General features: G+C 37.5%; 1 protein-coding gene across 1 annotated transcript; it reads right to left on the bottom strand.

The window, feature by feature from the left end:
• Nucleotides 1-14980: 14980 nt before the first annotated feature.
• LOC136854643 (uncharacterized) lies at nucleotides 14981-69955 on the bottom strand. Its single transcript, XM_067131206.1, has 10 exons — nucleotides 69663-69955; nucleotides 51763-51920; nucleotides 38306-38518; nucleotides 32148-32263; nucleotides 27154-27299; nucleotides 22829-22991; nucleotides 19613-19772; nucleotides 18730-18893; nucleotides 17916-18030; nucleotides 14981-16943 (listed from the first exon to the last, which is right to left on the bottom strand). Exons 1-10 carry the CDS (start codon nucleotides 69812-69814, stop codon nucleotides 16714-16716), a joined length of 1617 nt encoding a protein of 538 aa, XP_066987307.1. The 5' UTR covers nucleotides 69815-69955; the 3' UTR covers nucleotides 14981-16713.
• Between the last annotated feature and the right edge of the window lie 2134 nt (nucleotides 69956-72089).

Below are 72089 nucleotides of genomic sequence, written 5' to 3'. Positions count from 1 at the left end.
TAATACTAGAAAAAGTTGCAATTATAAGGGTCGTGGACGCATGTGTGAAGCTTCTGACTCAAAAATTATTAGTTTCATTTCATTTGTAACTTGTTTTTGATTTCTGGATAGTGCACAGTAGGTTGTACTTTATTTTATAAGAGAATTGCACTAGCAATACTCAATAGTGATGTTATATTAAACTAGAATCTGTTAACATTCTAGAAAAATCATAGCAAGGGTGTATAAAAACCCCAACAGAGCTCCTGAGCGCCCTTTTCCTCCAAAGATGCAAACCTCGTCAGACATACAGCAAGTAGCTTGCAGATCGAATCCTATTAGAAAGCCGGTTGATGGCCGAATTTGTGCACAGCGACCAGGTCGAGCATTACCATTTGTAGGCCTATTGTGTTTATTCGGGGCCATCTGCTATTCTGCAAGGGCATGTAGCATGTCCAGAGATAGAGTGGTATATAAGCACTTGTATGAGAAGTGATATATGTTTGTTGAATTTTATGCAGTTTTTAGTTTTCTGTAAAAGAAAACTATTGTCCCGGGCTTTGTCTGTCCACCCTCACATCTTAAAAACTACTGAGGCTAGAGGGCTCTAAATTGGTATGTTGATCATCCACCCAGTCATCAAACAAACCAAATCGCTGCCCTCTAGCCTCAGTCATTTTTATCTTAAGGTTAAAGTTAGCCATGATGGTGCTTCTGGCAACAATGTAGGATAGGCCACCACCGGGCTGTGTTAAAGTTTCATGGGCCGCTGCTTATACAGCATTATACCGAGATCATCGAAAGACAGATCTATTTTCGGTGGCTTTGATTATACGCTGTAACAGCTGTACAGAAAACTGGATTGCGTTTTTTACTTGCTCCATATTGTCGAGTGACCCATACACGGTCCAGAAGTCTTCCCTTGTCAGTAAAGTTTCTAAAGCATGTCATTCGTAGCGAAGCTGACTTTGTAAAGTCAAACTCTGAGTAGTGCAATCCCTCTTTTTTTCTGTAACTTCAGTTCTTGTATTCTCGAGGACAACGTGGTCCTGAACATTGTTAACCCAGCTGTAGCCCGTGTTGAATTAGTGTGTGTAAGTTGGCTATCATTTTTGAAGTAACATAAATGTGCATAGCTGGGATAGATTTTGTCTTGCTAGAGTTTACTTTTGTAATAAAATCGTAAAAATGAAAACCTTGTGTGAGTTTTGGTTCAGAGTCAGTGTCTTGTATGATTCGTCCCAAACCATTGGCCACGTACCCTAAACTACAGTTCACGTCGAAAAAATGCCAAATTCCTCTCAAGGTTCTCTTGCAGATGCCATGTAAAAAAAAAAAATCAAAATATCAATTGAAATGGTGTCAGTTCCAAGAAAACTGTCAGTACTGACGAATTTGTTTACCCATATCTAATGTTATTGTGAACGAGTTTCAAGTCAGACCAGTTGTTAAGTAACGAAATAATGGAATATAAGCACCTAAACAATATTTTGCTTATATCTCACCTGATGCTGAATCATTATTGTTGTAAAGGTTTACATGGTTCTTATTATGTTGGCATACAAGATATTTTTTTTACTAAAATAAAGATGGCAATAAGTAATTTTGATAAAGAGAATATAGATATATTACCTGGCGGCTCTTGATAGACATCATCATTTGCAAGGCTAGAACTTCCACTTTTAATTTCGGTTTCTCGTTACACTCAAACTAACAACGGGATATCTGTAGCTGTCACATACTAACTATTTAATCAAAAAGTGTAAAATATTGTTGCGAATTTTTCCCCATGACTGGGTTCTAAGTCCTGGATGGTATGGGACTAGGATGATCAAGCCTGAAGGACACTATTAGCAAACATCAAAGTGAAGGTCCAAGTTCAGGTAGGGTTTTACAATTTTATTTACAACTCTGAAAAATTTATGCAAAACACACTAAAAAAAAACGGCTTCTGAAAGTTACAATTTTATACAAACCTTATTTCTGAATAATCAGACTATGCTTTAACAGAATATCAACTATATCAAGACTCGGATGGCAAAAATGAAAAGAGATTAAATTAGCAAACCACATGAACCGGCTCTTGACTACAAATGAACAACTTGGCTGGGGAAGTGACAACATGGAGTGCTCAACCTACCTCTCTGTTATGCTGTCGAGAAAGACGCTTCACAACCCTCTGCATGCCTTGTCATCACCTCGGTTCCGGTTTAAAATTTCTACTTTGGTTATTTTATCAAGGAATGTATTTGAATCATTTAAAAGAGAGCCTCTCCGATATTCACGATGCTGCCAACAGCAGCAATTCGCCGGACACAAATAGCACACAAACATATATATGAAAAAGCAAGAACCACGAACTCTGCCGCCTGCTCACCACTTCCCCTCTCTTATCCTGAACATTGTAAAGGATTGTCCTAAAAAACGGACCCAATTTTTTCACAAAAATATATTCGATTTCAGTATTCCTCTTAATTTTTGCCAGAATTTTTGACAATTTTATAAATGTCAGAAATTGAAAAAAAAAAAAAAAAAAAAAAAAATCGAAAATCACCTTGGTCAAAAGAATACTTGAAAATAACAAGCCAAGAGCAATCGAAAAGCACATTGGTCTGACAAAAACGACTGGTGGCATTAGTTGGAGTCATCATTTATGTTAATTTCCTTCCATTGCACAAATGCGACGTAAAATTAACATTGCATTTCAGGATGATGGCCTTCAATAAGCACTTGGGAAAACCATTTGACGCTCCTATTAATTGCACAGAACTGATATAAAACTAAGTCGTAGTGCATTGATAAGTTACAATGCTTAGACATTCATTAATTGGCCATTCTGTCAGATATCCCAGACTTGTATTTTTGATGAAGCAGGTGCCAGTTGGCCTATCCGACGATTTTTCGAATTTTCTTCTGGTTTAGGACAGGCCTAGGTAATTTTCGGTAAATATTTACTCCGGTATTAACTCCAATTGTAATAACACCTTGGTTAGGGTACCAGCCGCATGAACATGAATTTTAAAGTAGCCTACAGCCCAACGATGCAGATATCTCTGTACCAGTAAATTTACTGTAGATTTTAGTAGCCTTCTTTTCATCGTGAATATTTACTATAAGCCACACTCACATTCTGAAGTTGAAAATATGATTGTTGTTTATTCTACAATGTAATTTGAAAGATTCTGTTCAGAATGATAGCAATTTAGCCTAACCTAGCAGGTTGAGGTACTGGACCCCTTTGTATTCTACAGTTATGGGGTCCAAAGTGGGAAAGGGGTTTTTGAATGAGAAAAACAAAATGAGTGAAACACAAGTATGCATTCAACCAAACTCAAATTTTTCCTACATGACATACAAACCCTCGGTCCTTTACATTAGTTATTACTTTAAGCAAAGCTGGAAACAGCTGTTAAACTTTCAAACAAGGTGGTTAGGCAGTTAACTACTGTCCGGTAAGCGGGAGTCCTGCCTGCCCAGATGTTCAATTTACTTTCGACCGTTGTGTGTACTAACTCTCTGCCCTGATTGCCATTTTGCTGTTTTCCCGGTGGGATCTTTCTTGTTGATTGTTCTTTTGTGTAATTGCGCGTGTGATAACTTTTCTGGATTATGCAAACCCATGATTCATCTAATCCTGTTAGGAAGGCCGTCACCCAGTGTTTATGCCCTAGCGTGGGCGGCAAGGGTTTTACCTGCTTCCGATCTCCTATTGATGTTGACCCTCATGTCCTCTGCAATCTTTACCCTTGGAGCAAGAGGAGTCTCCCTCTACTTATCTGACTTTGCTTGCTTCTCCAGGTTTGGTGGCTGAACGTCGTGAGACAGCCAATCTCTAGGAAGAGTGGATCTCCTTGGGGCTCTCGGGCGCTCCATCCGTGCAGGGTATCTTGGTGCACCTGAGGCATTTCCTGGTGGTCACCCATGTTGCAGCCACCCCGATGACACCCACTGTAACCATGATGGCATTTGTTAAGTACTTCGTTCCCGCCTCATCTACCAGCCCATCATCCAGAAAGCAATCCTTTTCTTGCAACAAAGGTAGAGACTAGAACTGCAGATCAACCTTTTCATCAGAATTCCCAGTCCAGGTAGACAAAGAGAAGAAGGTCGTCTTCAATATTGTTCCTCGACTCCCTCACGGTACAGAAAACGAAAGCTGGGACCATCAAGGGTGCCCACCAGATGAGAAAGGCTGCCTCCCCCATCTTCCTCGAGCCAGGGTGGGGGACTGTATGATATGCAAGTGGAAAGAGTGGCAGGAAGAGATTTGGATGGTACTAACTTTGAAGAAAGGGTATCTTCTTCCCTTCCGTTAGCAACCACTTTTGTTACCCTTTCCTCTCAAGTTTCCCTCCTACAGGAAGAACTCCCCCAACCAGAAGGCCCTACAGCAAGCGATACAGACTATGTTGGACATAGAGTACAGAACATGTTGGACAAAGGGGCTGTGGAAATAGTGAAGACACCGTTGCCAGGGTTTTACAGCCGCTTTTTCCTGGTACAGAACACATCAGGGGGTTGAGACCAGTAATAGACCTATCATCACTGAACAAGTTTCTCCAGCTAACCTCGTTCAAAAAAAAAAAGGATACAATTGTTACATTATACAATATATTTATTTATAACTTTTCATTATAATGAATCAATATGGTACATTATCATTAATAAATTTTAATTAGAGTTGTGAATTTGCATTACTAACTTTTGCAGGCCTGGCCTAAAGGGTTTGTACCTAATGGTTATATTAAAACTGATTTATATATATTACATTTTTTATATTTTCAGGTTTTCTAATGATTAAATTTTTAAAGGATTGGCATAGTTTCTGTCAAGCATTTGCTTTTGATATCAGATATAGGTTGTGAGTTGAAACTTGAATCAATTTGTACATTTGATTGCAAGACTTGTTCTGCATTCAGAGATTGGGTTTTTTATCAAATATCTATAGGTCAAACTAGCGAATTTTGTATGCTGACATAATCCTAAAAACATGCCTTAACTGTTTTATCTAACAGATAAAAAGGAAATCACATACTGTATTTAAGTTTTAGTCTAAAACATCCATTCTGTGGCCCTTTTTTGGGGGGAGAGGGCTGCTTTTGGTAGATAAAAATTAAAATACCTACTAGTCATATATAGTATTCTCTACATGTATGAAATTGATAAGAACAAAGCTGTAGTAATAACCTTTGAACCCAAAAGGGGGCACTCTGTGTTATAATGTCACTGATTTAAAATAGAAAAATATTTCATCCGACTGCCAAAACTTGATCCTTTCAAATGAAGCAACAAATGTCTCTTATGTCTTTAACTGGACAGGTTGTCCTGTTGTGTGAAATTTTAACAAAACTATTTTAAAAATTATGGCGAAATAAATCTGAAAGGTTAAGAAACTTCTGTTATAGATAGCGGTGTTCCACCATATGATTTTGAAAGGTCTGACAAGACCTAATTTATATAATTGCCACCAGGGGTTCTGGTGCGAGAGTCATATTTTCCTGCACAGTCATAGCCAGTCTGTGAGTCTCATTCAACTCCCCCCATTACCCTTGGTCCAGCATACTTTTCCGAGGGTCTTTCATTCCAGATACCACCAGATGAGTCGAGATGAAAGAGCAAGTTGGCTCTGCCCACAAACAGGTCGACCAAGAGCCAAACCAGACTGAAGGCAGCCGTACCCAGTGGCATAATGCCCAAGCACAGACGAACTCCCAGCAAACTTCACCCACCGTAAGGTTGGGGAGTCTTGGAAGACACACGATGAGAGGTTGTTGTCTTTACTCTACAAGACGCGACTGAATGGACGTGCACAAGTCCGCCCTTCCCTCTCTAGCCACCGTAACTGAAGTCATAATCCTGTGTAGCCAGCGGTCTGCTTCAAGAGCAGACTGTCTTTTGCATAGGAGATAGGAGAGCCTCTCAATGATCCAGGTGAGTGTCTGCTTGAAAGCCCCTTGGTTTCCAACAAAAGCTTTCCATTTGAAAGTCCCTTGGTTTCCAACAAAAGCTTTCCGTTTGAAAGTCCTTGGTTTCCCACAAAAGCTTTCTCCTTCACAAATCCTTTCCCTTGCAACCATCCTACCAAATCCTCATCCAAAATCCAATCCTCCCTTTAACTGGCAGACCACAAGAGAATGCCATTCCTTACCTGAACCCCACATGTTGATCATAGTGTTAAAACGAAATTCTGTTAATTAGTGAAAGACCATGGTTCTCCCACCTTTGTAATGTGACTCGAATCAGAGTGTACCTCATCACATAGTATCTCCAGCACCCTTTACGTAATGGCCTTATTAATTCAGGAAATGTGCTATTCGTGGCTGTATTCCACTCATCCCACCATGCTCTAGTTCATCAAATCAAGGCTGTATAAGTTACCCTTAAACGTAAATTGTAAATGACTCAGATTTGTTAAAACCATCCTTTACCTTGCTCTCATTTTGACTTATTTTAAATAAAATAATTTTAGTGTAACAGATGCTTGTTACTGGTGACCTTTCCTAAATTATTCTGTAAGACTTACGTCCCCATACGTAACAACACTTTTAAATGTTGAAGCAGTTTGACCATGGGCTATTGAGTCTCATTACTGAAAAGTTTCAGCTCTATTGAATACTGCTTTTGGTGGTGTTGTCTAGGTTCAATGGGAAGAGGGTGCCAGTAGTCAATTCTGATATTACTTTTTTCAATAAAATTTATTGAAATTTGATGTAGCAAACATTATAATCTACTGACCAAATAATCATATACTCCAGTTTTGGGGGGTAGTTGTGGAATATCCCCCAGAACTAGGACACTACAACAAATTTGATATACATATACACATTGCCATCTGCCATGCCTAGTTAAAGAAATGTGAACAACATTTATTTTTTCCAATTTCAAGCATTCATTTACAAGCAGGCTCACTTAATTCATATATAACACTGCAATAGTGATTACTGACCTTATTTGGTTTAACTTGACAGATCTCAGAGCAGGAATATTGGTAGCCTAGCCAAGCAACTTTCAGCAATTTGGGCATCAAAGCAAACATGGCAAAAGTCTCCTTCCCCAAACAGGCTGGATTAGTGAGGTCTTAATGTAAATGAACATACATACAATATACAATGCAGTATTCATACTGTATGAGAATGAATATACTAACATGGACAACATTTAACTGGCATCTAATTAACAAAAATTTATTCAAACTGCCTTTGGTAATATTGAGAAAAATCCTTCAAATGGGAAAAAAAAATGCAGTTTAACTTGGAGATCACAGATGAAAAAATACTTACTTCAAATGGAAGAACCCATTTGATAATTAAAAAATACGGAAGAACACATACTCTCTGTAGCTAAGAGAATATAAAGTAAAAGAATTTGATGCATTGGGTAAGTCTTCCCTTTACTTAGGGAAGACTTACCCAATGCTGACCCATAACATATCCATATTTGACAAAACGGTACTCAAACTATCTATCCATATTTGACAAAATGGTACTCAAACTATCTTTATGACAGTGCTTTAAGCATTACCCAAAGATATCCTAGGAATATATAAGGAATACATAAAATAAGCTTCAACCTCAATGTAACCTGATTAGTAACAAAGTATATGGAAGAAGTTAAGTATACCTTAGTTTTACCAGACCACTGAGCTGATTAATAGCTCTCCTAGGGCTGGCCCGAAGGATTAGACTTATTTTACGTGGCTAAGAACCAATTGGTTACTTAGCAACGGGACCTACAGCTTATTGTGGAATCCGAACCACATTATAGCAAATGAATTTCTATCACCAGAAATACATTCCTCTAACTCTTCATCAGCTGGCCGGGGAATTGAACTCCGGCCCACTGAGTGACAGTCCGCAGCTCTACCGACTCGCCCAACGAAGAGCTATAGTATATGGAGGAGCTGTCATACACGTTTGGTAAAACAAATCAGTTAAATTTTCTTACAAGACTTGAGCAGAAAAATTAACTATGCACACACATTAATTTACCTGGTGCTGCTTGGAATAAACAAAAAGCAAAATATTCTTGGAAAATCTGCCTACAGTAAGACTAGTTGCTACTCTCACTAAAGCTCAGGTTTCAAGTAATTCATGAAGGGGATATCTCCAAGCTAAGATAATAATACCACCAGCTATCACAAGTACCAAACGATAGGAATGTCCGAAGTAAAATACCTTCTGCTATTATTCTGCTGTTGAAGCACAAAATATTACTCACAGTAACCCGAGATAATAATTTAGCATTATATGAAATCTGATATTTACATTGTGAATAAAAATATTCAATTTTAACCCACTCACTGCAACTGCCAATTTAATGGCAGGAAAACAGATGATTGGTTCTTAAGTGATACTAATGTCTTTGTAATATCCTACATCATAAACTTTGAGAAAGTAACTGAATAATATCAGACATCAAAGGGATAAATACTGTATTTTAGAATTTTTTTTTTGCAGTTTCTATTTGTTTTCCCAGACTGATTGCTGCTTGCTTTTCCATTACATTGTATAATCTTTCTTATGCTTATATCTTGCACAAATCTACACTAAACTCCAACCTCCCATCTCATAGTAGCTATCCAAGTAGGTTTGAATCTTTCAATATCTCTGGTACCCACAGGGTGGTGCAAAGGACATGTCCAAGGCTTCTCCGTCCTAATTTCAACATTATCATTATATGAAACCTCCACAATTTCCTTTGAGATACACTTTTTCACTCTAGCCTGCCCTCAGACTGCCTAATACATAAAAAACTTTCTTCTCAGATTTACAAAATTATTTAATCTCTTAGATACTTTTATTGTCAATTCATGTCTGAGCAGCAATACAAATGTTTAACATTACGTACTTTCGTATGCAGTTTTAGTCTTGCGCTAAATTCTAGCTTGAGAACCTGTTTTGGTTATCATTGTTCCTAAATAGTTGAAAGATTCAGCTTCATTGCCTTTAATTCATCTGATATTTCATTCCTGTAAGCATATTCTGTCCTCATTATTTCTGTTTTTCTTAGATTAATCTTTAATTCCATCTCTAGATATATAGTGCAATTCATTAAGCAAACTTTGCTTGTAGTGTTTTGCTGATCAAGAGTAAATTTTTGAAGAAATTAGACAATCATTAATAAATTTTACTTATGAAAATTAAGACAATTCTTGTCACAGTACAGTGAACCTCCCGTATTCGCGGGGGATGCTTCCCACACCCCAACCCGCGAATAGGTCAAATCTGCGAATGCTTAAAACCCCTCTAAAAACACTTAGAACTGCCCATTTTGACAGCTTAAACCAAGAAAAACCCTGTAAAAATGCTTATACCTGAGTATTTTAATAGTTTTATCACAAAAAGTGCATTTATTCATGAAAATTATATGAAAATACAGTAATTAGTTAATATTTCTCAGTGAAAAATACCGCGAATGGGCGAATTTTCGGCGAATGAGGGCTAGATATGTTCCACAGAGAAACCAGCGAATGCGCGAGTCCGCGAACCATGAGAATGCGAATACGGGGGGTTTACTGTATGTACCAATTACAGTATGAGGATCTATCTGAAATGCTTAGAATAAATAGTTTTGAGACAAGTTTCCTGAATTCAGTTGGATAACTGTTCACTTGCCAAGATCTTGGCATGTTAGATTATACAAAAATACTGAAATGTGATTTATTTTTACTCATCCCACAGAATTGCAATCAATTTTTCAGTGTTAATAAGCTATACAGTGTATGAGCTACAGTAAAGGACTATTTTACCACTAATGTATGCAGTGTTAGGTAAAAAAAACTGAGAAAACATACAAGCATTTCTTATGTCTTTCAGTGAAAACCTATTAAATGTTCAATCACTGCTACCGTATATTTTCGTGTATAAGACGACCTTTAGATCAGACGAGGTAAAAAATTATGAATATTTTTCATGAATTTGTCTCATATCTGTATTATAGGACGACTGCTAAATTACAAAACCATCTGTGTATAGGCTGGTTATGTAAAGATGATGTTATCACAAATACTGTTGTATCCTTAGAAATTCAAAATACCGTATGTACTTGGACATCATGTGGCTTTTGAAGACCTAATTTTGAAGCTAATTTTAAGGGTGTTGCATCATACACGAAACATAAAATTCGTGTATGTAATATTCACGTTAGTATTGCGTTATAAAATACAAACATGACGAATACACATCTTTTCCAAGGATCTTTTAACAAGTTATGCTTTACTTCACTGCATCCAGTAATATTATATGTATTTGCATATTACTAATTGTGTTATAAAATATAAACATAGCGATCGTGCGCCATTTGCATTGTTTAGGTTTTTGTGAATGTGGACAACGATACCTTCCGGGAATTTTTGTTTCGGCATCATATCAATTCAATTTCCATTTAAGTTTTGTCCCATTTACCATACACGTTAATAAGGATAACCATGGGGGAAGGTTTCGTCCCATTTGCCATACTCGTTACAACAGTAAAATGTGTTCTTTCATGCCCTGTAGTTTTGATTAAAACACTTTTCTCTCCAATATTATTTACGGTCGAGTTTGATGGCACATCAAAGTTTAGGGGTTTCATCTATGTCCCCAATGCACGATAATTTATAGTCATTAACGCTTGAACAATTTTCTCAGCTTCAGCTACAACTTGCAGCTTAAATTTAGCAGTATATTTCCTTATGATCTTTTCTCCATAGCGAATAAAGGTATAATGTAAAATTGATATCAGTCCTATTGTACTTAATATCATTTATAACATAAGTACAGTAATTATTTACTATTGTATGATGGTTAAAATGCAAGCAAAACAGCTGTTGTTATCCGATTCGGTTGTTTATAGCCACGGCCTAGACCGCGTTCATAGCAAAACAGTTGTTTCTCGTTTCGTTGTTTATGGCTGAACTGTTTACTCAACGAGTATAACGTAACTAACAATACTTTTATAATTCGCTTTTACTTTTTTAACTTGTTTAACTAGAAGATGGGATAAAAAGATGAGTAAAAGAGGTCAGTCCACAGTAATCTGGCCTCTCAAAAAAGGAACTAGCTTGATACACGAGATACATGATAAAATAATTTTTTATGGGTGAAAATTTTGGGGATTGCACGATGTGCGAGATCGCGTATTAATGAATATATACTCTAAATGAAATAAAGTCAATTCTACATCATGTTTTTCCTACACACATCGCCTAAAAGGGAAACACTGTTTTGTTTACATTTCATTGCCAATCAGAAGCAACCCCAACAACAAAATGATAAAGTATGATAATTATCGTACATAATTATCATTCGTATGACTGAATTGTTCAAAACAGTTACAAACAGCCTGAATTTTTATTGAAAAATTAATATTATGTTACCGAAAGATAAAGGCTGCTGTGAGTGCAACCATAACTCAATATTTAGGCTACATTTTGTCAGCTGGCCTCACATAGATAAAAGCGATTTCACTGATATGGAATTATTCCTTGAATAGGCTATTTATTATGAAGATATGCCAATAATATATAAGGTAAAAAGGGTTTTATTACCTTTATTATCAGTTTATTTCATATTGTGAATCTTTTCAATATGAAATGTCGGTGGTTATCGCACCAAGGCCAAGGCTAACCTACTGATATACATCATTTAGAATTCAAGGTTTGATTTCTAGAAAGGTAGTATAAGGCGACCCCCACTTTTTTGGGGTGAATTTTAGGATTTAAAGGTCGTCTTATAAGCGGAAATATACAATAATTACATTCTGAAGTGGCAATAAAAAAAAACCATAAAAGAATTTCTGCAGTTTAAATGCTCTCAATGTAGTTTTCACTTCTGCTAAAGCATTTATCACAAAATCTAGTGAAATGGTCTCTGGGGTAATGTAACATATGTAATATATTAAAGTGGAAAGTCCCACCCGTGGCTGAGTCTACAGAAGTTTATAGCACAAAGGAATGCTGTCCCCTTTATCTAGAATATAAGGATATTGTTGTAAATAGAAATTTAAGTAAATTCAACAAAACCACCTTGGGTTTGTTCGCTCCTTAAAAGTGAAGTTGACTAATCTTTTGATAAGGAGGTAGTGCCCCGAGTAACTAAAAGTTAATGTTTGAAACTAATCATTAAGAAATCTTGAACTGGGAGAGTAAGGGGAGTTTGTGTGTGGTGAAAAATCAGTAATTCGTTGAAAACTATAGAAAACACATAAATTTAACTTGCAAAAGTAGTAGCATGAAATTCCCCACTATCTCATGGATGACAAATTTTTTCTTACAAATGTCAATACAGGTTGACCATCACTAATCCGGCATCATTGGGACCTGGAGGGTGCCGGATTAGCCATTTACTAGGCTAGAATACACGAAACCCAGTAGCTAAGCACCTCATCTTAGAATTAAAATATCCCATAAATCAGTACAAGTTGGATAATAAAGAAAAGACAACTGTCAAATACAGGTAGTGCTCGAGTTACGATAATTCGACTGACGATATTTCGAGTTTACGATTACGATGGGGTTAGCAATTAATACCGGTACGAAAATATTTAGGAAATATTTTTAGAATTCATGCAGGCGCAGGCAGCAGCTACAATCAGGCGGCGAGAGAGACCAACTTACAATAGAAAAACTTCATTTCCTCTATCTCTTTATTCCATCTGCTAGTTAAAAAAGTAAAAGAGAATGATAAAAGTATTGTTAGTAACGTTATACTCTTGCGTAAATGCGTACAGCCATAAACAACCAAATGGGAAACTTGTTTTGCTAATAATCGTATTGGATAACAACTGTTTTGCTTGTATTTCAACCATTGTACGGTAATACACAATTACCATAGTTATGTTACAATTGACGTTACGTACTGTACAATAGGACTAATATATTTTTTACACTATACCCTTATTCGCTTTGGAGAAAAGATCGGCAGGGAAATATACTGTTTCAGTAACTTAAAGCGGTAAGTTGTAGCTGAAGCTGAGAAAACAATGTTCAAGCTGCTAATGACCATAAATTATCGTGCATCGGCAACATGGATGAAACTCGACTGTAAATAAAACTTGAGAGAATGTATTTTAATCAAAACTACTTGGCATGAAAGAATACAAATTACTACTGTTTTCAAGCCGATAAAAGGTAAATACGTAAAGCTCGTATTATGATGAAATCAAGAGAAAATAGTGAACGGAATCTTGATTTTTTTTTACACAAAACATACATGCCCCCAAAACGGCCAGCTGTGATTCCCGTGAACGTCATACATTAACGAAAAAAAAAATAGCTAAATTAATTTCACAACGAAATGTATTTAAGTTACATTTCGACTTAAAAACACTTCGTATAACAAAAAATATCCGTGTCCCAAATAAATAAAGTATCCATATTCATTTATGCTAACTAGATGCAAGAAAAGCGCTTTGAACCTAGTTAAATGCGGCGAAATAAACACCGGGATATCGATTCCCAAAACAAAACATTGATCACAATTTATAATACAAAAGCAATATGAGAATATACGCAGTTGGAAACAATGTAGTAAAGCATAACTTTTTAAAAGATCCATGAAAAAGATGCACATTCGTTATGTTGATGTTTGTATAATACTGTTAATATGTGAATAGAGTTCAGTATAATGTAGGCTAGGCTACCAGTTTGTTGATGCAGCACACTGCGCCACCAAATCAAAGTGGCTGGTGAGCGAGTTAGCGCAGCGACCCGGGAAATTTGAAAATTAGTGCGGAAACATTGGAAATTACTCTAGCCGAAATTTGTGCCGGATTACCGATTGTTCCGGACTACTGATGGTCAACCTGTATATCAAATGAATTTTCATCAGTTGATATATTATTCCATAATAATTAAAGATTAGAATTCTTTTAAAAAAATAAAAATCTATTGAAAACTTTACAATGTTACTACTTTTATACAGCTTGAACTTTGTTACTAATTTTTATTTAATATTTATTTAACTCGTATGCTAATTATGTACTATTTAAACAGTTTTGAGCGAATCTTTAATCTACTGAAAAATGTTTCTGAGCATCCGAATTCAATAAACTGGTTTTGAAGCAACTGATTTTGAATTATTCACCAGGTGCCTTATGATGCTAGGTTTGCTTTACCACTGTGGTGAAGGTAATGAAACCTGCTGATACAATTGAGGGGAGGATTAGAAGAGTAAAGTAACAGCCTTGAGCACCTGCCACATGCTTGTACTGTAATTATTTCATGTATCTGAATAATTTAAAAAAGTGATTTCTGGGCTCGACCTGTGTCACCCAGTGAAATGGTTCCAATAGCACTCATTTCTAGGTATAACTATTGCTAAATATACCAGAGTAAAAAGCTATCCATAATGCCAGGGTTACTACCCCCGGATCGCTCACCATAACGGTGTCGGTATGCACTAGGGGTGAGTGGACTCCACTATCACAGGTCTTCGTCTAATTATTTCATGTATCTGAATAATTTAAAAAAGTGATATTTATGAAAGAGTAAAATTCATTTATACTGAGTAACCATCAAATCTAAATAAAAAAAAACTATTTTCAATTGTATTTTGAACCAAATACCATTTCCTATTTATCTTTGAATACGAGAATTAATAATCAGCCAAAAATATACAGTAGTTTACAGGAATAACAGAAATATATATCCAGCATGGTCTCATAACCATTCCTAAACACTTGAGCAATAAGCAGGCACAATCAGTGGGTTAAATAATTAAGGATAAAATGTGTGATTAAACCAGAAAGTGTCTACAGTACTTTAAAATGTGATAACTCAAACTTGGCACATAGCCCACCCCATATAGCTTCACTGGAACTGATTAATAGATTTTAGAAATATTGTATAGACAGACAAACAACACACAAATGTGATTGTTATTTTCAACAAAATTCATTAGCAAAAATAATAATTTACTACAAAACAAAGTAAAATTTAAAGTAAGCAGCAGCTATGCACCCTGAATTATGAAAGCTTCTGTGAAATCCATCAGGACCCTCTATAACAGAATAAAACTGCTGGTAAGAGTTAAGAGCTGACTATTAATTGCTACAGTTGCTTTACAGAAGCCTGTGGAAATTTCCTAATATAAATCATGCACAGAAAAATAAATATACAAGTAAATTCAATGACATTGTTTTCAACCTTATTAATTGGCAAAAAAATAATTTTATAATTAATTTCTAAACTGTAAAAAAATCAACATACAGCTATGTACATAATAAGAAAACCAGCGTATGAAACAAGACAATACAGTAATTTCAAATGTATTTACAAAAATCACCTTAGAACCAGTAAAATACACATCCTCTGTAAGACTGTTTCTTCAGTACTCTACTCTACTGCAGTGGCTACTTATGGAACTGAACCTGTCAATGAAAGTTTAGTGCTAGTATAGTATGCCATGTGAATCTGCAGAATCTGAACCTAACAGCAAAGACTAACAATATATTTATGGAAGTGTAAAAATGATTTAATATCAGTAAGAATATGAGATTTCAAGAAACAAATACAACTAGAGTCCAATTAAGATCACAGACAAACTGTCCCTTAAACCTACGGCATTTCTGAAAAATACAGACTTCTTTCTCATTATTTAATAACCACAGTATATTGGTATACCGTGTAAGGGTTTTTTTTTTTACCATACTGTAGCTTTTGTGGATCTGTATTTTAAAAATAACTCTGTGAGTCAATTTTTTTTTCCTTCATGAAATTCAATGCAACACAACCTAATCTACAAATGATAAAAGTTCCTGTGCCCTTAATAACAAAACCTGACTACTTGTAAACATTCAACTGCTTTTACATGTCATGCACATATTGTCTGAGACATAGTTTATTATAATTATTATATTTATGTGTATTTATAAATATGCAAAATACATGCCAATTTTATAATACTGTAAGATGATCGAGAAATGCACATATCATAAGATTATACAGTACAATAAAGTATTAGTTTTATATTAATACCCACTTCTAAACAAAAATCTAAATTTGTTTCCTAATAAAAAATGCAATTAACAAATAGTTTATGAATGTTAATTCTTTCTTTTGCTAATTCCAACGCATCTTTTAGATTTGGTTTTGCTATATTCACATAATATACAACTCTCCAGGTCATTGTATTCATAAAAATTATTCTATTATAAGTATGTAGTGTAAAAATGAATCTATTATGAGAATGAATTACAAAACCCAAAGTTAATGGTGCCCCTCTAAATTCAGTTTACATATACAAACCATAATTAATTTTTCTCAAGCACATTTTAAAAAATTATTCTATTATAAGAATGAAGTATAAAAATGAATTTATGAGAATGAATTAAGGAAACTCAAGGTAATGGTGCCCTGCTAACTTCAGTTTCCATATCAAATTAAAATTTTTCACAAGCACATTAATCTGCATAAAAAATATGGTTTCATAAAATAAAATGAGTTTTTCACTTAACCCCATCAATCATATTATGCCCATCATCAAAGTCTGTAATGATGGGCTTAATTTGATTATACTGTCATACTTTTTGACTACCAAGTTATATAACATAAAATTATTAATTCTGTAATTACCCTATTTTTTTTTCCTTTTTTTACAGCAAATTCTTGTCTCGCAAAATTCGATGTTAAGAGGAAAACATCCCAAACGACTTGACTGAATCTGACTAGTTGACACTAAGCTTGCATAAAAGTCAATACAAAATTTTTAACTATCCTACCGAGTATTCACAGCCTTTAAACAAGATACACATATATCATAAAGGACTCTTATTGATGTTGGGAATAGACACAATGTACCCTTTCCCAATTCTGTCACCGATAGCAACCGTTATCTGAGAGTCACTGAAAAATGCAGCAATCCTAGATATTGGACGGGCTGCCACAGCCATACAGAGATATGGTAGTGAGGATTCTAGGAGTGGTATGTTGATCTTAGGACACTTAGTTTTGTCTTCAGCAAAGACTCTATACACCAACAACTGGCCTGAGGAATAAAACTGGCAATGTAAAATATATTCACTCGGAACATCAACAAGGTACTGTATATATACACCATCAATTGACCTGAGGAATAAAAGTCGCAACCTAAAATATATTTACTTGGAGAGTAAAAGTCGCAATCTAAAATATATTTACTTGGAGCAGTAATATAAGGTACTGTATAAGCTTCCAAGATGAGTTATGAAATGCTACAGAGATTCTGACTTGCTATATTTTCTCTCAAACAACCTGCAATGGAGATATTTCAACTTTCTGCAGATTTCAAGCCATTTAAAGTCATATGCCATCAAATAATTATGATGATTTTGGCAGTTTTATTCATTTAGAAATTATACAATGAACCTTCTGAATACTGCAGTATAGCACTACAATGACTAAGGTTGTGAAACATTTGACTACCTAATGTTAAAGAATACATGAAACATTTTCATAGTTTCACAAGCTACTTTGTGTTAGGGACAGACCCTTATATTTTGATTGAAAAATTTATATTAAAAAACTGTAAATTGCAAAATTATATACAATACTGCAATGATTAGTACAGTATGGTATTTAAGCTATTAAAATACTAGATCATTATTATTATTATTCTATTTCAGTATTTTTGGGCAGAGTTTATAATTTGAATATTAACAATAATGCACTGATGTGTGTACATGCCGAGTGCCTTAAATATCTAGTTTTGAAATTTACATGGAGTGCATAGTTTTGAAATTTACATGAGTGCAGCATATCATGAAATCATGATTTCTCGTGATAAAAAATGGATTGAAAATTACACAAGTAGAATACTACTTGAGTATATTACTGACAATATTATTGAAACTTGAGTCAGGTACCTCAAACTTAATACATGACTGTAGGTCATGGTGCAGCCCAAGGTTGAATAATACTGGTTACATTTACTATCCATCATACAGCAACACAATCTGATGTTTCTGATGTTCCAGCTTACCTTGATCAGTACCACAGAAGACTAAGCCTCGCTTATAGTACACAACAGTTGTCTCCAGCATCACGGCTGAACCAATCCGTATCTTGGCCAGAGTCAAGATGCATACACTGGAAAGCTTTAAGATGACTTCCATTAATGTGCAACACTTATAAGACTGTACCTTACCATTTAGCAGCATAAAATAAACCATGATTTTGCATTGCCACTGAAAAGCAAATAACAACTAGGCAGGATTTTACCTTACTAAGTAAGAAAAATTCAGACATGATGCAAATTAATAAAGACTTTATTAGAGGGCTCTGACCCATTTTAATACCATTTGTGGCTGTTCAATAGTAGAAATGTCACTCGTGGTTTAGAACGCTTGGTGTGGTGACAGGAGTAACGTATGGGCATGTGGTTTACTGAGCCCTTTTTGAGAGACTGGTGTACTTGGCAGCTAAATGTGGGTTCGACAGTGAAGCTAGGAAACAGGTGATACATTGCCCATGTGGCTGAGACTGCATGGTGGCAGAATGAGTGACGTAGGGGGTGTGGTTGTTATCGTCTGTGAGGGGTTGCCAAACATGAGTTTGGCAGCAAAACTTACAATTTAACTGCACAAAATGAACATACATGGTCTATTTTATCTAACAGCATCTATTAATTCACATTAATGTGTGAATCTATATACCAATATACAGTTATGACATGCCTTCTTAAACACTAACTTTAAAAGTAAAATTAGAAATCTGCAGTCACAAGACAGCAAACCTGTGTAAGAAAGAATTTTTATGAGATCTTCAAAAATGGAATTGATAAGTTACATTCATACCTGAATTTGACTCTGTACCTCTGATGTGTGTGCTTCTCTCATCTCTACATCATCACAAGTATTGCTGGTGTTACCTATTGCCTTTTCTCCACGGTGGATCCACTCTTCTATCACACTTCTTCCCACTAACCAATAATCTCTGTCTCGAGCCATATGCCAGTATGCTGTGAAAGAGAAATTTCTATAGTTAACTCACTTTGCAGAAAACACTTCTATAATTACATGCCAAGCAAATGCACCTTGAAAGTAAAAGTTCCAATTTTTGCCAAAATCATGTGATCACATAAGAAACAAACAGTAATTGTTTAAGTTAAAAGTATTAAACAGAAGGAAAATATTTTCAATCTGCCATCACATAAAAACAGCTGCACTGAGAGAATTTTTAGTTTTTTATAGGTCTATCCTAACCCTGGAGGAAGGTTATCTTTTGCTACACAATATTCAGAATTACTGTTTATAGCCTGTAAATGAAGTGTATAATGTCACAATTTTTTAAAGTAAATTGTATTTTTCCTAACTATGCAAACCTGAGGTCCTTTACATTAGGAATTACTTTCAGCGTAGCTGGAAACAGCTGTTGAACTTTCGAACAAGATGGTTAGGCAGTTAACTACTGTCTGGTTGGTGGGAGTCCCGCCAACCCAGATGTAAACATTCCAAGTTAAACGTGTTTTACAGGGTTTATACTGCAGCGATATATTGTTCTTTACTTATTTTTTACTACCTAAGAATGAGTCTGCATAGGCTAAGCAAGGTTAGACTAGGACTGGGGTAGCCTAACGCTGGCAAGGCACATTACTACATTTCATTTGCATTTTGTAGAATAAAAAACAGGTTACTGCACAGCAAAGAAATGACAGAGAATTTCAAGTAGACAAGTTACCTAATAATGTTCGAGATGTAATGGTGGATGCAAACACAAGTCCATGGGATAGAACTGTGGGATTTGGGTACCTCAGATCCTTATACATTGGTGATTCGCCAACCAAGCCGCCAGTCTTGGTATAAGTTGTTACATGCCCACCCGATAATACAACTGTTACCTACAAAGACACAGTGCGTTAATACAGTACTGCTCTGGACACTAACATTCACCACTTCGGTAATTCAAGGTTATACAAATTGTCATGATTACCTTCAATATTACAATTAACAATGATAAATAATATAAAAAGTAAAGCTCTCAGACACAAAATTTTATTTAACATAACATTTTACTACAGGTTTTTCTGAACTTCTTGGAAGAAATTCTCCTCTAATATCCAGTTATTGATTAGTGGAATAACAACCATTTCTAAAATTTGCCTGATGAACAAGTGGCAAGCAATGATACTGTAATTGTGTATACTTTTATAAACTGTAACACATCAAGCAAGTAATTCCCATGCTGGCAGCCATCATTAAATATGCAAAGAGATAACAGAGATGGAACTGTTAAAAAGTCACTCTAATTAATATCTAATGATGGGTAACCAACAGGTAAATTTTTCCAATGAGAAACCCAGGGAACTACAGTACTATACTGTATTATTAATCCCTAAATGCTGTTCAGTACATATGCAATCTTTCAATTCTACCTCATGGCTCAAGACCCAGTTGGCTGCATGGAGTTGGTTACAATTTCAAAGCCTGTATACACTGGGACCTTAACCCAGTGGATTTTGCTACTTAAGTCTCTGCATCATGTGCAGCAAACAAACAAACAAAATCTTTTAAGCTTTTGGTTCTGCAAGTAAAGTATATGTGATTATCTTTTTTCATGTTAAAAGCTCTAACTAGTGTGTAGTTACATAATATAATGTATCTGCTAGGCATTGTTAAATTTATGCTTATAAAGTAATTTTTTACAAAAGTGAGAGTGATACTTTATCTGGCAACTAGGTGCTAAGAAATTCTGAGATGCTTGGTTAAATAATGTGTAATTCCAAGCCTTTATGTATTATACCTGTATTTCAAAACAATAACACTACAGCAAACTATTGTTAGTAAAATCTATACAAACAGTTCATATGTGAATTTTATTAGAGTGGTTTTGTTTCACTGTTTGAGAACATGCTCTGAAATTTTAACAGTATCTGTTTGCAAAAGTCAAATAATACAGTTGTATCTAAAATAATGATTATTTTGTTAAGACTTTTGATTGTAATTTTCCAACTGTATAGCATGTATTATTATAGCACATAAAATATAAACAATGTGATCATGTGTCATTTGCATTATGGTAATGTTTACATTCTCAAAATCATCAGCTGACTGAGTTTTACCATCATTACTATTTGTTAAATTAAGCATAATTTGGAGATACATTATTCGCAAACTGATAAAGCTTAGTTTAAAAATGCAGCTTATCTTAATCTATACAAATTTTAAGTTAAGCAAAACTGATTCATCAGTTTCAACAATGCTTTTGCCTGTCAAAATCACTGTGCAGCCTGCACTTCAGCCACAGTTACAACTTTGAGACCTTTTTCTTCACTGTGTGAAGGGCGAATGAAAATTAACTAATTTTTACTTATGGAAGTCATCATAGAGAATTAGCAAATTTTTAACAAGTAGTAATTGTAACACAACTCTAAATAAATGTGTGATCGTTACAGTACCTAACATCGGCAAACAGCTGTTTCTAAATTCAGTTGTTTATGTCAGTACTTGCTGCTGGCCATGTCTGTGTTTTGCTGAGCAGTGTCATGAAAATAGTATGTGGCTGTAAATTATAAGAAACAGAAATAAATGATTAGACATGCCAAAAAGTTTGGTAAGCCTCGTTAGTAACTATCTGAATTAGCCAGTCAGTGCATGTGTACTTATTTACGTACACACAAGTATCACATTAAAAAAAACTATCACTCAGTAAGTGCAAAGTTTACCTTAATGCCATCCATACGAGTATGTACACACATGCAAAGATACACAAACTGAAAAATGTATGTATGTCGTACTACTTTACTGTATTAGGTACAATACTTTACGGCATTAAACGAATGTCAATAATAATTCTGTATGAGAGGGAGAGAGGGAGAAGGGGGGGAGGGGAGCCACAGTAATTATGACAAAATTTTAAAAGTAATTTGTACTTTTCCTAACTATACAAACCTGAGGTCTTTACATAGGAAGTATGCTTCAACACAGCTGGAAATGGCCGTTTAACTTTTAAACAAGGTGGTTAGGTAGATAACTACCGTCCGACTAGCAGTAGTCCTGCCCACCTGGACGGTAAGCATTCACTTTGCCTTTCGGCCCAGGTATCAGAATGAGGGGTGGCATGAAGTGGGCATTTAACTGTAAAGACCTGAGGTTTGTATAGTTAGGAAAAATACACTTTAAAATCTGTCATTTGTTCCTACACAAATATACAAACCATCAGTCTTTACAGTCCGAGAGGGCGGGACTCCCGCCAGTCAGACAGTAGTTAACTACCTAACCACCTTGTTTAAAAGTTAAATTGCCATTTCCAGCTGCGCTGAAGCATATGCCTTATGTAAAAACTGACAGTTTGCATATTTTTGTAGGAACAAGTATAATTTCATAGCATATAAAATCAAAGATTTCATGTTTTCTTAATATATTTGTGATTTTTGTGTATTTTACATGATTTTTGTGTATTTTTCATATCTTGTAAGCATACCTAATAAGTAGTTCACTAGAGGCTTCATGAGTTGCTTTAAGGCACTACTATATTATGTTGGCTATTTATCAATCTTTGTTACTTAGTAGACTCATTACTTACTGGGAAGGGCAGACCCCAAAACTTTGTAAAGCTAAAGTGTCACTGTATTACATTTCATGTTCATATACTAGTACCTCTAATGCTTTCCTATTGATAATGTTTTCTGCCAACTAAATGTTCCTACAGAAAATGTAGCTTGAATTGTAGTGACAATTTTTTTTGCAAAATGCAAGCAAATTTATTTTTCCAATACCTCATGGTCTTCTAGCTTATGGACTATATTTATACTTAAAAAATGTGTGAATATTTCAAAACACCTTATTAAGCATTCTGCAGTTTTTTAAACAAAACTGATTTTTGGTGCAAAATCATCATAGATACTTCTTGATAGCCTTTGCTCAAGATATAGATTGTAAATACACAGAAACTTACAAATCCATTCCATAGGTCCCAAAACAGGGGCGAGGAACTTGTGTGAATCCTACACTTGAGCTGAAGTTCCACCCTCATTTGTTGAACGCATGGAGTGGCCTCATACAACGCTAGCTGATTGTCACCTACCAACTCTGAGATAACTAATGTAGTGCCATCACAACTGTAAAATCAATTTAAAATGAGTTAAGAACAAGAATGTTAAAATATGCTACTTATACAAAATATAAAAAAAACCTTAAAAAATGAATTTTATACTAATTTGTAGCTATTTAACACTTAAATGGCGAGCCTCTATTTACGAAAGTGTCTGCCGCATGCCGGCGGCATTCGGGAGTTAGCGCCGAAGCGGAAAAAAAGTTTTTTTAAAAAAATCACAGCTCACTTAGTTTTTAAGATTAAGAGTTCATTTTTGGCTCCTTTTTTTGACATTGCCTGAAGTTTAGTATGCAACCATCAGAAATGAAAAAAATATCATTATCATATATAAATATTGAAACATATGACAGCGTGAAAAAAAATTTCATATACAAATCGCGTGGTGAGCAAAATGGTTAAAGCTAATGAGTTATTTTTTTTTTTTTTGTACTGTACACTAAATTGCAATGATTTTGGTATATAACAAATTGTAAAATGATCAAAGCAACACAGAGAAAATATTATCACAAAATGATGCATGAATTCGTAATGCGTGGACGTAAAAAAAGGTTTTTTTCAAAAATTCACCATAAATCGAAATATTGTGCTAGAGACTTCCCGTTTGTTGCAAAATGAAGGTAATTAATTGATTATTACTAAACTGTAAGTGTTTTAGCTTACAATTGCAGTTTTCGACCATTTTGGTTGAGTTAAAGTTGACTGAAGGTCGAATTTTTTCTATTTATCGTGATTTAAATGAAAATATTTCAAAACTGATAAAAGCTACAACCATGAGTTATTTTTTGTTGTATTCTACATGAAATTGCTCACATTTTCATATATAAAACGTTATGTAACGACTAATATAAAACGGTGCAAACATTACGACAAAGTGATGAAAGAATTTCTGAGATGTTTGGCCGAGTTACCACGCGGACGTAAGGAAAAAGGTTTTTTTTCAAAAATTCACCATAAATCGAAATACTGTGCTAGAGACTTCCAATTTGTTGCAAAATGAAGGTAAATGATTGAATATTACTAGAATGTAAGAGTTTTAGCTTACAATTGCGTTTTTCGACCATTTCGGTCGAGTTAAAGTTGACTGAAGGTTGAAATTTTGGCACATCGTGATTTATATGAAAATATTTCAAAACTGATAAAAGCTACAACCAAGTTATTTTTTGTTGTATTCTACATGAAATTGCACACATTTTCATATATAAAACTTTATGTAACGACTAATATAAAATGGTGCAAACATTACGACAAAGTGACGAAAGAATTTCCGAGATGTTCGGCCGAGTTACCTCACGCAGACGTAAGGAAAAAGTTTTTTTTTTAAATTCACCATAAATTGAAATATTGTGCCAGAGACTTCTAATTTGTTGCAAAATGATGGTAAATGATTGAATATTACTAGAATGTAAGAGTTTTAGCTTACAAATTGCATTTTTCTACCATTTCGGTCGGGTCAAAGTTGACTGAAGGTTGAAATTTTGGCACTTATCGTGATTTATATGAAAATATTTCCAAACTGATATAAGCTACAACCATGGGTTGTTTTTTGTTGTATTTTAAATGAAATTGCACACATTTTCATATATAAAACTTTATGTAATGGCTAATATAAAACGGTGCAAAAATTATGACCAAATGATGAAAGAATTTTTGAAATTTTCGGCCGAGTTACCGCGCGGACGTAAGGAAAAAGTTTTTTTTAAAAATTCACCATAAATCGAAATATTGTGCTAGAGACTTCCAATTTGCGGCAAAATGAAGGTAAATGATTGAATATTACTAGAATGTAAGAGTTTTAGCTTACAATTGCATTTTTCGACCGAAGGTTGAAATTTTTTGTAGTCGACGTATGGTACGTCCACTCGGCACCCGACAGACAATTTTAGTCGACGTACGATACGTCCAGTCGGCGTTTAAGGGTTAAAGGTGATAAATGCCAAGAGACTAAAATTAAAAAATTTATATATATATATATATATATATATATATATATATATATATATATATATATATATATATATATATATATATATATACATATATATGCTGATTGAACACCTATAAATACATTCATAGACAACAATCATAACCTGTCAATAATCTATAAAAAAGGTGCTTAATCTGGTGAAATAAAAAAACTAAACTTATATCTTTGATAATCAGCTTCTTTAATAGACTTAAAAAAAACTTCATTTAAAAAAATGTGAAGGTGGACAACTGCGCAAGAAGAATTCAAGGGAAACAAATAAAAGGTACAAGTCAACCAATGCTGATCTGGCATCATTGCTACCTGCAGGGTGTCAGATTAGTGATTCTCCTGGATTACAGACTGACTAGTCAGGATACACTTAACCAAACAGTTAAGCACCTCATCCTACCTTTAAAATACCCTGTAAATCAGTAAAAGTTGGTTAATAAGGAAGAAAGAAATATTAAATGAAAATAAAGGGAAATTTTAAAGCAAAGTCAAAATAAATGGTACAGGTAACTCTGTTGGCTTAAACAAGAAAGTTCATCACTGCCGCTTCCAAGGTGAAGAGCTGGAATTTGGAACTAAGCACATTTACATGTTAGTTGAAGGGCTGTCAGGACTCCCATTTTCTTCATCTTGGAATTTTGTATATTTTATGCTATTCTCATTTATAATTTTACAGTATTTTCTCATTTTCAATTTTTACAACCCGAAAGATAACTGCAATCGTATGCTTAGGATGCATGCAATTACATGAACCTGGCATTGGAGAACTTGCTACAGCTTGCTTTGGTTTATGTTGCACACTCATGATTTTTTTAATTTATATGTTATGCCATTCTTCTCTACTTTTACTGCATTTTAAAATTCTTTATTCTTACAATCCAAAAGATAAATGCAATTGTGTGTGTAGGTATGTACGAATGCACAAACTCATTCGCTGGCACTGGAGAACTTGCTACAGTTTGTTTTGGTTTGTGTTGTTATGCTTAAGATTCTTTAAAATTTATATTTTATGCTTTTGATATTTTTACAGTAGTTTCTCACTTTTAATTTTACAACCCAAAAGATAAATGCAAACTTGTGCCTAGGGTACATACAAACGCAACGCACAAACTCGTTTGCTGGTATTGGAAAACTTGCATCAGCTTGTTTTGGTTGGTGTTGTTAGACTTATAATTTTTTTTACTCATATTTTATGTTAGTCTCATTTGCATTTTTATGGTATTTTCTCATTTTTTAAATTTTTATAATCCAAAAGATAAATGAATCGTGTGCCTAGTGTACGTACGAACACACAAACTCATTCACTGGCATCAGAGAACTTGCTACAGCTTCCCTTGTTTGGTGTTGTTATACTTATGATTTTTTAAATTTATATTCTGTTACTCTCATTTGTATTTTTACTGTATTGTCTAATTTTCAAAATATTTTTACAACCCAAAAGATAAACACAATCATGTGCCTAGCGTACATACGAACGCACAAACTCATTTATTGGCATCAGAGAACTTGCTACAGCTTGTTTTGGGTTCATGTTACGATTTTGATTTTTAAAATTTATATTTTATGCCATTCTCATTTTTATGTTTTTACTATATTTTCTTATTTTTAATTCTTAAAACCCAAAAGGTAAACACAATCATGTGCACAGGGTACGTATGAACACAAACTCATTCTCTGGTGTTGCTACAGCTTGTTTTGGCTTGTGTTGTTAGGTTTATTATTTATTTATACTTTCATTATTCTCATTTATACTTTTACCATATTTTCTCACCTTCTAGTTTTACAACCCCAAAGATAAACGCAATCCTGTAGGGTATGTACTTACACCTAAACTAATTTCGCTGGCATCGAAGAACTTCTTACACATTTTGTTTTGTGCTTTTATGCTTATGATTTTCCTATTTATATTTTATACGCTATTCTCATTTATATTATTACTGCATTTGCTCATTTTTTTACCACCCAAAAGATAAACGCAATTGTGTGCTCAGGGAACGTATGCACACACACAAGTAGCACCAACAAAGAGTAGCGGCAGGTTGGTGTGGTGACCCAGAAAATCTAAAATTGCACTAGCCAAAACTGGTGATGGCACCAGATTAACAACTGCCAGATTAGTGATGGTCGACCTGTAATAAACACCAAAGAAGGCAAGGGCCACTAGGGTTCTGCCAATCATCAGTACACTTACCACATTCTGGAGTCCACATCAATGGAAGGGCAGATAGATAATGGCAGTAGTATTTGCTCAGAAGCCACTGGTAAGTAACACTTGAGTTCTCTATCCACACATACAGCTAGCAAAGAGGGGGTATTGGGACTTTTTATAATGCACACCTGCAAAGAAAGAAAAACATTAAATTCTATATTTCATAAATATAAACTACTCCCTTCTGTAACCTTAGGGTTACTGTACATTTAAAGTGACTGGCCAGATAAATGTTTACTAAAAAGATCCTGTTACCACAAATGTTGAGGTTTCCCTTAGACGGCTACCACTAAAATAAATTATATATTATTAAGGAGTCCAGCTCTTGTTAAAGACTTAAAAATATCACGCTGGTTAAAATTTGCTTCCTCTCCAAGTATTTTGGAGAGGAGGTAATTGCTAGTGACATCCCAACATTCAAAAAGGAAATAGCTTCTCAGGTCACCAAAACAGGGACACTCCACCAGCAAGTGTCACATAATCAATGGGAAAGAACAGCCATTACAAGATGGTCTGGGTTGCCCGTCCATCAAAAATCCATGGGTCAAACAGGTATGTCCAATCCCCAGTCAACATAGAGCAATTTCCCATCTCCATAGAAAAGATGACATTTAATTTCCAAAATTTTCTGGTTACTGGCAACCAGACTTTGACATATTTGCTAGGCCTTCTTTATTTGAATTTGGATTGCTGGGAGAAATTCCCTGAAAGGCAAAGGCGTTGGTCTTTTTATAACATTTTATGCACTACTCTTTGCCAAACTGTCTGCCCTCTCATTGGCTATTATACCTATGTGGACTGGAAGCCAGCAAAAGTTAATTTCTATACTACAACCATTAACTAGAAAAACCCCTTCTAAAATTTTCACAACTGGGTTCTTTGTATTTAACCTTTACAAAGATTGCATTATGGCTCAGGGAGCCACCAAAAATTAAAGTTTTTCTTGCCACAATTGACAATTAAAATTGCATATTATTCCACAGTAAATAGAGATGACACGCTGCACTAAATATCTGGGAAAATAGCTCCATTCCAACACCAGTATCAGATTTGGAGCAATCATTGAATACTAGAACAGCCTCCTTGTGTATCAAAGCTAGACTGTAATCAGAGAAAGGGCAATGGGGGGATGTATAGGTAACATACAAATGATAACAGTGGATACTGTGTTGTAGCATAAACCTGAAGCAGAAGTTTCCTTTCTGTTAATGCCAGCTATGTATGAAGTATCCATTGATACTTCAGAGAACAAAAGCTTGTCTACCCACTATTGCTACCATGTTGTCCACTGGCAGATGGAAAGGAGGAACACCTTCCCTTCTTCCTTTGGTCTACAAGGCTGAGAGGGATCTAAGACCCTTCTTTCCTTAAATCTTCAGCTGAAAATCCTTATGGGGCAGAGTCAACAGATTATAAACCCAAGAGGGCTCTAAAGGGAAATCAGCATGAAGAGACACAATTTACAGGGAAAGGTGAGGAGAATATGAGAACAGAAAATAAAACTGATACACCTGAATTCTGCACAAACAGCAGGAATGAATTTGCTCCTGCAAAAGTGTTTGTTTAATTTTTTATGTAATTTATAAGTTTTCAAGCTTTTATGTGTAAATTAAATAATAAAAGTAATAATTTCTCTCTCTCTCTCTTTCACTGAGATGAGAGAATTTTTATGGTACATGTATATGTTTATTTGTTTTGTATGATAAATGAATTTTTTACCTATTAATAAGTACTAATTTTAAAATATTAATAAGATTAATAATAATAATAATAATATAACTAATTACAAAATTTGTACGTGATACGAATTTTAAACAAACAAATGTCCTTCCCTCATCTTTTGTTCAAAGCTCGAAGGTAAAGCTGTCAGACATGTCGATTTAACATGACAAGAAGGGAGAGTGTTGCTGACTAGCAGGTTAAAGGTTAAGGTTTCTTACAATTCTCTCTCTCTCTCTCTCTCTGTCTCTGTAATAATTCATAAAAAATTTCACTCCCTTAAGTAAGGACAACTGTTATATATCTCTCTATCTCTCTCTCTGTGTCCGTAATAATTCATAAAAAATTTCACTCTCTTAAGTAAGGACAACTGTTATATCTCTCTCTCTCTCTCCTGTTCGTAGTTGGCACAACCTATGTATTAATTTCTCTGTATGTCTTTAACTTTACAGTAATTTTAAATTGATCTAATTTTACCTGTACCGTCTACAAACTGTAAATGTGCTGTTTTAAAACCTAGAGACATAGAGCATTTAAGAACAAAGAGAATGAGACAAAATAAAGATGTTTTTAAAAATGAGGTTGAGAAGACTTCTAAAAATAGATCGGTGGAATGGGAGAGAGAGAAATAGTACACTAATCTTCACGCACCTATATTTTTACGTCAACCATTTATTTCTTTTTCAAGGGTAAAGTGTTATACTAGATTTTAAATGAAATTACAGTAACTTTAATTTCATTTAAAAGTTAGTTTAATACTGAATTTTCTTCTTTTGATATCTAACATAAGAATAACTTCTCTCTCTCTCTTTGTCTCTGTAATAATTCATAAATAATTTAACTTGATATTTCAAGTAAGGACAACATCTCTCTCTCTCGTGTTATTCTCTGTCTCTGTAATAACTGATAAATAATTTCAGTCTCTTAAGTAAAGACAACCCTTATCTCTCTCTCTCTTGTTCATAATTAGCACTCACTCATTTTCACAACTTATTATCTCTCTGTGCATCTTTACCTGTACAGTAGGTAGTCTATATTGATCTAATTTTACCTTTACCATCTACGAAGTGTAAACGCCCTCGTGTGGCAAATATGTTCAAAAACATAGAAACATAACTAAGTTGTATTAGTCCAAATAAAAAACACTGTTTGTTCATGAAAAAGCATTTCAGGACAAAGAGAAAGAGACGTAGAATAAAGAAGTTATAGTTATTAAAAAGAGGTTGAGAAGACTTCTAAAACTATTCCAAAATGTTTTGTATATCATTCATTTTTTTTGTTGCAGCTTAAATTCAGTGCTATACTTTCTTTGGACCTTTTTCTCCATTATACGAAAGATTAATAAAAATTACTATTTTCGCTTACGGAAATCACCACTGAAAACGGGCAAACTTTTAATAAGTCAATGTGACGAAACTCTTAATAAATATACTACAGTTACAGTAACTAACATCTGCAAACTTCTACTTCTCAATCCAGCTGTTTATGTCAGTGCTTGCTGCTTTGTATGCCAGTGCCTATCGGTAGCAACGGTTAACAGTGTTTCGGTTTTACAACGCTTGGCTAACAACACCATTAACCAGATTCTCGGTGCCGGTAAGCGGTTAGTCAAGGTTGGTAGGAGGTTTATCGGCATCAGTAAGAGATTTTCGGCACTGGTAAGTGGTTTATTAGTGCCAATCAATGCTTACGCTGTCATAAACGCCATTTATTACCATAATTACTATGATGTTCCGGTTATCAGTGATTTTTGGTTATAGGTGCTCGGCCGGGAACGGAACACCACTGTTAACTGGGGACTACCTGTAAGTAGTTTTATCAAAAATAGTAATTAATTATTAAACATGGCATAAGTCTGGTAAACCTAGTGCGAAGATTTGCTTTTAGTCTAGGGAGCTTTCAGTTTCAGGCCTATTAATTATTCAAAACTAACTTAGATGTAAAGTGCATTATTCATGGAACCGACTGAAAATTTGACAGGAATAGTAAACCGAGCCTAGAATATCCTACCAAAAAAGAAACTTAACCCAAAGCCATGATGTACTGTGTGCACAAAAATAGCGCGAAATGCAAAAAACGAACAAAAAATGGTTGGCATGAACTGAGATGGATTCTGCACTGATTGAGAGCTACTCTCTGATTAACACTGAACTCTGTGTTTGGCATGAATGAGGTAATGTGTTGTGGCACCTCGATACAAATGTATTAGCTTGAGTGTTAAGCAAATGATGAGTACCAAGACAGTTTTTCTTGTAAAATGGTGTCACAGACCAAATTTGACAGGTACTGAGGTGTCACTGTAAAAGAAAGGAAGCAAGTAACCAAGGGGCCAGAGGGATGCAAAAACACCTTCAATTCTGCCTCTAGTGAAGTCTAAAGGCACATTGCAGGCAGTAATTCTAATATCAGTATGACATTTGTGATGGAGCAAGAAGGCTCCCCAAGCAGGATACTTTCTAAAGATTTATCTCTTTTTTTGCACTGATGGAAATATTTCCAGCTATGATCATACTATTCTGGACATAAAGTACAAGTAAAATAAGAGATTTGCATTTATGGAGTAGTAGTATTAAAGTAGTTTAACCATACCACTGGGCTGATTTTCAGCTCCCACAGGGCTGACCCGAAGGATTAGGATAAAATACCACATGGGCACACATTCTCATACTGTAACAAATACACATAATAAATATATTTACTCACGCTTCCACACTAAAAAGATATATCAAAATTCATAATAAGTTAAGTAATATTTGAACAAATTTAAACTTAAATTCAACAAATGCTATAAGGGTTTTTGTGTTTTTATTATTTACTTATTTTTATATTTTATTAAATAAAACACAGTTCCTCACGAACAACAAAATTGGAACGACTGAAAGTGTAAAAGATTCTGACAAAACTTCTTTCATTGATCTATTTAGAAAAATTGACAGTCGCTGTTGTTTATACTTTGGACACTCGCACAATACATGTCTGACCGTTATTATCACCTGGCACTCTGAGCACTCGGGAGCCGGGCCAAGTGGGCTGCTCATAAAGTGCCCAGGTGTCACATGAGTATGGCCTATTCTGAGACGTGTTAGAATTACTTGTGCATGTCTCTCTCTCTGATATTATGAACTCCATTTTTTATCATTAGGTTTTATTTCTTTTAATTTATTATTTTCAGGTTCTTCATTCCATATATATTGCCATTTATTTGATACCCATCTTTATGTGTGTTACATAATCAGAACAAAATTTTACATACTGACCTTGTGAACTCTTCCCGAGAAGTTATGCAAAGCGAGTTCAACACCATCCACACCAAACAACCTTAGGACAGAAGTTGTGCCCTCAAGGCCACGTGAGACACACACCACAAAGTGACCTGACGAAAAGACTTTTTATTATAAAATGGGAAAATATTCTGCCACAAAACATATCTAATTCACTGTAAATATCCTGTGATATACTTTAATAAACCTTTATTTAATGGCATACAATAGAGAGTAACCTTAATTTGGGGATGATAGTTATAAACACTAAATATTCTATAAAACAGTTCATGTAAAAGTAACAAAATTTAAAGTACTTTCTTTCCCAGTACAGTAAACCCCCCATATTTGAGGGAGATGCTTTTCAGACACCCCTGTGAATAGTTAAAATCAGCGAATACTTGCTACCCCCTCTCTAAACTACTGTATTAATCTTTGAAATTATATTATCAGTGTAATTTCAAAGTCATCTTCAACATTATAATATAAAAATATATGCATACGCATTTTTAAGCCTTCCAGCCAAAACAACACTCTGACTTACATTCAACAAGGCTAGAGAGAGAGAGAGAGAGAGAGAGAGAGAGAGAGAGAGAGAGAGAGAGAGAGAGAGAGAGAGAGAGAGAGAGAGAGAGAGAGAGACTTATCTTTAATCTCTCTGAAGACAACAAAAATGTATGTTTGTTTTTTTGTCTTCCAAAGATGTAATACCTTTACTACATATTTTTACATCACCATGAACACACACACACAAACACTCTTTTCGGCCTTACGATATCAAAAGATTGAAATCTTTCAGCTTCTAAGGGCAACACTCCCCTTCCCCTCCAGCCAATATGTCAAACTGTCATGTAAATTGGCATTTACCCTCCCTCCCCTTTCTCAAGTCACATAAAAAGACTGGGAATCACTATTTGTTTGTTTAAAATGTTAAAAAATTGACTACATAAATGCATGGAAAATATTACATTATTATTATTATTTAATCTTATTAATCTTAATATTTGAAAATTAGTACTTATTAGGTAAATCATTTGTTTATCATACAAAAGAAACATACGTACATATTACCTGTCAGAAAAATTCTCTCATCTAAATAAGAGAGAGAGAGAGATTTATTATTTTTATTCAATGTTATTATTTAACCCTTAAAGGCTGAGCCTCTATTTAAAAAAGCGTCTGTTGTATGCTGGTGGCGTTCGGGAGTTAGCGCCGAAGCGGAAAAAAAGTTTTTTTTTTTTAAATCACAGCACACTTAGTTTTTAAGATTAAGAGTTTGTTTTTGGCTCCTTTTTGTTGTAATTGCCTGAAGTTTAGTATGCAACCATCAGAAATGAAAAAAATATCATTATCATATATAATTATTGAAATATATGACAGCGCGAAAAAAAATTTCATATATAATTGTATACAAATCGCGCTGTGAGCAAAACGGTTAAAGCTAACGAGTTATTTTTTTTCTTTGTATTGTACACTAAATTGCGATGATTTTGGTATATAACAAATTGTAAAATGATCAAAGCAACACAGAGAAAATGTTATCACAAAATGATGCATGAATTCGTAACGCGCGGACATAAAAAGTTTTTTTTTCAAAAATTCACCATAAATCGAAATATTGTGCTAGAGACTTCCAATTTGTTGCAAAATGAAGGTAACTGATTGAATATTACTATACTGTAAGTGTTTTAGCTTACAATTGCAGTTTTCGACCATTTTGGTCGAGTTAAAGTTGACCAAAGGTAGAATTTTTTCTATTTATCATGATTTATATGAAAATATTTCAAAACTGATAAACGCTACAACCATGAGTTATCTTTTGTTGTATTCTACATGAAAATGCACACATTTTCATATAGTTAGTTATAAATGATTTGTTTAACCAGACCTCTGAGCTCTTTTAGGGTTCTTATATAAAAAAACTTTATGTAACGACTAATATAAAACGGTGCAAACATTACGACAAAGTGACGAAAGAATTTCTGAGATGTTCGGCCAAGTTACCGCGCGGACGTGAGGAAAAAGTTTTTTTTCAAAAATTCACCATAAATCAAAATATTGTGCTAGAGACTTCCAATTTGTTGCAAAATGAAGGTAAATGATTAAATATTACTAGAATGTGAGAGTTTTAGCTTACAATTGCGTTTTTCGACCATTTCGGTCGAGTTAAAGTTGACTGAAGGTTGATATTTTGGCACTTACCGTGATTTATATGAAAATATTTCAAAACTGATAAAAGCTACAACCATGAGTTATTTTTTGTTGTATTCTACATGGAGTTATTTTTTGTTGTATTCTACATGAAATTGCACACATTTTCTTATATAAAACTTTATGTAACGATTAATATAAAACGGTGCAAACATTACGACAAAGTGACGAAAGAATTTCTGAGATGTTCGGCCAAGTTACTGCGCGCGGACGTAAGGAAAAAGTTTTTTTTTTCAAAAATTCACCATAAATCAAAATACTGTGCTAGAGACTTCCAATTTGTTGCAAAATGAAGATAAATGATTGAATATTACTAGAATGTAAGAGTTTTAGCTTACTATTGCATTTTTCAACCATTTCGGTCGAGTTAAAGTTGACTGAAGGTTGAAATTTTGGCACATCGTGATTTATATGAAAATATTTCAAAACTGATAAAAGCTACAACCATTAGTTATTTTCTGTTGTATTCTACATGAAATTGCAACATTTTCATATACAAACTTTATGTAACAACTAACATAAAACGGTGCAAACATTACGACAAAGTGACGAAAGAATTTCTGAGATGCCCGGCCAAGTTACCGCGCGCGGACGTCAGGGAAAAGTTTTTTCAAAAATTCACCATAAATCAAAATACTGTGCTATAGACTTCCAATTTGTTGCAAAATGAAGGTACATGATTGAATATTACTAGGTCGAGTTAAAGTTGACCGAAGGTTGAAATTTTGGCACTTATCGTGATTTATATGAAAATATTTCCAAACTGATAAAAAAAGCTACAACCATGGGTTGTTTTTTGTTGTATTTTACATGAAATTGCGCACATTTTCATATATAAAACTTTATGTAACGGCTAATATAAAACGGTGCAAAAATTACGACAAAATGACGAAAGAATTTCTGAAATTTTCGGCCGAGTTACTGCACGGACGTATGGAAAAAGTTTTTTTTCAAAAATTCACCATAAATCGAAATATTGTGCTAGAGACTTCCAATTTGTAGCAAAATGAAGATAAATGATTGAATATTACTAGAATGTAAGAGTTTTAGCTTACAATTGCGTTTTTCGACCATTTCGGTCGAGTCAAAGTTGACCGAAGGTTGAAATTTTGGCACTTATCGTGATTTATATGAAAATATGTTAAACTTGATAAAAGCTACAACCATGATTTATTTTTTGTTGTGTTCTACATGAAATTGCACACATTTTCATATATAAAACTTTATGTAAAGGCTAATAGAAAACTGCAAAATATTACAGCAAAGTAACTGAAGAATTTCTGAGATTTTCAGCAGAGTTAGCTGATGCTTTCTTTTGTGATAAGAAAGAAATTCGTGCATGCGCAGCTGGGTCACGCTTGTAAACAAAACAACAGCGTGCTCCGTGAACTCCCAGCATTTCTCAAGGCGCGATTTAAAATTTTTCACAAACAAGGTTTATAAGTATTTTTCCGAGAATATTTAAAAAAAACTTTTTGCAGTCAACGTATTTTACGTCCACTTGGCACCCGACAGACAATTTTTGTCGACGTAAAATACGTCCAGTCGGCGTTAATGGGTTAATGTAGGTTCCTTGATATTGTTACGTAAATCTTTAAGTTTATCAATGTCGTAGTTTTTATTAGGTTGGTTGTATAAATTGATATTTGCTAGTCAGTAAAGTTTACAGGTACTCTGCCATAACATAATTTGTTATGTACATATATAACAGTACCTAAATTTCCTTCTTCCTCTCTAGATGTAGATACTAGGGTATATTTACCTACTGTTGATATTGTTTTGCTGACATGTTGTAAACATATCATTGGTTCATATTCCCTTAGTAATCGCTGTATTTCTCCCAAATGTAACCTGGTCTGTAGACCATTTATGTTCCATTGTATAATATAATTATTGAAAATATTATGTTAGTGTAATGTTCTTTTTGTGGATCATCAATTTGTATTTTTCCTAAAAATTTTATTTACAACATTTATTTGTTTTTCTCTATAAGACATTAGGTGTCCAATGCCCATACAGCCCTTTTCGTGACTGTCTAAACTAGTAGTTTCTTTATTTCTGTATCTTATACAATTTCGTATAGTGTTTGTTAAACTGTCTTTTGTTATGCTTTTGTTTTTGCTGCACGTTTTCATGTGTTGTTTTTTCGTTTACTTTTGCAGCACCAATTATTGGTGATGGAGAAAACTCTTCTCCCATCACATAATCATTCTTGTCAATGATTTGTTCCTCTATTATTTCTTTGATGTTCTGGGTATCTGTTTCCATTGGATTTATTATTATTTTGGGAGAAAAGGTATATTCTTATCATTTTTTGGTTTGTTCTTTCTTCAGGTCACCTGCCTTTAGTTTAACAGATGTATCTCTAATAATAGTCAGTTTTTTGTTGATCTTGGGTGGAGTTCTCTCTAGAGGCCTCTTTTTTTCTTTAGCTTCTAATTTATCATAACTTTCTTCTAATACTTCTGTGGTGCTTGTATTATCTCATCTAGTGTTTCCATTTCTCTTAATATTTCAAATGAATTTGAACAAATATTTGTATATGTTTCTTGGTCCCTTGCTATATTAGTTTCTTCTTCCAAAGTAGCTATTTTTCTTTGAGATGATCTATAAGGGTTTTGTTACTCTAATCTATTTCCATTTTTGTTTCATTGTTTGGTCTTATTATAATAGAAAACGTTCGTTTTCTAGCAGGATCATTCATTCCTCTAACTTTTAATTCTAATATGGCCTCTTTCACAGGCATTCCTGTCCTCTCCTGAAATAATTTTAATTCTGTATTATATATATAGTACATACACCCCTTAGATCTTACATGGTGATTTTGTCCACAGTTCACGCATTTTGGTTCTCCACACTTCCATTGTGTGGTATGTTTGTCAGATCCACAATACGTACATATAGGTGTATTATGGCAATTTCTCCTTGTATGTCCATACATACTATAGTTTTGGCACTGTAGTGGTTTTGGAAAATACAGTCTCAGTTCTCTGCTTTGGCGCAAGATTTTAATTTTTTGTGGCTTCAAATTTTATCTTTGTTATTCTTAGTGTTTTTCCATTACTCTGTCTACTGGCTATGTTGTATATTTTGCAATCTTGTACATTGTTGTACCTTTTTTTAAGGGAATCCAGCAATATATTCCTTTTTATTGGTTCTTCATCATTATCAGGGAGTACTATGGTATCCTGTACACTTTCATACTGACATGTTTTTATATGTACTTTTATATTATCAATGTTTTTTATAGTTACATAATTTTCTGATTGATTTTTTTGTTGTGGTTTCTATCAACCACATCTGATCTTTCATTTGTCTGAATGACATTTCAGTTGTTGGATGTCGATTCAACAGGAAGTTTTCTAATTTCAGTGCTGATATTTTCTTCTCCGTTTTTAAAATCAGGAATCTTGACCAACCTCCACTTCCGCAAATCTGGTTGCTCTCAGCAGGAAAATGGAATCAGGGATCAATTGTGAATGTGAAAGATCTGTTAAAATACAACTTAAGAAAAATTTACTAATACAATTTATGAAAGATTTACAAACGAGACCATCTGTCGATGGTCGAAGTCATAACTGTTAATGTTAGGAAACAGAAACCTACCACCATGAACAACTCTATCTAAATGAGATAATTTTCTGGCAGAAGCAGACATCCCTACCGGAGAACAGTTTTCTAGTAAAGGTAAGACAAATGACCTACAACAGGTTGAGCTGATTTTATCAGTTATAAAAATGAGGCCTTACATATAATACCTCACTTCCGTACGGCATTTGCTGACACTTTCATAGATGTTTTTCAAAAGTAAGACGGAGTCAAAAGTCACACCAAGAGTGGTACATAGCTTTATTGAGGGAGTGAACCATTTAGCCTTTATTCTGAAAGGGAATAGATACGCACGTTGTTGCTACATATTTTAACAAAACAAATACTTTACATACCTGCAGCTGACAGGTGTGTCAATTTCTCAATCTGGCACACAACAACACAGTGACTGGAATCCTTTGTCACTTCTGTTTGCATCATCATCTTGGAAAGAGCAATCCAGTCAACACTCTCTCTCATCCATACACATCTTGAATATGGAGATGGACTGAGTGGGCTCTGTTGCCTGAAGTATTCTCTGCTTTCATTTCCTGCACTATCCATAGGGTCTGAAGAAAAATAAATAATAACAAGTGTCTAATTGATTATATAAAAATATATAAAAGCATCAAGATTAAGAAAGCCCTTAAAACTGCTATGTTTTCTACAAAATAACTATTAAAAATCAAAATCTTAACTTTTTCCAAAGAACTACTGCATATACAACTAAATTTTTTCATTAGTAACAAAAACCTGAAGGATACTGCATATTAATATAAAATTAAAAATGTTTCATTTAAGCAAACACACAAAAATTGTTAAAATACATCCAGGTCTACAAAAATAATACTTTAGCTCACCAAGATAACGGATCAAAACGTCCGAGCCTACCCTCCTATAAAAGAAACTCTGATATATCGTTGTATATATATGTGAATGCATGTTTTTGCCATAAGTGCAGGTATATTGATGCCATGTACCCCTTAAACTACTGTAAAATGCTTATAACTGCTTATTTTGAACAGTTCACTGCCTAATTTAATAGTTGAAACAAAAATATACCTTAAATTATCATACTAAAATAATTTAATATTCCAAACAAAAAATGCACCCCAAACCATCTTCCCAAAACACCCTAAGTCATCATAGATTATCCTCCCAAAACTGTTGCTTATAACAATAATTTACTAATTTTAAAACATTAATATTAATGTAAACACAGCAAAATATCTATAAAATATTTAATACACATACAATAAATCTTTAATACAAATTCAATAATGTCTTACAGAAGTGTGACAACTAACCAAGTTAGTAATTTTTTTCTCAGTACTTAAGTCGTTCTGTTTTCTTTTTTGCTAGAAAGTATATTTATATAAATAAACAGTACCCGTAAAGTAAGATAAAAGTCTTATTATTAACCTGTTTGTTAAGTGTCACCAATGACATATCTCGGTTGGCCGCATCCCATATCACACCACCTTCAACAGAGTAACCCATCCTACCTATTTCAAGGACGGTGCGCTACTGAATTCAGAAGCAAAATAATCTCCCCTCTTATACAAATTGTAGGAACATCAGTTGGTAACACTATGAGCTAAACTAGCGGTAAATGGCAACTTTTTTTATAGGGGAAAGACAGTCTGACAAGAGGACAACGACCTCCACCTCCCACTATGTTTCTGATGTTCATTGGTAAACCACTGATTTCTTTTAGTTTGATCCCATTTTCCCGCCCCTACTCGTCGCAGAGAATGATGATGACTACGATAAAAGGAAATAATGGTGTTTTTTCCATAATCAGCACAAAAAAAAATTTTTTTCTCTCTCTCTCTGCTGCAGATTCCATGAACTTTTTGTTCAGGATAAAGGAAACCCAATGGAGTCACCTTTAATTTTCCTTCACCCAAAGGTCCAAAGGTGTGAAATTTCGTGTTCAGGATAAGGGAAACCCTGTCAAGTATTTTTTTTTTTTTAGAAATTTTTTTATGACTAAGTCACGGAGCACGTTGTAGCAGTAACGAACAGACTTTCCATCCAGTTTGCTTACAATATCAAGTGCACTAAAATGGTATGACAAATGAAAATAAAATTAAACAATTCATTAATCTACTGGCTCTATGTTTCAGGGAATGGCATTCAAAAGAATAATTTTTTCCCTTTTATGTTTCAAGCTTATAATCTTTAGGATATAAAAATGCAAAATAAATTCTTTCATCTTTTCTCATTCTGCATTATCTATTATCTAATATCTTCATACAAAAATCAATATTCAATGTTAAAAAGAACACATAAAAAAGCATAAAAATTAGCATAGACCAAATGACCTGCTCTGTAAGCTAGACAATGTGACGATACAGGAGCGGCAACGTCTCTCATAAAGGACACTTAACAAGTTAATATAAACTGCAGAACAGTATATAGTACAGTATTGTAAAGTGAAATTACAGTGTACTGTAAGCATAAACATGTATTTGTGTGTGGGTGATGTGCTTTCTCCCTCACTGAAACTCCCAGCATTCCTTTTGGCGCCTGATTTGAAAAAAACAGTTTGGCGCTTTATCCAGAGGCAAAAACCCTCAAACTGATATTTCCATTTCACACCAATATATCTGGAAGTACGATATACCAAGGGCCATTATCTTGGTGCGCTACTGTACAGCTATATCTTCCCTATGCTGAATAGCTAACTAAGTGGGAAATTCCACTTCCATTTGATCGGAGATCCCAGTCAAACAGGCATTTAGTAATTATCACTTTACCTAAATCTTCTTAGTTCAGATATTTTCTGCAAAGTTTTAGGAGCCAAAAGTCTCCTACTATAAAAATTTTGAGTGATGCCCTAGCAAGCCATATCTACCTTGGAGGAAAGATTAGGGTGGAGGCGATGTCCTGCGGAAAAGGTGAAGTCAGGTTGACAGCTGGGCAGCCATATTGGTCGTGGCAAGAAGCTCTGGGACACTCACGGGAGTAAACCAAGAGTGACCGACCTTCCTTGTCAGTCAGATCCATATTATCATTCGAGGCAAAAGTGTGGAGTTTTTATAGCTAATTTTTTGTTCAGCATTTGGTTGCACAGCAAGATACAACAAGTTACAAGATCCTACTCGGACATTTCATCGGTAAGTGAATTTCAAATTATGCATTTCTAATTTCCATAATTTACTCACAGAATTAGTGTACAATAACGTCTAGTAAACCTTGGTGTATACAGCTTTTAAAAAATCCAGGTGGATATGTTAATGACCCTAAAAATGTGTACAATCATTTCCCCTACATTTTCTTATTTAGGTACCTTTACAGACAATTCATTGGTTTTGTTGTAGCATGACAGAACTTTTTCAAGCCAGGTAAAAATAGCTAAGAATATTTAACTAATAATAATAATAATAATAATAATAATAATAATAATAATAATAATAATAATAATTGATGTCGAAAATAGAAGTTTCAGAAGTAAGGGTTAGTGTGTGTTTTAAATCATTGGACGGTTATTGTAAGTTGTTTTTTACTTGTAGTTGACTAGTGGCATGTTCATGAATTCCCAGGGGGAATCGTCCAGCTTTTAATCCTAAAACCCATGTGGACTAATCCTATGGTCAGTATAAGCAGCTCAGAATTTTTGACCGAGATTAGCAGATGCCATAAAATTTGCCCAGGTGATTACTGTTTTGGTTTTAAACTCTGTTGACGTGTTGGCTTTGTATTCAACCGAACTCTTCAGAATTTTATATTTTGTAAGCCACCCGCTTTGTCGTCTTCCTGCTGAGTTTTGATTAAAATAAAACGGAGATACTGAAGAAATTCGTTTTTCTTTCTTTCTTGAATTCTTTTAGTTTCAACGAAATGTAAAAAGAGAAAAATATGTATGTACATACACACACACACACATGGGTATATATATATATATATATATATATATATATATATATATATATATATATATATATATATATATTTATATATGTGTGTGTGTGTGCATGCCTGTAACTACTTGATATACATATCAATCAAGTTGCAAAGATTAAATAAAAATAAGCAACTGCTTTTACACATGGTGAGCAATAGAATTATAATTTGCTCACTCCACAACCCACTAGACCTATTTTACCATCTTTATCCTAATTTATATGTATATATATATATATATATATATATATATATATATATATATATATATATATATATATATATATATATATATATATATATATATATATATAAATATATTATATATATATATATATAAATATATATATATATATATATATATATATATATATATATATATATAAATATATATATATATATATATATATATATATATATATATAGAAAATATATATATATATAAATATATATATATATATATATATATATGTGTGTGTGTGTGTGTGTGTTTTAAACTTATTATTAGGTTTTTATGTTTTATCAGGAATATCTTTTAACTGGTTGTATCTCTTTTACAGTTTTCCAAAAGATGAGGCTCTGAAGCAGGAGTGGGTTCGGAGGATGAGAGAGAAAACTTTCACCCCTACGAAATATTCATTGATATGCTCAAAACATTTCCGTGAAGAAGACATAGATTGGACATCTCAGTCAGTGGTTGGATTTCGAAATGGTGCTGTTCCTCGTATCTTTGAAGCATTTCCATAAGCATCTCCAGGAAAATCATCCTCCAAAGAGAATGGCGTCAACGAACCGTACTGTCACTGACAATTGTAATGATTCACCTGTATCAGTTGATGTGCTTCCTTTGCAAACTTTCCCCTAATGTTCCGACAGAAGTGGAATCATTGAGAAAGGAAAACAAAACATTAAAACGTAAGCTTGATAACAGTGAGTGAACTTATTGCTTCAAAAAGAAAATCAAAAGTGCTTCAACAAGGCGTCTGGCAAAAAGAAATGCTGATTTGAAAAGTGTTCTATCAGAGCTTGAGAAAAAAAAGGTTCATGAGTGAAGATAGCATAAATCTACTAGAAAATTGTGCTGGTGGTGTTTGGATCTTCTACTGCGACAGATTTATTAATAAAAGCAATTGCTGAAAAATATTTGAATGTAAGGTACCATTACGTTGGAAAACGACTAACTGCTAAGCTGCAAACTCAAGTTTCAGTGAAGAGTAGACAATCATACACAAAACTTATGCAGTTTAAGCCAATGATTTCATGTGAATTGCATGCTTTTTTTCTTTCTTTCTTTTTCATGAGTAAAATGATCATGCTTTGATTTCTTATGTTTTACCAGCACTATTGTAAATATTTCCTTAATAAACAACAGTAAATACTGACGTATTTAGTGAAGAGTTTGAGTTACCCAAAGTGTCCCACTCCTGCTTCTTGCCACGACTGGGCGTGCCAAATGCACCTGTCAACCTGGCTTCACCCAGAGTACGGCTTAATCCCTCACCCCGTCTCCAGGCCAATATTCTACCTCTATGATATCTACCCACCACTTGTCTATGATGCTAGGGCATGAAAAGCTTTGAAGAATTGCCACATGAAAGGGAGTTCACTGGGCCAATGACCAGAAAGTTCACCTCATCCAGGACCCCATGAGGAAGTAAGCGCTAAAACAGTGGAATAGACAGCATGGTCTCTGAAGTGAGTCCAAGGGTTTGCCTGATCGAGAAGACCAAGTGCCTAGGTCACCTTCAAAGTGCTCAGAAATGGTATTATCATAATAAAATTAAGTTTCATATACTGTATACTTAACAAGTAATTACATAGCTACACTTTTCCACTCGTGCGGCAGCTCAAATTTGAAATTTGTGGTAGCGCTACTATCGTTTTTGTGTAGTTGGCTACCCCGCCCTCTATCAGGGAACAATAGGAAAACAAAACAGAACTACTCATTTCTTTTGTGCTTTTATGTCAATGAGAGGGGAGGAGGGAGGATTCCAATCTGTAATTATTGGTAAGTATATATGAAACTATTTTACTATGAAAATACCATTTTCATATAAGTAACTTACCAAGTAATTACATAGCTGAATCCCACATTGATAGGGTGGGATATTTGGATATTTTCTGTTCCAAAAACAGTCAGGTATGAAGATGAATTTGAAACATGAACTCAGTTAGTGTTGGTAAAATGCTTGTTGTTTCCTTACCTGGTAGGAGAGCTACAGCAGGTGATTAGTGCCTCTGGTTGGTGCTCATCTTGACCTGTAGTGACTTAGTGGAATAGCTGCAAGTGGTCTACTTTTAAGAGAAGAGCTTTGGAGTAAAGGAGTACAGTATTCCAAATACCCACAAAGCATAAGATTAGTTGCCCTTGCCCTGGGTGCACTACCAAAAGACAAAACGACCAGACGATACTGTCACCTACACTGTAAAATAATTAAAAACCATCACCCTACCGATAGAGACTGAAGGGTACTCAGGTACAATGTACCCCCAGGCTCCCAAAAAACTCGACACCCCAATTTCAAGGCGAAGAGATCAAGGAAGGAATGCTTCCTATGTTTCTTCCCCCAATACCATGCCAGCTACCGATAACGGACCCGAGGTAGTGCAATTTTCAAACACTGTCTCTATTTTTTTCAAATAGTGAGTTGTGAAAATGGAATTACACTTCAAGTGAGTCAATTGAAGGACCACGGAAAGTGACATATGCCTGAATGCACGAGGTGGTGACCGCTCTGATCTTGTGTGCCCTCCCCTTAAAGGTAGGCAGTACGTCATCCTGGATCTGTGAGTGTGCCTCTGAAATAAGGTTTCTCATAAAAAATGACTGCATTTTTTGATAAGAGGCTGGGAGGGATTTTTGACAGCACCAGAGATTGCTGGAGGGACCTCTGACTCTCTTGGTTCTGTCCACATAATACCTAAGGACCCTAACAGGGGAAAGGGCCCTTTTCTTCTGGACCAAGGATGTCCATAAGATTTTTAATGGTAAATGAGTGTGGCCATAGGCTGGATGGTGTCTCATTTTTGGCCAAGAAACCTAGCATGAAGGTACATACTGCATCTCCTTGTACAAAACCACTTTGCTTGTCTATGGCCTGTAGTTCACTCACTCATTTGGCAGTGGCCAAGGCTACAAAGAAGAGAGTTTTCTTCATCAAGTTCTTAATGGACGAGGAATGGAGAGGCTCAAAAGCTGGGCCTGTTTACCACTTAAGAACTATGTCCAAGTTCCAAGACACGGAGTCAGCTCTTGCTTGCTTGGAAGTCCCGAAGGACTTAATTAGGTCACTAGTATCTTGGTTAGAAGCCAAATCTAGGCCCCCATGCTTAAACACAGATCCAAGCATTGCTCTATAACTTTTGGTGGTGGATGAAGAGAGCTCCTTGGCGGTCTTCAGGAATAGGAGGAAGTCCACTATCTGGGCTATAGAGGTTTTAGCAGACGAGATGTTATGACTGCTACACCATCAACGGAAGACAGTCCACTTTGCTTGATAGACTTGGCAAGAAGACTGACGTCTACACCTTGCAATAGCTACCGCAGCTTGCCTTGAAAATCCCTTCACTCTGACAAATCTCCTGACAGTCTGAAGCATGTCAGAGCTAGAGCGGATAGTTCTTGATGGAATTTCCAAAGGTGGGGCTGTTTGAGTAGACGTGGATTTTGCGGGGAGCAGTCTGGGAAAATCCACTATAAGTTTCAGAACCATTCCTCAAGTGGCCAAAAAGGACTTATCGGGTTATCGTCACATTGTGCTGGGACCGAAATTTGTTGAGGACCTCCCTTACCATGCTGAATGGCCTCCCTTACCATGCTGAATGGAGAGAACGCATAAAGATTCAATTTTGACCAATTTACAAGCATTGCGTTGGTTGCCCATGCTTGACAGTCTGGAACCAGAGAACAAAACAAAGGAAGACAGTGGTTCTTTGATGTGGCGAACAGGTCCATGTTCGGCCTGCCTCACAGCTTCCACAGACTATTGCAGACCATGGAGTTCAGGGTCCACTCTGTCGGAAGGATTTGCTCCTGACAACTTAGTTTGTCTGAATGAAGCCGGTGACTATCTTCACCTGGTTCTTGTCTGCTCAGATAAAAAGTTCCTTCATGGCTTCACAAAGAGAGAAGGACTGGGTCCCGCCTTGCTTCTTTATGAAGGAAAGGGCCGTGGTATTGTCTGGGTGCACCACCACGGTCTTGTCTGTGAACACCTCTACAAAGGACATTAGGCCCAGATGAAAGGCAGTCAGTTTCTTCACATTTATATAGAGACTTCATTGTTCCGGAAGCTTCCAAGTTCCCCAGAAGGGCTCCCAAGCCTAGGCCTGTGGCGTCTGCAAAGAAGTCTAGGCCAGGGATCACAAGGTGCAGCGACTTTCCCTCCAAAAGTCTGTCTTTGGATGTCCACCATTGAAAGTTCGATTTTATTTCCATCATTATGGGGAACATCACAGAGTCCGGTTTTTTCTTCCTGTCCCAACTTGCCTTTAGGAAGAACTGAAGAGGTCTCATATGCAGTCTACCTAACTTCATGAACTGCTCGATGGATGCAAGAGTTCCTAAAAGGCTCATCCAATGATTCGCTGAACAAGACGGGACCGAAAGGCCCTAAATAGAGAATTTCCTGAGTCGGGGTCAATTGAGATTTCTGTAAGTTTATCAATAATCCTAGTTTCTGGGTGAGGAGAAGGGTTCTCTGAAGATCCTTTGCGCAATGTTCCTGTGACCATGAACGGAGAAGCCAGTTGCCCAGGTACAGGCATGCGCTGATGCCTAGAAGGTGCAGCCACTTCGTGAGAGGGGGCTAGCACTCGCGTAAATACTTGCATAGCTGTGCAGAGGCCAAAACACAGGGCTCGAAATTGGAAGACTCTGTCCTCGATGATGAATCTGAGGTATTTCCTGGAGTCCAGATGGACAGGGACATGGAAACAGGAGTCCTGCATACCCAGGGTGATCATCCAATCGCCCGACTGAATGGATGATAGCACCAACTGACACGTTTCCACTTTGAATTTCAACTTCTGGACGAAGTTTAGGGCGCTGACGTCGAGGACAGGTCTCCTACCCCCTGATGACTTGGGGACTACAAAAAGTGGTTGTAAAACCTTTTGTTGTGTGGTCTTCCACTTCCTCTATGGCTCTCTTTTGCAGGAGGGACAACACTTCCTCCAACAGAGCTGCAAATCTCTCAGAGCTTTCGGGTAGGCTGTGAATGCGATTGGGATGGACACGAGTGAAGGTTACTCCTTGAGTGGGATTGGGTAACCCTCCTTCAGGATTTTGACTGTCCATTGCTGCATGCCTCTGACACTCCACCTCTCCCAGAAGAGGAGGAGTCTGGCTCCCACAGGTGCATGAAGGACAGATGCATCACTTTTTAGGCAGTTGTCTGGACAAAGTCCTCTTGATGGATCTTGTTGTAAAATGCACTCGTGAACAAGGTCTGGAAGGAAACCCCTGTCTACTTCCATGAAAGGGCTGCTGTTGTAGAGAGACAAAAAGTTAAGTATACCTTAGTTTTACCAGACCACTGAGCTGATTAACAGCTCTCCTAGGGCTGGCCCAAAGGATGTTGTAGAGAGACAAAAAGTTATGTATACCTTAGTTTTACCAGACCACTGAGCTGATTAACAGCTCTCCTAAGGCTGGCCCAAAGGATTAGACTTATTTTACGTGGCTAAGAACCAATTGTGGAATCCGAACCACATTATACCGAGAAATGAATTTCTATCACCAGAAATAAATTCCTCTAATTCTTCATTAGCCAGCCGAAGACTTGAACTCGGGCTTAGCGAGTGCTAGCCGACAACTCTACCAACTCGTCCAACAGGGAACTTGAGAGATTTCACAGCAGAGGACAATTGCTCTTTGGGGCGCTTCGATGACTGTGCCAATAAGTCCTGCATAGACTTTTTCTGCAAGTCAGTGGCTATTTCCACAACTGCCGATTGGGAAAAAAGTACTGCTTATCTAATGCAGAATACATCAGGGCTGACTTTTGGATCGAATTCACTCCTTTAGTGGTGAAAGAGCACCACAATTTCCTTTTCTTGAGCGCTGCCAGGGTGTAAAAGGGCTGCAAGCTCCGAGGAGCCATTTCTTATGGCTTTATCGGCACACAACAGTACATCCAGCCAGTCCGCAGAATGGTCTCTTCAAATCACCACAGTCCTCGATCTTCCTGGCGAGAGCTCTGACCAACCAATAGAGGAAACTGAAGACTTCAAAAGCCTTATAAACACTTTTTACCAGGTGGGCTAACTCTGACGGAGCAAATATAACTCTGGCTGACGAGAAGGCAGAACGGCGTGCAGAGTCAATCAACCCTGAGAAGTTCCCCCTGGAATGAGGCAGCACCTCCCAGGGATGGGGCTTCTCCAGTAGAATAGGACATGTATCTCCTAGCTGTAAGTCTCGACAGAGGCAGGGCAAAAGCGGCCTTCCTTTGCTCCCTTTCCAGTGCAAGCCAATCTTCAACCTCCTTAAGAGCTTTCTTTGAAGAGGAAGAAAGCACCATCCTGGAAAGCTGAGAGCTGGAGTCCACTTGATTCTTCATTAGGAGAGTAGAAGCCGGAGAAACTGGAGCGGCTGCCTGAAAATGTGATGGAAAAGTTGCTAAAAAATACCCTAAAAGAGAGGTGTACACCGAAGGAGCTGATTCTTGAACTACCTCTTCCTCCTCAACAGAAGATATCAGCGACACGGATAAGACATTGGAAGGCTTAACCTCAGCAGGAGTCTTAAATACAGGCAGTCCCCAGTTATCAGCAGCCTCGGTTACCGGCGATCCAGTTTTACGGAGCTTGTCTAGTGGCGACGATAACCGGATTTTCGACACCGATCTCCAGTTACCGACGCCAATCCCTGGTTACTGGTACTGATCCCCACTTATCGGCACTGTTCCCCGGTTATCGGCGCCGGTAACCGGATATCAGTGCCGATAACCAGGTTATCAGCGATTTTCGGTTATCGTCACACTGTCAGGAACAGAACCCCTGCCAATAACTGGGGACTGCTCGTAATCCTAATACATCCGTCAACTGTTGTTTAATGTGAGCGAAAGATGGGTCTTCTGCTGTGGGGGCAGGTGAACTACAGCTGGATGGGCGCTTGGCGGCTGGTGTCGAACTCTTGTCAACTGGTGTTGAGCTTGCATAGTCAGTCAGCGGCGTTCGGGAGTTGGCGCTGGGTGCTCGGAGACTGTGACTGACGTGACTATGTCGCTCAGGCAAGTACACTGGGTGCTCTTTTGGGTGCCTAGACGATGACGAGAAGCGTTCCTTGTTTGACGGGCTCCTTGGTGCCAAACACTGGTGCAAAGTAATCTGGGATGAGCCAGGCACTGCAACCTGGTTGAGGAATGAGAGAGGGATCTCTCGTCCTTTTCAAGGGAATAGAAGATGACTCGTTACTGCCACATCTCTTCAGGGGACGGGACACACCTAGAATGCCTTATGTTGGGGCTCTCTGAGTCCGAAAACAACTGGTGGACACTAATAGAGACACCCTTCCAACGGCAATAGGTTCTACTGAGGCAGCGACTGCCTGTGGGCAAGGTCCCTCGACCTCCTTTGGACCTCCGGTATATATTCTACCAGGTTCAGGGGAGTGCGACAGGGACCTTTGTCTGAGAGTTGACAGGATGGACAGCCACCCCCTCCACTAGCTCAACACTATTCACTTTGTCCATCAGGACTTTTAGGGACGCCCCTAATTCGGTCACAGTGTTCACTACAAGGTTAAATCTACATTCAAACTTACACTTGAGGCTGGCAATGGCATTGGGTTTGGAAGCATGGGAGCTAGGCACAGGAGTAGATGGTGGAAAATTAACAATATTAGGAGGACTAAGGATGGGGGACAAGGCTAAAGCAGGGGAAGAAGGAATGGCTGGGTCATCTACACTCAGGTTAGGAGCCGGTTCTAGACTATGAGTCCTAATCTCGGCTCTATAAGCCACCTTCCTTTTCCTATCTCTATCTAGCTTTTCTAAATGAGACTTTAATACCTTCCACTGCCATTCATCCCAATCCTTACATATGTCAAACGTCAAGTGTTTTGAACACACTTGTCCTCCACAGTTACAGCAAATAGTAAGGGGGTCATAAGTTGCTTTAGTCAAGCAGGTTTTACAATGCTCCCTACAATATCTAATGCTGGAGGAGCTAGAGTCCGACATTGTTATCGTCTCAAATCGAAATAAACTGTCTAAACTAAGCTGTAGGCCACCAGAGAAGTCAATAAATCACTGAATCCTGGAATGATATTCCTGAAAAAGTGATGAGTAATTCAAACCAAGCTGCTGCAAAACTCCAATGTTACACCGAAAGCTGGCAGAAAAGAAGCGAGCTCCTCTGTTTTGTTGTTCCTATTGTTCCCTGATATAAGGTGGGGTATCACCTACATGAAAACGACAGTAGCCCTACCTCGAATTTCAAATTTAAGCTGCCGCATGAGTGGAAAAGTGTAGGTATGTAATTACTTGGTAAGTTACTTATATGAAAACCATACTACTCATGAATGAGCTCTAAGATCTCTTGAAATTTCCTCTCCAGCTCAATTGGTATGGTTCCTATGGTGTAAGACCATCAAGCTATACAGGCTCCAAACCAGACTGAATCAATCCCTACACAAGGCTGAAGGAGCTGATATACCAAACCAACCTAGGAAAGGCTCAAGAACTGGTAGGTCTGCAAACCATCTCCTGCAGCTGGGCTAAGTAACCCTCAATGCACAGGCAAAAATGACATCAACTGGGAAAAGTGGTGCCCAAGTATATTTGCACTGGTCCTCTCAAGGGAAGAAGGCTTCTGAACCTTCTTCCTGTCTTTACATCAGCCCATGGACCGAGATGAGCTGGAGGACAGTTAGGAAGTGGAAGAGGAGGAAGATGATGAGCTCGACAAGGAAGAGGAAGGGCATTATCTTTCCTAACCTTGTTCCTACTTTGTTTGCTGCTGGGTTTATCCTTCACAGCCTAGTATTGGTTGAGGAAAGCTTCTAAGAGGACCAACAAGTTGCAGCTGCAGCAGCAAAAGCAACAGACATCAACATCTTGGGTTCCCTCTTCAGAATATATACATGAAGCAGCACTGGGTGGGTAACATCTGAAGTAGAGTAAAACTTACTAGCACTAGGAACACAGAGGCCAAAGCCAGCTGCATCAGAAAAGGAGCAGCCAAGGCTCCCCTTCCATTCCAAAAGGATGGCCAGAGAGTCTTCTGAGGAAAGCATAGTGGCAAATGACACTGACAATGCACATCAAGACATCACATGCAGATATGTGAGAGGAACATCCAACCAATCCCATGGCCCCTCCTCAGACAATCCAGCATGGGGATACCAACAAGATGTGGATTTGGCAGCAACAGTTGCAGCACCAGTAAAGACAGAAGTCAAAGAGCTCTTCTGAATGAAGGGAAATGTTACCTTAAAAAAATACACAAATACCATTCTGATCCTCTTCTGGTTGGAACCATATCTAAGCCACAGGGATAGTGACCATCCTTGATACTCCGTAACAGGCTGCTCCTTTGAACATTCTGGACCTCTTCATACAAAATTCATAATGATCAAATAATTGGGGAAATGAACATGATACATATGCAACCATGCAAACCAAAACAAACAAACAAGCACACAAACAATCAGAACATCATCAAAAGTGAAGAGCCTCAATAAACAAAGCTCCACATTGCAGAGCAGCGACATGTACTCCTCAAAGGCAGCCAAAGTATCAGTCAAGGGTCAGCTGAGCAAAAGTTGGGACTCCTGCCACACTCACTACACACACCCACAACTATTTCATGCACCTATTGTAAGATGAAGGTTTGTGTACTGTGTTGGAGCAAATAAAAAGTTGTGTTGACTTAATTTTTAAATTCACTTTATACTTACCAACATTCTCACTAAGAGGTGTGAGAACAGGAGATGATGATGGTGTTGGTGTAGGTGTACGCGTAGGTGATGGTACATAACTGCTGGTGACATTGTATTCATGAATCAGTTCTAAAAGAAGACGTGTTGGTAGATTGAGACACCTCTCATGGCTGATTCTAGAAGGCAAAAATAAATCATAAAATAATAATAGCTTCTCTTTGAAACTAAAGTAAGTTGAACATATCCAATTATAACAATTTATTTTATTCAGGAAATTAACTCGGTTAATACATAATCCACAATTACAAAACAGGCTATTATGGTCTCATACAAATTTCCATTGTTACTATAATAGAGGAAGACTGTTGTTGTACAAAACAACTGTATTTATAATACATTTTTCTATATTACTCTTCAGCTGTTGAAATTCCAGTTTCCTTGATTTTCCTATATGTATACGTACACAGTAAGATTAAAGGACCTCAACAAATATTTCTCAATTATGTCTGGATCTTAACCCTTAAACGCCGAGTCTCTATTTACAAAAACGTCTCCCGTATGCCGGCGGCGTTCGGTGAGTTAGCGCCAAAGCGGAAAAAAAGTTTTTTTTACAAAAATCACAGCACGCTTAGTTTTTAAGATTAAGAGTTCATTTTTGGCTCCCTTTTTTGTCATTGCCTGAAGTTTAGTATGCAACCATCAGAAATGAAAAAAAATATCAATATCATATATAAATATTGAAATATATGACAGCGCAAAAAAATTTTTCATATATAATTTTATACAAATCGCGCTGTGAGCAGAACGGTTAAAGCTAACGGGTTATTTTGTTTTTCTTTGTATTGTACACTAAATTGCGATGATTTTGGTATAGAACAAATTGTAAAATGATCAAAGCAAAACAGAGAAAATATCATCACAAAATAATGCATGAATTCGTAACATGCGGACGCAAAAAAATGTTTTTTTCAAAAATTCACCATAAATCGAAATATTGTGCTAGAGACTTCCCGTTTGTTGAAAAATGAAGCTAATTGATTGAATATTACTAGACTGTAAGTGTTTTAGCTTACAATTGCAGTTTTCGACCATTTCGGTCGAGTTAAAGTTGACTGAAAGTCGAATTTTTTCTATTTATTGTGATTTATATGAAAATATTTCAAAACTGATAACAGTTACAACCAGGAGTTATTTTCTGTTGTATTGTACATGAAATTGCGCACATTTTCATATATAAAACTTTATGTAACGACTAATAAAACGGTGCAAATATTACGACAACGTGACGAAAGAATTTCTGAGATGTTAGGCCGAGTTACCGCGCAGACGTAAGGAAAATGTTGTTTTCAAAAATTCACCATAAATCGAAATATTGTGCTAGAGACTTCCAATTTATTGCAAAATGAATGTAAACGATTGAATATTACTAGAATGTAAGAGTTTTAGCTTACAATTGGGTTTTTGACCATTTCGGTCAAGTTAAAGTTGACCGAAGGTTGAAATTTTGGCAGTTATCGTGATTTATGTGAAAATATTTCAAAACTGATAAAAGCTACAACCATGAGTTATTTTCTGTTGTATTCTACATGAAATTGCGCACATTTTCATATATAAAAGTTTATGTAACGACTAATGTAAAACGATGCAAACATTACGACAACGTGATGAAAGAATTTCTGAGATGTTCGGCCGAGTTACCACGCGCAGACGTAAGGAAAGTTTTTTTTTTTTCAGAAATTTACCATAAATCAAAATATTGTGCTAGAGACTTCCAGTTTGTTGCAAAATGAAGGTACATGATTGAATATTACTAGAATGTAAGAGTTTTAGCTTATAATTGCGTTTTTTTACCATTTTAGTCGAGTTAAAGTTGACTGAAGGTTGAAATTTTGGCAGTTACCATGATTTATATGAAAATATTTCAAAACTGATAAAAGCTACAACCATGAGTTATTTTCTGTTGTATTCTACATGAGATTGCACACATTTCCATATATAAAACTTTATGTAACGACTAATATAAAACGGTGCAAACATTACGACAACGTGAAAGAATTTCTGGCGCGGACGTAAGGATAAAGTTTTTTCAAAAATTCACCATAAATCGAAATATTGTGCTAGAGACTTCCAATTGGTTGCAAAATGAAGGTAATTGATTGAATATTACTAGAATGTAAGAGTTTTAGCTTACAAATGCGTTTTTTTACCATTTCGGTCGAGTCAAAGTTGACTGAAGGTTGAAATTTTGGCAGTTATCGTGGTTTATATGAAAATATTTCAAACTGATAAAAGCTACAACCATGGGTTGTATTTTGCTGTATTTTACATGAAATTGCACACATTATCATATATAAAACTTTATGTAATGGCTAATATATAACAGTGCAAAAATTACGACAAAATGACGAAAGAATTTCTGAAATTTTCGGCTGAGTTTACAGTGGGCATAAGAAAAAGTTTTTTCAAAAATTCACCATAAATCGAAATATTGTGCTAGAGACTTCCAATTTGTTGCAAAATGAAGGTAAATGATTGAATATTACTAGAATGTAAGAGTTTTAGCTTACAATTGCGTTTTTCGACCATTTCGGTCGAGTCAAAGTTGACCGAAGGTTGAAATTTTTTGTAGTCGACGTACGGTACGTCCACTTGACACCCAACAGACAATTTTAGTCGACATATGATACATCCAGTAGGCGTTTAAGGGTTAAATAGTTCGAGATTCCAATCCAAGCATAACTACCTTGATTGCTAGTTGCGTTTTCATCACCGCCTTCGCTGTAACTACTGTTTACCCGAGAGAGGGTTAGCCAAGACAAGGCAGATACCTCTCACTCTTCCCGGCAAGCACAGGTCACTGGGTCCTAATCCAACATGAATCTTACTTTCAATACTCCATGAACTCGTTTGATGTTTTGCAGTAGAGTACCAAATTACTGGAACATGAAATTCCTGTGAGACTTCACATTCATCATCCTTTCTTTTGTATTTACTGATGGGCTGGACATAGGATCCTGTGCTATCTACTTCCAGGGAAACTACCATTCAAGATGGCATTAATCTGGGCAACTCCTGCTGATACATTATGCACACAAATGGACTTCTCAGTTAAACAAACCAACAAGGCATTCTTTGAGGCTGGTCTCATTCTGTTTAGCACACTGAACAAGACTGGAGTTCCCCTATTTTGTGAGTGTTTTCATCAAACCTAAAAAAATAATCTTGTAACCTTAATCCTTTATCAATCAATAATCTTGCTATTTTGTGAGATCCTTTACTTAACTGTACTATCAACTTACTGAAAACACCCATATCCCAATTTCTGTTACAGCTACTATTTGACCATTATCTTGATCTCATTGATTGATAGTTATCTTCCATTTTTAAGATTCAAAGTATTTGAGGAATAGGGGGATTGGTAGCCAGTGCCTAAGATACCAAAAATCTGGGCAGCATCATTGCTTGTCTTCTGGGGGAACATGCATTTTTCTAGATAGTATTTCACCTTGCTGTGAGTTTTACCTTATGTTGCTACTGGTTTAATAAATTCTTGGACTTAGCACAGTTTGTAGTTTTTTCCATCTCTATTTTTGTCAAATAGTGCTAGCATCCAAGCAAAAAAGGAAATTATGTTATCAAATTATCATTTTAAGAAGTCCACTAAGTCATATTTCTAAACTCTCAACATCCCTTGGGTTGCCCAATGGATTCTGTCTAAAATGACGTAAAAATTGGAGATCAGTAAAGCTGAAGTAAAACAGCAAAGTCATCTCTCTGGACTACTGATTAACCTACCAAGTTTTTATTTTCCCATATTCCACAATGCTTTATCTTAAGATTTCCCCTTTGGAACTGGTTTAACTGGTCTTAATACCTGTACTATTTCTCTTTCGAACAATCTCTTCCAATACCTTTTCTGTAAACTGCCCCCCAAAGTTGGGCTGTCTTTAATTTGGACCACTTGATTTGCTTGGGCCTATGCATTTTCCTTTCATTTCCTTACTTTACTGGCTAGCACGCTGTTGCCCCAGTGTTCGAGTCTCCGACCGGCCAATGAAGAATTAGAGGAATTTATTTCTAGTGATAGAAATTCATTTCTTGTCATAATGTGGTTCGGATTCCACAATAACCTGTAGGTTTCGTTGCTAGGTAACCAGTTGGTTCTTAGCCACGCAAAATAAATCTAATCCTTCGGGCACAGTTTGTTAATCAGCTCAGTGGTCTGGTTAAACTAAGATATACTTAACTTTTTCCTTACTTTACTATCAGTTGCAACCCCATACCTACTGAGTAATGTTTTGTTGCTACATGGTCTGGCAGAGATGACTTTGTTATTTTACTTCAGCTATACCGATCTCCAATTTTTACTTAATTTCTCTCAATTACTTAACTTTTCTTACTCTCTCTTTCTCACCTTACCCTCCCATTCTCAATCCTTTGTTTTTCTCTTTCCTCTCTCTTTTTTTCTTCTACTGATTTTTTGTTTCTTATGCTCTTATTCTCTTTGAAAGTTTCTCCACTTGGGAGGTTGGGCCATGGGTTCTCACAGAACAGTGTTTTATATGGGAGTGCAATTTTGTGTGGGAGAGATTTGCCTTGTGGAGTGCACTGTCCCCAGGTTTGTTGTTCATAGTTTTGCCCTGCTGTTCTTAGCAATGATTACAGTTTTTATCTTTCCCAAGCTCAGATAAATATGGAGAGCTGGAGTCAGGAAGGGCATCTGTCCATAAAACCTCTGCTAAAACCAATTGTGGCAAGGGACACACAATGAGTGTTAGAAACACCTGGAAAAGGCTCATTACAAACAGCAATCCCAACTATGGATTAAGCTGGGAAGGTGATAATATGAAAGGTTTACACAAGAAGTCAAGATGAGAAGACAGCAACTGGGCTTTATGAAATGGATTGGTACAACTGTTGGAATATTCTCTTTATACCATGTAAAGGAGATGTAGAGAGAGAGATGCAGAGGACCCTTCATATGGTCTTTATCAACCCAAAAAACATATATGACGGGTACCTAAAGACAGTGTGAAGAAGTTTGAGGGAGTGGGGGATACAAGACAAATATGTCAGAGTAATTAGTGAAATGCATAGATACATAGCAGCCACCTTGAGAAGTTCTGTAGGGATGACTAGCAGCTTCCAGGTCAAAGTAAGACTGCATAAGGCATAAGTGCTGAGCCCCTTCCTGGTCAATATAGTGCTGCATGTAATGGTCAAGGATGCAAGGAATGAGCCCCCTGGTAATGTTTTATGCTGATGATATCACTTTGATGGTAGAAACTTCAGAAATGCTTCTGTAACCTTTCCCTCCCAGCTTGACCCATGGCCACAAGGATGAGCTTCATTCAGGCATCACAACGGGAACAGAAGTCACAGCAGGAGCTGCAAGAGGAGCAACAGTAGGAGCAGCAACAATGGTCACAGCAGGAGAGGCCAGTAGTGAAGCACTGGTATCCACCAAAATTAAAACATGTGGAATGGAATGGAATATGATATTTTTATGATAAAATAAAGTTTGTTCATACTTACCTGGCAGATATATATATAGCTGTATTCTCCGAAAGGGACCGACAGAAATTCAAAACTTACGGCACACGAGATGGGCCAGGTGGTTAGTACCCATTCCCGCCGCTGGGAGGCGGTATCAGGAACCATTCCCATTTTCTATTCAGATTTTCTAGAAACTAGAACTACTGTCTCCTGAGGGGAGGGCGGGTACTATGATTATATATATCTGCCAGGTAAGTATGAACAAACTTTATTTTATCATAAAAATATCATTTTGTTCATGACACTTACCTGACAGATATATATATAGCTGAATCCCACCATTGGAGGTGGGAAGAGACAGAATAGGATTTAGGAAACAAAACTATGTAGGCGATTGACGCCTTGGTTCCTTACCTGTTAGCATTGCTGACTTCGTGATTACTGTCACCCAAGCCTGCTTCTGCTTTACTAGAAAACTCCAGCGAGGTAGAGACCTATAGAGCTGGTGGAATCTAGATGATCTGTCAACGGGGCGAGACCACAATGTGACTAGACCATATGACCTTACTATAAGGGTAGCGACAAACTAACAACCACCTGACCAAGCCTAGTTCGTCAAAAAGATTAACATAAACTAAGGACTGGGCGACCACCACTGGTGGAGACCCAACGACCATAAAAACAACACAAAAAATATTAAAAACACACCAAAACAAAACTAAAGGAGAGGATGAGAGTCGCTTTCTGTTCCCAAGATCGTATTTGCGGAAACGTAAGGCCCCAGCGCACAGCAATTCTCATAGGACGTCTTCACTTCTGTGAGATAATGAGAAGCAAAGACCGAATTGCTTAAGCCAAAAGTGGCACCCAGAATGTCATTGAGAGACTGGTTTTCTGGAAGGCCACTGAGGTAGCAATGGCTCTCACTTCGTGAGCCTTAACCTTCAAAGTTCTCAAGTCTTCGTCTAGCACACTGGAATGGGCGTCTATGATGGTGCTTCATAGAAAGAACGCCAGGGCATTTTTCGAGAGAGGTAAATCAGGCCTCTTAACGGAGCACCAGAGATTGCTAGAAGGACCTCTACAATTCTGGGTCCTCTGCAAATAGAATTTTAGAGCCCTGACAGGACACAGGGTTCTCTCAGGTTCTTGTCCAGTGATGTCCGTCAAGCCCTTAATTTCGAAGGACCTGGGCCAAGGGGAAGACGGGTTCTCATTCTTAGCAAGAAAAATAGGGCTCAGAGAACAGACAGCATCAGGGCCTCTGAAACCTATAATCTTGCTGAACGCTTGAAGTTCACTAACTCTCTTCGCCCGTCGCCAGAGCAGTTAGGAAAATAGCTTTCTTTGTTACATCTCTGAAGGAAGCAGAATTTAAAGGTTCAAACCTCTTCGACATCAGGAATTTTAGAACTACGTCTAAATTCCAAGAAGGAAACTTAGGGAGGCTACCTTAGACGTCTCAAAAGACCTAAGAAGATCATGAAGGTCTTTATTGTCCGATAAGTTCAGGCCTCTATGCCTGAAGACCGTTGACAGCATACTCCTATAGCCTTTGATGGTAGGGACTGCCAGGTTCAAGTCCTTTCTCAGATATAAAAGGAAGTCCGCTATCTGGGAAAGAGAGGTCGTGGTGGAGAAATTCCTTAAGTTTACACCACCTCCTGAAAACGATCCACTTGGACTGGTACACTGCGCTGGAAGAGGCTCTCCTGGCGTTAGCGATCGCCTTAGCCACTGGTCTAGAAAAACCTCTCGCTCTGAGCAACTTCTCGATAGTCTGTATGCAGTTAGACTCAGAGCGGAAGGTTTTTGAGGTACCTCTCTGAAGTGGGGTTGTTTGAGAAGATCTGTTCTCAAAGGAAGCGTTCTTGGATAGTCTACCACGAGAGACATGACCTCTCTGGGAACCATTCTGCTGAAGGCCAAAAAGGGGCGATTAAAGTCATTCTCGTCCCTTCTGAGGCTACAAACTTTCTGACGACTTCCCCAGAATCTTGAATGGGGAAAGGCGTACAGATCTAGACCCTTCCAGTCCCAGAGAAAGGCGTCTATTGCTAGGGCTCCCGGGTCGAGAACAGGAGAGCAGTAAAGGGGGCAGCCTTGTGGTCCTTGAAGTCACGAAAACGTCCACTAGGGGACGTCCCCAAAGTTTCAAAGATCCTGACACACTTCTGCGTTCAGAGTCCATTCTGTTGGCAGAAGCTGATGTTGTCGACTGAGAAGGTCGCTGCGAACATTCTCGACCCCTGCAACAAAAGCAGTGAGAATCGTCACCTGGTGAGAATGTGCCCAAAGCAGGATCTCCTTGGCGATCAAGAACAGGGACCGAGAATGAGTACCTCCCTGTTTCTTGAGGTGCGCCAGGGCCGTGGTGTTGTCGGAGTTGACTTGAATCACCCGACCTGCAACTTGATCCTGGAAGAACTGAAGAGCCAGGAAAATCGCTTTTCAGTTCTTTGAGATTTATGTGCCAGGACACCTGTTCCCCTTTCCAGGTGCCTGACACTTCCTCCCCCCTAGTGTTGCTCCCCATCCCGACATGGACACGTCGGAAAACAACACTAGGTCGGGGCTCTGAAGATAGAGAGAGACCCCTTCTGCCAACTTTACAGGATCGAGCCACCACCGAAGATGGTCCTTGACAGAGAGAGATCCTGAGAGACTCGTCTAAGTCCTCCTTGTTCTTCCAGTTGTCTGCAAGAAAAAGAACTGTAGGGGTCTGAGATGCAACCTCCCAGGGAAACAAACTTCTCCAGTGATGAAATGGTCCCCAGCAGACTCATCCATTCCCTCACCGAGCATGTTTCTTTCCCCAGGAAGGCCGAAACTTTTACTAAGCAGTGCTGCTGACGTTCCTGGGATGGAAAGGCTCGAAAACCCGCTGAATCCATCCGAATCCCCAGATAAAGAATGGACTGAGAGGGGATCAGATGCGACTTCTCTAAATTCACAAGAAGTCCCAGGGACTTTGTCAGTTCCAAAGTCGAATGCAAGTCCTCCAGACACCTTTGTTCCGATGTGGCTCGGATGAGCCAGTCGTCTAGATAGAGCGATATCCTTACTCCGGCAAGATGAAGCCACCGGGCAACGTTCCTCATCAGGACTGTGAATACCATAGGAGCTGTACTCAGACCGAAACAGAGAGCTCTGAATTGGTACACTCTTCCCTTCAGGACAAACCTCAAAAACTTTCTCGATTGAGGATGAATGGGGACATGAAAATACGGCGTCCTGAAGGTCCAGAGAGACCATCCAATCGCCTGGTCGCAGTGCATTGATAACCGACTGGGGCGTCTCCATTTTGAACTTCTCTTTGACGACAAAGTTGTTCAGTCTGCTGACGTCCAGGACTGGTCTCCACCCCCCTGACTGTTTTGGAACCAGGAAGAGACGATTGTAAAAACCTGGAGACTCCAGATCCAGGACTCGCTCTATTGCTCTCTTCTGAATCATTTCTTCCAGCAGATCTAAAAGGATCTGTTGCTTTTCCGGTCGGTAAGAAGGCGACAGATCTCTGGGAGTAGAGGACAGGGGGTTTTAGAGGAATGGGATCCTGTAACCTTTTTGATCACATTGAGGACCAGGAATCCACCCCTCTTACTTTCCAGGCTTCCGAAAACAGGAGAAGCCTGGCTCCTACTGGTGTCTGGAGGTGAAAAGTCACTTCTTGCCCCTTTGGGAAGAAGGGCTCCGCCTCTGGAGAGACCTCTTCCTCATGAAAAAGGTCTAGAGGAGGAAGATCTCCCACGAAAGGGCTTCTGTCTCTTGGGGAAGTCCTTCATAAGAAGACGTAGAAGGGACACTAGGACGTCTGGAAGACTGAGCAAGGAGATCCTGAGTAGCCTTCTCCTTAAGGCTGGAGGCGAGATCCTTGACAAGCGGCTGGGGAAGAGATGGCTGAAAGAGGGGCAAAAGTAACTCAGCCCTCTGAACAGGAGAAACTGACTTGGCAGCGAAATTGCAGTACAAAGCCCTCTTCTTTAGGAGGGTTGTACCAAAATGAGAAGCCAGTTCATCAGCGCCATCCCTGACGGCCTTGTCCATGCACGACAGTACACTGGACAGCTCCCCAGAGAAATAGAGTCCGGACTACGAGTCCTTAAGTCCAAGGCCCCAAGCACCAGTCCAGAAAGTTAAAAACCTCCATCGACTTGAAGAGGCCTTTCAGATGGTGGTCGGTTTCAGAAAGAGTCCAAGACACCTTAGTCGAAGAAAGAAGAGACCTCCTTGAGCGCATCCACGAGACTCAAAAATCACCTTGAGGGAAGAAGGAACTCTAGAGCCAATTTCCTCTCCCGTCTCATACCACATTCCCGCTTTCCCGCACAATCTAGACGGGGGGAGAGCGAAGGAAGATTTCCCTTGAGACTTCCTATCTTCCATCCACGCATTGACCCTCTTGAGAGCTTTTCTTGTAGCCAGAGAAGTCTTCATTTGTAGGAAGCCGGGCGATTTCCTCACCTTCGAAGAAGCTAACTGCGAAGGAGGGGAAAGAGGAGCAGAAGGCTGAAATTTATCAGGAAAAAGCTCCTTAAGCATACTAGCCAAAATCCTGTAGTCGGAGAAAGACGAAAGAGGGGCTCTTGTTCAGCAGAGTCCGACTCCTGAGACAAATCCGCCTCTTCGACAGGAGCGACAGGAGAGTCTTCGGGGCTAGAGAGAAACAAAGACCTTTGGGTCCAATTCGTCCCAGAGACCTCTTCTCGTGGGGAAGAAGCAGCAGAAAATTCAGGAACAACTCGTACAGGAGCGTCCTGCCGAAGCGCCCTGATGAGCGTCCTGAGGAGCGTCTGACGAGCGTCCTGATGGCGTCTGACGGCGTCCTGCTTCGAAAAGCAGCCGGCGTCCTGAAGAGCGTCCTGTCTTACAAGCTGCGGCGCCCTGACGAGAGTCCCGGCGAGCGAGCGCCGAGCTTCTTGACGAGTCCTGAAGAGCATCATGCAGGGATCGGGAAAACGAGAAGCGTCCTGGTGGGCGTCCTGCGAACGTCAAAACGAGCGAAGCAGGAGGAGAGGCAAGAAGAGCGTCTTGGCGCGAACTCTTACTAGCAGCAAGCGAGCTGCAAGAGGGCGTCCTGATCAACCAGCAGTCACGACGCGGGGCAAGGAGAGCTGATGATCCACAGAACGATGAGGCGACTACGAGAAGCCGCGAGGGGAAGAGACAAACGAAGAGAAGGAGAGGGAGACCTCTTAGATCTTTTAACTGGCAGCGACAAATCCTTGCGGCGCCCACGAGGTTGCTTCTCCTTAGCAGCGAGAAGGGAAGCTAACTGCGCTGCATATCTTGGATAAGACGCTTGAAGAGAGGAAGCCCTCTCAGGAGAAGGGCTGCTCTTATGAGAAGAAGAGGGGAAGGAGACGTCCTCCTCCTTCTACCAAGAGCGACAGGGCTCTCTTCTTGGTGCGGCTGGGGCGTTCAGCAACGTCCTTCTCCGAAGAAATCCTGGTCCTCTTCTGCGGCAAATCTCGCAGCCAGTCGGGAGAAGATTCTAAGGCACGAGAAAGAGGAGAAGAAGCGTCCTCTTCAACGCGGCTCCTCTTGAAAGGACGAGTCCCAACCGAACGTGACCCCTTAAGTGGAGAGGGCGCCTCGGAGGACGAAAAACAATCCTTAAGGATCCGTGCGCGCGAGCACGATCCTTGGCAGCCTGGGAGGCGTCAACAAGGCCTGCCGAAGGGACGCCAGATCGGTGGGGTCCCCGTAACCCTCTTGCGACTTTCGACATGCCCATTCCCTAAGTCCTGGGAGTTCGGCAGAGGTCTAGACCTAGAGGCATTATAGGGCCGATCTGACGCCCCCTCCACAACACTGGGGATCACTACACTTCACTGCACTTTCGATCGCCAACACCTTAGACTCCAAGTACGAATGGAGTTCAAAATCTCGCAAAGGGCATTACCTTCAGACGCAATCCAGGGTTAGAAGGCGACTCTACAGGGAAAGGAGAAGCATTAGTAGGGTTAACAGGAGATAAATTAATACCCTGACTCCCACCTACCGACACACTCCTGGAGGAAGACCTCCTTACACGATCACGCTCTAGCTTGCGAACGTAAGAATCGTACGCCTTCCAATCAGAATCAGGCAACGATTCACACTCCTTGCAGCGATCATCCAACATACAGACATGCCCTCTACATCTCATGCATACTGTGTGAGGGTCTACGAAGCTTTCGGTAGCCTCACCTTACACTCCTGAACAACACACACCCTGAAACTAGCAGAACTAGATCCAGACATCTCGTTCAAGGAAAAGCCAAAACCAAAATCAAAACAGTCCAAAGAAGCGTATGCCTATCCACAAAGCCAAAGTCAAAATACCAAAAGACAATCAGAATACTTAGTGGAAAAAGTTTACGAAATCCAACAGCGGAGGTATTGACAACAGGTGTTGACAATACGGCGACAGAGAGAAAATCTGAATAGAAAATGGGAATGGTTCCTGATACCGCCTCCCAGCGCGGGAATGGGTACTAACCACCTGGCCCATCTGCGTGTGCCGTAAGTTTTGAATTTCTGTCGGTCCCTTTCGGAGAATACAGCTATATATATATCTGTCAGGTAAGTGTCATGAACAAAATAAAATTTAGGCCAAAGGTCAGGTGCTGGAACCTATGTGGTCATTCAGTGCTGAAAGGGAAATTGAAAGTAAAGGTTTTAAAGGTGCAACAGGAAAACCTCACGGCTCCACTATGAAACAATTGTTAGGAGAAGGTGGAATGTAAGGTGGAAGAAAGAAAATATGAACAGCCTCTAGTAATGCCTACAGTGCACTGCATGAGGTGCACTGACAGCACAACACACCTACGAGGCTAAGACAGGGGGAACCCTTGGTCATTGCTTAGTACTCTAGTAAAGTACTATTTTTAGATCAGCAATAGATGTCTGCCTTGCAAGTGGGCCATCTTCTCTGGGTGGAGACATTAAAGGGGTCACTTTCCACTCAGAGCCACTATGCAGCATATCACAGAGTCCCTTGCCTACCTCCGCTGAGACAGGTTTCTCTCCATTCAGCCCTTTCCCAGGTCTCCATGCTCTTGAGTTTTGAGCAGTCTTGGCCACCTCGTGAACTTAGACCTCCACAAATGGGATATGTCACTCATTCTCTGCAGCCTCACAAAGTGGCAGAAGAGCCCGAGATATCCTTCAGAATCGCGCCAGATGAAGTTGTGCCAGAGCAACCTGCAGTCGGCAAGACCCCTGCGAGGCAAGAAGAATTTGTACTTTGTTGAGGCAGGGGAGGAGCTTGGTGTCTTGATCTGATGTTGAGGCAGGGGAGGAGCTTGGTGTCTTGATCTGAATGAACTCCTTGTCCGAAGAAAAGTATTCCTCTGGTTGAGAACGCTCTCGCAAGCAAGGACCATGGTGGCCCCCGAAACTCTTAGCCCCTTCAGGAACTGCAAGGGCTGCGAGCGATGACGATTATTCATTGGGGGAGCCACTGTCCTGTTCCGGAGATCCTCGCAATGACGAATCAGCGCGAAGTTCTCTGAGAAACGAGGGTGATCGCAACTTGAAGATGAAAACCCTCACTGCTTCTGAAGTGTGAAACTTCTGTACCTCTCTCCTTGGAGGGAGACCTTGACAGATCCCAGAAACCCTCCTCAGCTACCTGGTTGTACTACGAGACAATCGGGGAACCAACAATGAAAACATGCCAGACAGCCGAACTCCAAAGAAAGACAAATTCATCAAAGTTCCCTCTGTCCGTCTTGTGCCTCTCGGAACAACCAAGAGGAAAAGAGAACAGATGAGGAGAAAGGGTACCCCTACCTGTCCTGCCAGTCAGACCAGCATTAGAGGCGGACCATGAGCAATAATCATCTAAATGTGATGATTGCCACACAGGGGAAGATTATTAATATTATTATTACTTTATTATTATTATTATTAAAATAGTTTAACCAGACCACTGAGCTGACTATCAGTTCTCATAGGGCTGGCCCGAAGGATTAGGATGAAATACCAGGTCTACTGTAGACCATAGGCCTAGAACTGGGACAAAATAGGTCATTTGCATGATGATGAATACAGGCAGTCCTCGGTTATCGGCGGGGGTTCCGTTCTGGGGGTATGATGGTAACTGAAAATCGGAGATTTTAGGCGCTTTTTCTGCGATTTTTGGGCTTATCAGCGCCGAAGAGTAAAATTTTCGGTTATCGGCACCTCTGTTAGGTATGTATTGGCACCAATACCCAATTATCGGTGCCGATAAGTGGAAATCAGCGATTTTCGGCGCCGAAAATTGCAGATTTTCGTCGCTAGACAAGTGCCATAAAACCAGATCACCATTAACCACGGGCTGCCAGTAAATGAAAATGAAGTTTAAAAGAAAAAACGGTATAATGACGCTTGTGCCGTGGCAAAATGTTTTTCCTGGGAAGAGCAGAAAGTTCACTTGAACAGTGCCAAGAACCCGATTCAGAAGAACCGAAGTGGGGCTGAGTCGAGCCGTGCTGATCATGCGGACGTGATCCCTGGGTGGTAAGCGGTGGACTGGGAGGAAAGCAGCGCAAGCCGAGCCGAGCCAGTCTCATGAACAACCAGGAGTTGGGTGGGGTGAGCAACGTAACTCACAAGTCAAGTCAATTGTGAATCGTAACATGCCTTGGTCATGTGAGTATTGCAGCCTCTGCTGCAATACCTAATACACGATATGCTAGAATCTGACATAGTCACTAGCTAACAGTTAAATAAAAAAAAGTAAATCTCTTAGGAGAACAATATCAATATCAGGAAAAAAATATATATCAGTTAAACAATACAAATCTGAAGGCTACCAAGCCAAAAATACATCACCAAAAGGTAAGAATCTCAAGCTGCTTTCTTAACACTGTGTTGCTGTTAAGCAGGCAGAAACAAAAGTGAAGCTCTTGGTTTAGTTGTTTCTCTCTCTCTCTCTCAACCGGAAAGTGGGCAGGGGGTTAGTCACCTACACAAACAAAAGACTATCACTACCGAGAATTTCAAAATTGAAGCTGCCATCAAGTCAGAAACTCTTAGTTAAGTAATTACTGGGTAAGTTACTTATATAAAACTCTAATTTTCGTCGAACCTCAACTCCAGACTGGCAATGGCGTTGAGATTAGAAGCACAGGAACCTGGTAAAGGAGCATGGGGTAAGGGAGTAGGAGGGCTAAGGATGGGAGACATAACAGGAATATGAGGAGAAGAAACAGTGCTATCTTCTACCACACTTGGTAAAGCAACACCCTCTAAACTAGTCCTACTTTCGGCTCTAAGGGCCGCCTTCCCTTTTCTACCTCTGCCAAGTTTGTCCAGATGGGATTTCAATGCCTTCCACTTTCTATCATCCCAATCCTGACAGGTAAGCTCTTTACTTAGTGTGAGAACCATTAGACAATTTAGTTAATCTAGTTTTGCAATCCTCAGTGCAAAAACGAATGCTTGAAGAGCTGGAGTCAGACATCTTGAACTAAAGTTAGAACTAGAGTTAACCACAGCTAACAATATAATTAATTAATCTTAAAGGCCACCACAAATAAGTGAATACTTCACTAAAATACAGGAACAACTATACAAAAAGATGAAGCAATGACTGCACAAAACCACCGATGTTAGTTGGGAGCCAGCAGAAAACGAATTGAAGCTCTCTGCCGAGTTGTACCTATCAGTCGCGAATGTGGGGGAAGGGGGGGCACTTGTCACCTACACAAACGATGGTAGCGCCACTGCGAAATTTGTATTTTTTTTAGACTGCCGTGGAGGAAGCTAGTAGTTATGTAATTACTTGGTAAGTTATTTATATAAAAAAAGGAAATAGCCATGCAAAAGGTTAGAGGCACAGCAGCCTAAGGAAGATTAGAAACACAGTGCCCTGTGATAGGTTCCGGAGTGCAGAGCCCTATACCAGATTAGGAAGAGGAAACACAGTGCCCTGTGATAGGTTCAGAAGTGCAGAGCCCTATAACAGGTTAAGGAGAGGAAACATTACATTTAAGAAGGTTAGGCTGCAATGTATCCCTACTGGCATATGGTTCTTCTAACGAATTTTCAATAGTGTTTATATTGCCATTTTTACTGGTTGCTTGTGACAGAAGTGGCCCTTTAGCTTAAAAAGAAAATCTGGGAAAAGTAGCATATATACAAAAATTTTTGAAACATAAATAAGAAAAACACCATATTCCAACAACATTGCTATTCTTCATGAAATTGTAAACATTTACCAAAATGAAAAAATAATGGTCAAAATAGCCTAAAAACTAATTTTCAATAAATAAAAAATAGTGCCCTGTAACATGTTAGGGAACAAGTACAGTAAATTAGAGGTTAGATTACAATATATCCCTACTGAAATATAGTTTCTCTGGTGAATTTTCAGTGGTGTTTGTATTGTTTTAACTCTAGAAATTTAAAGCTACTTGAGTTACAAAGGTGTCCCATTAACTTTAAAAAAATTGGATGTCAGGAAATAATATGAAAATTTTTAAAATCAGAAAATATACCAGAAAAAAACATATTCCAACACTGTTATTCTTGAAGAAATTGTAAATATTTCCCAAAATTTAAAATAATGATGGTTAAAATAGCTGGTTATTAGTTTCGCCTAAGAAGTATCTAATTCAATAAAAAAATACACAAAAATATACCCTTAAGGGATGGGCTACATATATATCAAGCACACCCCCAGACTGGGCAAACTTTAAGGTTGGCCAATTTATGAAAAAAAAAAAAAAAAAAAAACAATGGAAAGAGGAAGATAGGCAAATGCACATGGTGTGAAAAAAAAAAAAAAAAAAAAAAAAAAAAATTTTTCCTTACCTTCCATGGGAAGCTGAAAATGACTATTTACAACCCTAGTTACAAGACACTCATAAAAATATCCTAATTTTACCAAGTTATACATGTTTTTACTAATAATTTATTTTATTTTACTCTGTAAAATTATAATTACAGCTCACACAATATCATAACAGATAAGAACCAAAATCAATAATAAATTCTGAGAATATTTGATGTAAAATATTTACGAGTTTTACTGAGGTGGGGGGATGCAGTAACTTTTCGTGAGGTATACATGTTTTTTCTAATATTTCTTTGCAAAATTACAATTATAGCTGACATACTATCATAAAAGATAAGAACAAAAACCAACAGCAATTCCTGGGTATACTTATGAGCAAATAAACAAAAAGACGCCATGGGAATACATCCTCCCATCAAGTCTCAAGGCACACTGATCTGCTGAGCTACTACAGTTGCCATAAGTCATTTATGGACCAATGAAGTGATATGAACATCTTTCCCACTAAATTCATCCAAATCATATGGCGCGTGATATTAATACTTATATGAGTTAGCCCGTCCATCACTCAAAACCTGTTATAGATACTCATATGATGATGCCTGTCCATTAAGGGCTAAAACAAACATATAAATATACTTAAACATAAACAATTATCGAAATGTTACTTTACTATCTATCCTGAGAACACAGTCTAGCCTATCCTAAAAGTTTAGCCTATGTCTACTGTCTAACCTAAGCATAAACTATTCTAACTGAAAATTTAGGTCTTGAAGACCAAGCGCCGGAACCCATCATGTTTATTCAGCGCCATAATGAAGGTGAAATATATAAGTTAATGATATGATTAATAATGAACAGAAGAATGATGACATACTAGTAAAATTCAGTGTTAAAATATGAACGTAAAAAATGAAGAATGATACTGGGTAGAACCAGCAGAAAATAAATATATATTTAACTTTTATATTCAAAATATATGCTTAGTATATAAAATAAATGACTAAAATCTTTATTAAATATACTAAGATTACATCTCATCAAAATAACCAGATTCTTTCAGATAACCCAACATGATCATTTAAAGTTTCTAAAATAGTCTTCCCAGTTAGTAAGTACTTTGCCCTAAGGCAATTAAATTTAGGACAGTGCAGCGGCATGTGCTCAACAGGTAGCTGACCACCACAATGAGCACAAACTGGGGCACTGGTTCCCTCTAAAATACAGTTATGAGTGAAGTGGGTATGGCCAATCCTAAGCTGCGTTAGGATGATCTCAAATCTTCTGTTACAATTAAAACCTGAACTCCAAAAATCAATACTATTTCTCATGTTTCTGTACTCCCTATTTGTGGATAAAATGGGGTAAGTCCATCTCTGCTGCCATTTTATACGAATGTATCATCTGATAACTGGACTGATATCCAAATGTGGCAACTTATTAATTAAGAAATCACATCTTGCGGCATCCTTTGTTTTACTATCAGCCAGTTCGTTCCCTTCTAGGCTAAGCTATGGCCTAAAGTACAGCCTAAATAAAATAAACATAGCATAACCCACAGAGTGTGACAACCAAGGGGAAATTACAAATGCAAAAAAACCTAAAAATGACAGAACACAACTATTTCGATACATGGCAATGGCAATTTTACCTTCTGGCTAGCTGTCTCCACTGATAACAAACCGAAGAAGCCTTCATGAGGTCCAGGAATGGAAGGTATTTGAGAATGACCTCCCATATTTCCAAAGGTAGCTGCATCTGGATTCTCCCTACATCCTCCCTTAGCTCTGGGGAGTTACACATGCTGTTAAATTAACATATAATTTAACCCATATTATCGACAGCGGGGAAAAGGACTAACCAACGGAGTCATCGTAAAAATCGAGTCCTATTGTAAACAATACGTTCTTCTTCAGTACTCGTCATGTAGGAAACCCGGGCAATGAAGACCAATATCTGCGTATTATATTTCCTTTATAGAGGTTAAATAACACACAAAAACTTTTCCTCTCATAAATCAAGTTTTTCTACTTATCAATTCTAGAAGGATATAATATTGTCGAAATTTTGACTAAGTTATGTAAATATTCGATTTCATACGCGTAACTACGAATATGCAACTGTCAAGAAGTTGCAGACCGTGACGTATTGCACTTCATTGTGTTGACATCTTAGTACTCTGGAAGGCTGACTTGATCAATATCCGTGTACTATAATTCCAAGGGTCTTATATGAATACGTTATTCGCTTTAACACATTCCTGTAAAACGATGAAGTGATAACCTAGCGAAAAGGAGTCCCAAGTCTCGATTAACAATCGTCGTTCACATATTTTCTTTCTCAGCTGGTGACTGCTTTGTACACATGTTAGTTTGTCCATTTTTATATTTCCTTGTTTTTTTTTTTGATATTTCTCTGTTGTTTTCACCTACACTTTAATACATTTTTGGTCTTCAGGCTTTTATCTCTTTTTCACAAATTATATTTCTGTTCTTAGGAAACGTAACGCACAAGTTAGACCATAGTCATTAAGGCTTGCTACAATTAAATGTGCGTACGTTATGAATAATAAATGATGAATGATCTTATAAATGATATATCCAGATACAAATTTAGTTGGTATTTTATGACGTATCATCTGAGTGACATTAAATTTTGTTTAAGTTTGTTAACACCAGCAAAGAAGAGCTTTGTATCAGTTTGTAACTTAGAGAAATACATGTCCAAGTGGAAATTCTTCATTACGTCTTATGATGAAGATACGTACTTTATTTCTATGGTATAAAATCAACTGCACCTATATGATATGCACAGCTGACATATTTTAAAGTACCCACTACTAAAAGATTAGGAAATTCACTGACACAAAATAACAGATAGCAAAATACTTATAGTTCAACACGGGCACTGACAGATTCTTAGTGATGGATGGGTGTATGATATTTAGGGCAAAAGCCCAGGCACTGGGGCCAAGAAGGCCATTCAGCGCCGTAATGGAGAGAAAATAAATTATGTTAAAGTTATGAATTCATGAAGGAAATGATTAATAAATAAAATGAAATGATGTGACCAATAAATAAGGGTATGAAGTTTAATGAATGATGTGATATATACATAAAAAATTTAATGTCATTAAAATTCTACGTGATGAAATAAATATATTAAATAAATTAAATATCGTTAAAAATTTTAACACACTTTAGATTCTTAGTGAGTGTTTCTTTCCCTGTGTGAAAATCATTTTAAGAATCTTTTGTATTTAATAGCAACAGTGAGTTATGTAAAAAGGCAGTCAATATTAACTTTGCCACGATTTCTTTTCCTATGTGACAAAGTTTCATGAAATGACCGATTTTAGACATGTCGTGGAGTTGCAGAACACTATGGCAAACTGCACGGGAAAAGTGCTATCGGAATACCCAAGGAGGTTTAAACAAGATTGCCTCAAAACGTGGATGTCTGCTGGTATTCTTCTCTTCCTACTCGTTCCACCTTCAGCAATTTTTAACTTATAAACACTATAACGTTAAAAATTATATTTACTTGAGTAAAAATCAGTCCCCGTAAGCAAGGGCGGCTTCAGAGCTAAATAAAACAATAGTCACTGCCTCATTTATTCTGTAACCACCGAACTCCCACGGCAGAAATTTCCCTAATCTACCAGCAACTTCATAAACATGATATGGCATAAAAATATATCCAAAGCAAAAATGCGCATATGGAGAAGTATGACGGTTCTTTCACAAACAATTCTGAATTTTCTTTAGACCTGTCTTCCTTTAAATGTTGAGCAAACAAATATAGTTCAAATTACAAACATCCATACATAGTTTCTTTTATTATCACAGTTTCTTTTTATTCACCACGATTCCTTTCAGTCATTTTAAATATTCAATCGGTACCTGCTATGATCCAAAAGTAGGTGTAATATATCTGGATCCATTCCCTTCACATGTCTGTACCTGAGTAGATATAATGTTGGTATAATAATCCCTATCGAGGGGTTGTCTTCTTAACTTTTTTGAAGTATGCTTTTTTTTATCCATACCTCAACTCACTGCCTTGAGGGACAATAAAC

Source organism: Macrobrachium rosenbergii, chromosome 29 (assembly GCF_040412425.1).
Source record: "Macrobrachium rosenbergii isolate ZJJX-2024 chromosome 29, ASM4041242v1, whole genome shotgun sequence".
NCBI lineage: Eukaryota > Metazoa > Arthropoda > Malacostraca > Decapoda > Palaemonidae > Macrobrachium > Macrobrachium rosenbergii.
Note: the sequence above shows the minus strand (reverse complement) of the source record. Positions and strands in the feature narration are given on the sequence as shown.

Coding starts and splice junctions, on each gene's coding strand:
- LOC136854643 (XM_067131206.1), bottom strand. CDS start 69,814: ATGTGTAACTCCCCAGAGCTAAGGGAGGATGTAGGGAGAATCCAGATG. Junction 22,992..27,153: donor GATGTGGACTCCAGAATGTG/GTAAGTGTACTG, acceptor TTGATTTTACAG/TTGTGATGGCACTACATTAG. Junction 16,944..17,915: donor CTTCTGTGGTACTGATCAAG/GTAAGCTGGAAC, acceptor TTTATTCCTCAG/GCCAGTTGTTGGTGTATAGA.